Source organism: Oncorhynchus masou, chromosome 24 (assembly GCF_036934945.1).
Source record: "Oncorhynchus masou masou isolate Uvic2021 chromosome 24, UVic_Omas_1.1, whole genome shotgun sequence".
Taxonomy (NCBI): Eukaryota; Metazoa; Chordata; class Actinopteri; order Salmoniformes; family Salmonidae; genus Oncorhynchus; species Oncorhynchus masou.
In genome coordinates, this window is record NC_088235.1 from 63,828,563 (window position 1) to 63,900,651 (window position 72,089).

The 72,089-nt window shown below is 41.8% G+C and overlaps 3 protein-coding genes across 8 annotated transcripts in view; 1 reads left to right on the forward strand and 2 right to left on the reverse strand.

Annotated features, from left to right (window-relative positions):
- Nucleotides 1-11,833, forward strand: part of fignl1 (fidgetin-like 1) — a 14,155-nt gene extending 2,322 nt beyond the window's left edge. For 2 of the 4 annotated variants that reach the window (XM_064934503.1, XM_064934504.1), the window contains exons 2-3: nt 1-25; nt 7,558-11,833. The exon at nt 1-25 is cut by the window's left edge and continues 87 nt beyond it. In XM_064934503.1, the coding sequence (XP_064790575.1) occupies nt 1-25; nt 7,558-9,518 (1,986 nt within the window). In that variant the 3' untranslated portion in view covers nt 9,519-11,833. Of the gene's footprint in view, nt 238-7,557 lie in introns of all 4 variants that reach the window. The other 2 variants (XM_064934506.1, XM_064934505.1) reach the window with 2 other exon arrangements.
- A 6,560-nt stretch (nt 11,834-18,393) lies between these two features.
- On the reverse strand, nt 18,394-42,116 carry LOC135512463 (DNA-binding protein Ikaros). 3 transcript variants are annotated; one of them, XM_064934507.1, is made up of 8 exons: nt 41,809-42,116; nt 37,067-37,120; nt 36,741-36,863; nt 24,764-25,045; nt 22,242-22,409; nt 21,530-21,655; nt 20,493-20,627; nt 18,394-19,917 (listed from the first exon to the last, which is right to left on the reverse strand). In XM_064934507.1, exons 1-8 carry the CDS (start codon nt 42,086-42,088, stop codon nt 19,223-19,225), a joined length of 1,863 nt encoding a protein of 620 aa, XP_064790579.1. In that variant the 5' UTR covers nt 42,089-42,116; the 3' UTR covers nt 18,394-19,222. The 3 variants fall into 3 exon arrangements, with proteins under 3 accessions (XP_064790579.1, XP_064790581.1, XP_064790580.1); XM_064934509.1 differs by lacking the exons at nt 21,530-21,655; nt 22,242-22,409; nt 24,764-25,045; ... (1 more) ...; nt 37,067-37,120; nt 41,809-42,116 and adding an exon at nt 21,391-21,519 and having other exon boundaries at nt 20,493-20,624; XM_064934508.1 differs by lacking the exons at nt 21,530-21,655; nt 22,242-22,409; nt 24,764-25,045; ... (1 more) ...; nt 37,067-37,120; nt 41,809-42,116 and adding an exon at nt 21,391-21,519.
- A 10,250-nt stretch (nt 42,117-52,366) lies between these two features.
- Nucleotides 52,367-69,786, reverse strand: LOC135511418 (protein SPMIP7). The gene is made up of 8 exons (XM_064932931.1): nt 69,721-69,786; nt 69,164-69,240; nt 68,834-68,972; nt 68,619-68,686; nt 68,453-68,494; nt 68,148-68,255; nt 65,862-65,957; nt 52,367-52,539 (listed from the first exon to the last, which is right to left on the reverse strand). Exons 1-8 carry the CDS (start codon nt 69,784-69,786, stop codon nt 52,416-52,418), a joined length of 720 nt encoding a protein of 239 aa, XP_064789003.1. The 3' UTR covers nt 52,367-52,415.
- Between the last annotated feature and the right edge of the window lie 2,303 nt (nt 69,787-72,089).

Sequence of the window (72,089 nt, forward strand, 5' to 3'; positions counted from 1 at the left end):
AAGGACTACATCCTCACACTAGCTGGTCAAGTGTCTTTCCAGGATGCTGCTTTCACACATGGCACCCTACAGTAAATGTTGGAGTGTGGTTTGGAAAACATGTCCACACGTACAGTACCAGTCAAAAGTTTGGACACACTTACTTATTCAAGGGTTTTTCTTTATTTTTACTATTTTCTACATTGTAGAATAATAGTGAAGACATCAAAACTATGAAATAACACATGGAATCATGAAGTAACCAAAATATATTTTATATTCTTCAAAGTAGCCATCCTTTGGTTTGATGACAGCTTTGTACACTCTTGGCATTCTTTCAACCAGCTTCACCTGCAATGCTTTTCTAACAGTCTTGAAGGAGTTCCCACATACGCTGAGCACTTGTTGGCTGCTTTTCCTTCACTCTGCGGTCCAACTCATCCCAAACCATCTCAATTGGTTTGTGGTCGGGGGATTGTGGAGGCCAGGTCATCTGATGCAGCACTCCATCACTCTCCTTGGTCATATAGCCCTTACACAGCCTGGAGGTCTGTTGGGTCATTGTCCTGTTGAAAAACAAATGATAGTCCCACTAAGCGCACCAGATGGGATGCTGTATCGCCGGGATGGTGTATCGCTGCAGAATGCTGGTTAAATGTGCCTTTTAATTCTAAATAAATCACAGACTGTTTCACCAGCAAAGCACCATCACACCTCCTCCTCCATGCTTCACTGTGGGAACCACACATGCGGAGATCATATGTTCACCTGCTCTGTGTCTCAGAAAGACACTGTGGTTGGAACCAAAAATCTCACATTTGGACTCATCAGACCAAACGACAGATTTCCACCGGTGTAATGTCCATTGCTTGTGTTTCCTGGCCCAAGCAAGTCTCTTCTTATTATTGGTGTCCTTTTAGTAGTGGTTTCTTTGCAGCAATTTCACCATGAAGGCCTGATTTACAGTCTCCTCTGAACAGTTGATGATGAGTTGTGTATGTTACTTGAACCCTGTGAAGCATTTATTTGGGCTGCAATCTGGGGTGCAGTTAACTCTAATGAACTTATCCTCAGCTGCAGAGGTAACTCTGACTCTTCCTTTCCTGTGGCAGTCCTCGTGAGAGCCAGTTTCATCATAGCGCTTGATAGTTTTTGTGACTGTACTTGACAAAACTTTAAAAGTTCTTGAAATTTTCCACATTAACTGACCTTCAAGTCTTGAAGTAATGATGGACTGTTTGCTTATTTGAGCTGTTCTTGCCATAATATAGACTTGGTCTTTTACTAAATAGGGTTGTCTTCTGTATACCACCCCTTTGTGACAGCACTGATTGGCTCAAATGCATTAAGTTCCACAAATTAACTTAACAAGGCACACCTGTTAATTAAAATGTGTGCCGGGTGACTACCTCATGAAGCTGGTTAAGAGAATGCCAAGAAAGGTTTTCATATTTTTTGGGAGACAAGACCCTCAAGACATTTACCTTAACTTGGGTTGTGTCGTGGCCTTTCAATGAGATCTTTCCTGCTATGTTAAATGGGTGAGAATGGCTGTCCAGCTGTAGACAGTAAGGCTAGACCCCCAAGCCCTCATCTACATAGCTCATGTACAAAGCAGTACAATTTTACTGAGTGACTGATTCAAAAGCAAGTACAAATAACCAGACAAATACTTTTTTAGATATTTATTTACTATCACCAGAGAAAAATAGTGCAATGTAATACACTGGGGGTGTATTACATTGTGTGAATAAGAAAAATAAAGCACGCAACAGTTTTTGTAGTGAGACAAATGAGAGATGTTGACCAGCAGTAATAGACACCATCCATGGTACTATGACATTGTAGATGGCCTTTGCTGGACTCCGCTGCTGTTTCTGTAACTCCTGCTACTGTTTCTTTGTCATCCATCCGCTGCTTAATGTCAGTGTCCTAAGGATGCTCAGCTGCAGTGGCAATTTTGGCATGTAAATCTTGGTGGGGCAAATGCTCTAAAACATTTTTTTTTAGATGCATGCCATTAAAGCCACAACACAAAAAAATACATTAATTGCACAATAACTGTGACAAACGGTGCCCGCAAACTGTTAGGGCCTACATAAAGCAGAGCCTTTTCTGGCAGCAAAACAATTCATTCAGACTCATTTACTGCCTTGAAAAAAACATAGCTGATATGGCTCACTTGCCTAAGCAAATGTGTTTTTTACTGAAAATTGAGATGTACAAACTATGGCATAAGGGAACAACAAGCGGATGAGGCAATCTGTAATTTCGATTTTAAGACATTAATGAGCACGCTAGGACGGACTTAGTCAATATAACTATTTGTTTAGCACTTTGGAAATGTACAGCGACAGAATTCAGAACATGGGCTGTTCTTACAGTATTCTCCCTGTACACAAAGTCAGAACCGCAGGATTAATAAAGGAGGCATATAAGCAGACAATGAAAGCTCTTACAATATTCAATCATTTGTCATCAAAGTCTGGTATTCTCTGGATTGATGGTGCTTTCAAGACAACTGGGAACTCTGGGGGGGAGAGGGACATACAAACAAGGTCAAATCATGTCTGTGATCTTCAGATTGGAGGTCCAGAAAGAAGCTCAAGTTGGATGAACGTTTTCCCCCGAGTTCCCAGTTGTCTTGAACTCACTGAAATCTGAGATATCCGAGTTTCCAGTTGTTTTGAACGCGGCAGAAGTCATGCTGGATTGACTGCATGGCTAATATATTCAACATTTTCTGGCCCATGGTGTGTTGCGAGTGAATGTTTATCGTTGGAAAATGGAACCTTAAACCCAGACTTGGACCACACACCCTCTCCACTGAATAGCAGGCTAGTGATTGCTTTGCAAAGCCTGCAGTTAGCCACTGATTCCTTTCGAATCACTCATTGTTGAATTAGCGATTACCAACTTGTTGTGTAATGGTTATGGCTGATGAGCACCGATTTGAAGTTTTATCCATAATTTCACTCCATATGACAAGGATTGAAAAGGATTTGCAGGTAGATTGTTGACTTGATTGAGGATGATGACTGCTTGTCTAGCTTGCTAAGATTTTGAAAATATGTTGACAGTCCATTCAAAGCTACGGTAGATATGTGATTTGGCGTCATTGTATCTTTGGCCAATGACCTTGAGCCTACTTGGATGGGCACTTCTAATGTAAATTTGTGGCAGTAGCCAAGGGGCTTGAATTTTCGAACTCTCCCGGGAAATTTTGTGGGGACGGACGTAGTGTCTCCATGAGTGACAGAACACTGAGCCAATCACGGCACAACTAGAGAACATTGCCAACCCCTACGCTACGTATTTTCTGCTGGCTGTCCCACCATCACAGAAAGCATTGAGCTAGGCTGAAACACCTGCATGTTGGAGCTGCCCTACTCAAGAAATCCAAAAAATAGACGGAAATTGTATGCAGCTTTATTAATAAAAAAAAAAGGTTTTACATTGTTTGCAAACTTGTGACATGTATTAATGCCAAAATAACACAAAAACAATGTATGACGACCTGCCACTGCTCAGCTGTCTTCCTCTTCCGGCCACTGGAGCTGGGTAGGGGAGATTAGGTGGAATTTGATGGAGTTGCAGGGCAGAGAGATCGGGTGCACCTGGATGGTGGGTTGGGTGTTGGTGAGAAGGGCCAGAGAGGTGATGAACCAGTCCAGAGAGATGAGGAATCAAGGGGAAAAGAACCACCTGTAGATGGCTCCTTAGGTCTCAGCTCCATCTCTGGACTGTCCAAAACACCACCCCCCTCCAACACCTACAAGCAGATGGCAAATACAATGCAAGGAATCTCAAAACCTCTCCATGGTCCCCTTTTGAGTTAAAATGTTTACAGTATACCAATTAAACACTGGAGTAAATAGATGTGCAGGTAGAGATACGAGGGTGCAAAGGACCTAGATGAATAAATACGGTATTGGGATAAGGTAGTTGGATGGACTATTTACAGGTGGGCTATGTACAGGTGCAGTTATCTGTGAGCTGCTCTGACAGCTGGTGTTTTAAAGCTAGTGAGGTATGAGATATGAGTCTCCAGCTTCATTGATAAAAACAATTGCTGTTCGTTCCAGTCATTGGCAGCAGAGAACTGGAAGAAAAGGTGGTCAAAGGAGGAATCTGCTTTGGGGGTGACCAGTGAAGATTTACATGCTGGTCGCATGCTAATGGTGGGTGCTGCTATGGTGACCAGTGAGCTGAGATAAGGCGGGGCTTTACCTAGCAAAGACTTATAGATAACCTGGAGCCAGTGGGTTTGGCGACGAGTATGAAGCGAGGGCCAGCCAACGAGAGCATACAGGTCGCAGTGGTGGGTGGCATATGGGGCTTTGGTGACAAAACGGATGGCACTTTGATCGACTGCATCCAATTCGCTGAGTAGAGTGTTGGATGCTATTTTGTAGATGACATCGCCAAAGTCGAGGATCGGTAGGATGGTCAGTTTTACGATGGTATATTTGGCAGCATGAATGAAGGATGCTTGTTGCGAAATAGGAAGCCGATTCTAGATTTAATTTTGGATTGGAGATGCTTAATGTGAGTCTGGAAGGAGAGTTTACAATCTAGCTAGACATCTAGGTATTTATAGTTGTCCACATGTTCTAAGTCAGAACCGTCCAGAGTAGTAATGCTGGACGGCCGGGCAGGTGCGGGCAGCGATCGGTTGAAGAGCATGTATTTAGTTTTACTTCCATTTAAGAGCAGTTGGATGCCACGGAAGGAGAGTTGTATGGCATTGAAGCTCGTCTGGAGGTTAGTTAACACAGTGTCCAAGGAAGGGCCAGAAGTATACAGAATGGCGTCGTCTGCGTAGATGGTGGATCAGAGAATCACCAGCAGCAAGAGCAACATCATTGATGTATACAGAGAAGAGTTGGCACGATAATTGAACACTGTGACTCCCCCATAGACTGCCAGAGGTCCGGACAACAGGCCCTTCGATTTGACACACTGAACTCTGTCTGAAAAGTAGTTGGTGAACCAGGCGAGGCAGTCATTTGAGAAACCAAGGCTATTGAGTCTGCCGATAAGAATGCGGTGATTGACAGTCGAAAGCCTTGGCCAGGTCGATGAATACGGCTGCACAGTAATGTCTTAGCAATGGCGGTTATGATATCGTTTAGGACCTTGAACGTGGCTGAGGTGCACCCATGACCAGCCCTGAAACCAGATTGCATAGCGGAGAAGGTACGGTGGGATTCGAAATGGTCGGTAATCTGTTTTAACTTGGCTTTCGAAGGGTAGGATAGATATAGGTCTGTAGCAGTTTGGGTCTAGAGTGTCTCCCCTTTGAAGAGGGGGATGATCGTGGCAGCATTCCAATCTTTGGGAATCTCAGACAATACGAAACAGAGGTTTAGCAGGCTAGTAATAAGCAGGCTTGCAACAATTTTGGCAGATAATTTTAGAAAGAGAGGGTCCAGATTGTCTAGCCCGGCTGATTTCTAGGGGTCCAGATTTTGCCGCTCTTTCAGAACATTGGCTATCTGGATTTGGGTGAAGGAGAAATGGGGGAGGCTTGGGCGAGTTGCTGTGTGGGGTGCAGGACAGTTGACCGGGGTAGGGGTAGCCAGGTGGAAAGCATGGCCAGCTGTAGAAAAATGCTTATTGAAATTCTCAATTATAGTGTATTTATCGGTGGTGACAATGTTTCTTAGCCTATGGTGTAGTGGGCAGCTGGGAGGAGGTGCTCTTATTCTCCATGGACTTTACAATGTCCCAGAACTTTTTTGAGTTTGTGCTACAGGATGCAAATTTCTGTTAGGAAAGCTAAGGCTAGCTTTTTCAAACTGCCTGTGTATATTGGTTCCTAATTTCCCTAAAAAGTTGCATATCACAGGGGCTATTCAATGCTTATGCAGTACGCCACAGGATGTTTTTGTGCTTGTCAAGGGCATTCAGGTCTGGAGTGAACCAAGGGCTATATCTGTTCCTGGTTCCACATTTTTTGAACGGGGCATGCTTATTTAAAATGGTGTGGAAGGCACTTTTGACTCAAGACATTTCAGCTTTTAATTTAATTAATAAAAATTTGAAAAACATAATTCCACTTTGACATTGTGGTATTTTGTGTAGGCCAGTGACAAATACAAATCTCAATTTAATAAATTTTAAATTCAGGCTGTAAAGCAACAAAATGTGGAAAAATTCAATGGGTGTGAATACTTTCTGAAAGCACTGTACATTGTAATAGAACGTTTTAAGTTCCTCGGCGTACACATCACGGACAAACTGAAATTGTCCACTCACACAGACAGTGTTGTGAAGAGGGTGCAACAGTGGCTCTTCAACCTCAGGAGGCTGAAGAAATATGGCTTGTCACCTATAACCCTTACAAACTTCTACAGATGCACAATTGAGAGCATCCTGTCGGGCTGCATCACCGCATGGTATGGTAACTGCACCGCCCCAAACCGCATGGCTCTCCAGAGGGTGGTGCGGTCTGCACAACACATTACCGGGGGCAAACTACATGCCCTCCAGGACACCTGATGTCACAGGAAGGCCAAAAAGATCATCAAGGACAACAACCACCTGAACCACTGCCTGTTCACCCCACTACCATCCAGAAAGCGAGGACAGTACAGGTGCATCAAAGCTGGGACCGAGAGACTGAAAAATAGCTTATCTCTCAAGGCCATCACTAACACAGAGATTTAACCCCTATATCTTACCTGTGATGGAATGTTTCCCACACGTATAGCTATGTGTAGCCTAGTTGAACACCAGGTTCCCACAATGTCCCACTCTGCTACGCTGAATAACCTGAAGTCACAGGGCTCTTCTCACAGGTTCTATTTCCCTACCTGGGAGCATTGTGAACCATAGGTCGAGATTTGTACATTGAACAACGCAGCAGCTTTTTGGTATGTTTTGTGATTTCTGTATAAATAAAAATCGATGACAAAGATTGCTCTTTTACAATGTGTGTCAATGGGAAATAATGTTAGTTTTCCCCAATTTTGTTGAGGGGAATTCGGTCTTATGGCGAGTATGTATTTATTTGTGGATGTCAATCATAGATTTCGTATGATATGTTACTACAAATTGCAATTCAAACAATATGTTACAAAGTCCAATTTGTTGTAGCCAACATTAGCTAGGTGGTTTGCTGGCTAATGCTAACCTTAGCTAGGTGGATAATGTTAGCTAGGTTAGGGGTTAAGGTTAGGCATTTGGTTAAAGGGTTAAGGCTCGGGGGAGGGTTAACTAACATGCTAGTAGTTTTAAAGTAGCTGAAAAGTTGTCTGCGATGAGATTTGAACGGGCAACCTTTGGGTTACAAGACATTAGCATTATACACCCACCCTGACCAACCACCCTCTTTCGTTTTTGCCTTAAGTAACATTCTATCTTAATGTAACCAAACATAACATATCATACACATTTTAGTGTCCCAGATTTACTATGTTAAGTCTAGTCTATGAGACCAGGCTGTCAACACAACTTACTGAGGCTCATGGAATTTATAAAATGACTGTCTTCTTTCTCTGTGTGTTATTGTTTGCCTGGCTGCTTCTTGGGTCATGCATTTTTAATGAGTCCTGTCCCTCATTTCTCAAACAGGTTGGAGCACGCCAGGCATGAGTGGTGCACACCTAGGCGAGTGGCAGAGGAGGTCCTTTGACATTTCATCTGGCACCTGCGCACCTGAGCAGACGGCAGACGCCTATCGGGCGCACATCCTCGCCATTCAATATGCATGGGCGAGCTCCCAGCTCTCTCAGGCCGGCACGGCCAGCCTGCTCAGGACTTACTCTGAACGCTATGCCGCAGTGCTGGACTCGGACGACCCTCGCACGGGGCTTAACAACTATGCAGAGAGCGCACTGCACCTGGCCCGCAGTCAGAGGAACCACAGTGACAAATGGGAGTCGTCCCTGACAACTGTGAATGTGCTGGAGCTGCCGTGCGTGCAGAAGATGATTCAGGCTGGGACAGGGGGTGGAAAGTCCCTGGTGGCACCTGCAGATGTTAACGTCACTGTTGGGCAAGAGAACAGAGGCAGCTCCCTGCCTGTTGTTTCCTCCACTGGACTCAGAGCTGCAGAGCCTCCTTTCAAACCCCTGGGACCCACATCATGGCCCAAGGCTGTGGGCAACAGCACTTTCAGCAATTTACAGAGTATTACTGTAGAGAGACCAAGAGGCCCTGAGGGATTCCCCAGCCACCACAATTCCTCTGCTGGCCCCTCAGGAAGTGCTCAGTCTCTGTTTGGCCAGCACGCCTCAGCTCCACCACATCCAAACCCAGGCCCTGAAGCGAACCAATCTGTCTTCTTCAACTCTAACCCCTCCAAGAGGAAGACATTCTATAACTCCTGTGGAGAGAGTGGCAGAGGGGGGGCATCTAGAGGGCAAGACCCACGTGGTGGTGGCACTAACTTCAAAACTGCAAGGGAGCAGTTTATTGTTGATCAGCAGAAAAAGCACTCCAACCAGTCCCAGAGAGCTCAGCAGCCCCCTGGGATGGTGGTTGCCATGGGGAATGCCACGAAGAAGTCACTGGGGGCCAACAGGCCACGGGGGACATTTTCCAAATTTGTTTCCCCAATGCCAAGGCAAGAGGACAAGGAGGGTGGGGTCAGTAGCAACAATGCCCAGGAGACTCAGCCAGTAGACGAGCGTCTGAAAAACTTTGAGCCAAAGATGATCGAGTTGATCATGAGTGAAATTATGGACCACGGGCCGCCCGTAGCCTGGGATGACATTGCTGGCCTGGAGTTTGCCAAAGCCACCATTAAGGAGATTGTTGTGTGGCCTATGCTCCGGCCTGACATCTTCACTGGCCTCCGTGGTCCACCCAAAGGCATCCTCCTATTTGGGCCCCCGGGAACAGGAAAAACTCTGATTGGGAAGTGCATCGCTTGCCAGTCAGGCGCCACCTTCTTCAGCATCAGCGCCTCATCTCTCACCTCAAAGTGGGTGGGGGAGGGAGAGAAAATGGTGAGAGCACTCTTCGCCATTGCCCGCTGCCACCAGCCAGCAGTCATCTTCATCGACGAGATAGACTCTCTTCTGTCCCAGCGTACGGACGGGGAGCACGAGTCATCCCGGCGGATAAAGACTGAGTTCCTGGTTCAGTTGGACGGGGCGGCCACCTCAGCCAACGACCGCATCCTGGTGGTGGGGGCCACCAACCGCCCTCAGGAGATAGACGAGGCGGCTCGGCGCCGCCTTTCCAAACGCCTCTACATCCCCCTTCCTGAGGCAGCCGCAAGACGGCAGATAGTCTCTAACCTCATGGCCTGCGAGAAAAGCCAGCTGGAAGAGGAAGAGCTGGAGAGCGTGGTCACAGGGACGGAGGGCTTTTCTGGGGCCGATATGACAGGTCTGTGCCGGGAGGCAGCGCTGGGCCCCATCCGGAACATCCAGCTCAGTGACATTGCCACCATCACCCCCGACCAGGTGCGGCCCATCCTCCACTGTGACTTCCAGGAGGCCCTGAGGATCGTGAGGCCCAGTGTCTCAGCCAAAGACCTGGAGCTCTATGAGGACTGGAACAATACCTTTGGTTGTGGTCGTTGATCAGGGAAGCAGTATGGACTCACATTACACATATTAGCCTATATTTGCCATTTACTGCTGTTGGGGATATATTTAGTTTATGTTGAGTAAATAAAATTGCGTTTTAGATTTCGCAACAGACTCCACCATAAAATGAGACTATTTTAATAATCTGTCTCAATGTTAACTTGATTTTTCATTTACTAATCCATGGCACAATGTTTATTTCCAAATATAGGCTATTTGTTTTCTACACTGTTGATTCACTAAATAAGATGTTGGTGTAAGTAATATGTTCCTAATAAATTTGCTAAATGTTTTCTATTGCGTTGCACAGCAAACATGTTTCCTTTGTAACACAGAGAGGAAATGTGACAGTGTTTTTCTGAAGACGGATTACGGGAAATATTCTCTATTCACTCCATTAGTTAGCTAGCTAGCTACCTGTTTATCCAAAGCAGATGAAATCAGGCCTACATCAGCTTTCAGTTTCTTGTCATCATCAATGTTTGTTAAATGAGGTCTAGTGTCTCCCTGTCACTTGCATATCTTCATCCCTTACAGTTTACATTCGACCGTGATCTGGCAAAGTTACTCCACCTCAAATTCCATTTGGCGAAAGCAGACCTGCCAACACGCACGCATTTTGCGTACCAACTACGCAATTCTCTGTCCATGTATGCAGGTACGAGATCCGATTTAAAAGTACGCAGAAATGAATAGGGCCTGATTTATTTATTTATTTTTGTAATTTTATTTACATTTTAATAAAAAAAATACATCCACTGAGTAAATCTAACATCCTGATTCTCGAGCTGCAACACACAGATGTGTATGGAGTTTAAGTCAACGGACATGGAGATTAAAACATCATTATTCGATGTAGCTACCCCGTGTCTGCCCCTCCTGTTTGTTATGATGCTGAGTTTGCCGACGTCAACTGTCAGTAAATACAAGCGTTCCTCTGCTTTAGAGACTAAACTTGGGGGCCAAGGCAAGCTGGATCTGAAGACCTTCTATGCAGATGTCAGAAAATAAATGTATTTTGCAGTAGACTACATGTTGCTGAAATTTACATTTGGAGATGTGCTCCTTCAGCATGCAGTGGTCGCTGACATTGCCAAAAGGCAGACTGAAAAGTCCTCATCCCTCAACTTTTTCATGGCATGCTTTCCCTTCATTATTCCTGAGGGAGCCTCTCTTGATCTGGTGGAAGAGGAGTTTAGACTGTTATCAGGCAACAACCTTTGAGCAGGTTCTGGTCAACATGCGCACGGATCAGGCCTAGAGAGAAATCAGCACAATGAAAAGGGAGGGGCAGCCTTGTCTACTCCCACCTTTCAACTGTGATGCTGAAAATATTGGTCATATTCCACAGCAATGCAGACTGCGATCGAATATTCAGTCTCGTTTCCAAGAACAAAACCCAGTACAGAGCCTCCCTCAGTACAGACATGCTGAGTGCCCTCGTTACCGACGGTTTCAACGATTGCCAAAGGAACTGTTTGCCACAGAGAAGTCTACCCGGATGCCCTGCTGCGTAAGGCTAAATCTGCTAGCTACTAGGAAATGATTTCCTGAACATTTGAAGGTCTCCAGAAGATTTGTTCTCACCCACTGTTTCCTATCATAGCCTTTTCGGTTTTATTATGGATAACATGTTTATTTCATACTGATGCTCTTCAAACATTTGTTCTTATCATATCAGTTTTAAAAAAATGTGGATGCGACGTTTGTACATTTTGTACCTGAACAAATAACGTATTATTTGTTTAGTAGAATTAAACATCTCCAAGTTAGTGACTTTGTAAATGGAATGCTGTCAAGAATACTTGATTTGGTACAATTCTATAATTGTGATCAGACCATCAAACAGCATGAGCTTGCCGGGGAAAGAACCCCAATTCAGCGCATGCCATGCAGGTGAGTTGTATCTCCAATTTTTCACGTGCGTCTGGTACTCTAAAAAGTTGGACAGGGTTGGCAGGTCTGCAAAAGGCACATGCATACTCAGACAAACTAGCTCTCGTTCAGGCAAATAAGTGCATTCGGGCTATCCAGAAGGCCAAAGTTAGTTACTTTAAGGCGCAGTTCTCTCTGGATCCAATCCCAAGAAGTTCTGGAAAATAATTACAGACCTTGAGAATAAACCCTCCTCACAGCTGCCCATGTCCCTTAATGTTGATGATGTGGCTGTTACTGACAAGGAGCACATGGCTGAGCTCTTTTAATCACCACTTCATTAATTCAGGATTCCTATTTGACTCAGCCATGCCTCCTTGCCCGTCTAACATCTCATCTCCCATTACAAAGTTTCTCCCTGCAGGCGGTCACTGAGTCCAAGGTGCTAAAGGAGCTCCTTAAACTTGATCCCCAAAAAACATCTGGATCAGATGGTTTAGACACTTTCTTCTTTAAGGTTGCTGCCCCTATCATCACCAAGCCTATCTCTGACCTTTTTTAACCTGTCTTTCCTCTCTGGGGAGGTTCCTATTGCTTGGAAGGCAGCCATGGTGCATCCTTTATTTAAGGGGGAGATCAAGCTGATCCTAACTGTTATAGGCCAATTTCTATTTTGCCCGGTTTATCAAAAGTTTTGGAAAAACATGTCAATAATCAACTGACTGGCTTTCTTCATGTTTAGTATTCTCTCTGGTATGCAATTTGGTTTCAGCTCAGGTTATGGATGTGTCACTGCTTCATTAGAGGTCCTAAATTATGTCACTATTGCCTTTTATTCTCAGCAATGTTGTGCTTCTATTGTTATTGGCCAGTCTAATGCTTTTCGATACGGTAGACAATACCATTCTTGTGGGCCGGCTAAGGAGTATTGGTGTCTGAGGGGTCTTTGGCCTGGTTTCTTAACTACCACTCTCAAAGAGTGCAGTGTATAAATTCAGAACATCTGTTGTCTCAGCCACTAACCTGTCACCAAGGGAGTACTCCAAGGCCCCACTCTCTTCTCAACAACATACCTCAGGAAGTCGGAAGCTCTCTCATCCATTTATACACAGATGATAATCTTATACTCAGCTGGCCCCTCCCTGAATTTTGTGTTAAACGCTCTACAACAAAGCTGTCTTAGTGTCTAACAGGCTTTCTCTGCCCCTAACCTTGTTCTAAACACCTCCAAAACAAAGGTCATGTGGTTTGGTAAGAAGAATGCCTCTCTCCCCACCGGTGTGATTGCTACCTCTGAGGGTTTAGAGCTTGATACAAGTTCTTGGGAGTATGGCTAGACACTGTCCTCTCAGCACATATCAAAGCTGCAGGCTAAGGTTAAATCTAGACTTGGTTTCCTCTTTCATAATCACTCCTCTTTCACCCAGCTGCCAAACTAACCCTGATTCAGATGACCATTCTACCCATGCTAGATTACGGAGACGTAATTTATAGATCGACGGGTAAGGGTGCTCTCGAGCGGCTAGATGTTCTTTACCATTCGGCCATCAGATTTGCCACTAATGTTCCTTATAGGACACATCACTGCACTCTATACTCCTCTGTAAATCGGTCATCTCTGTACACCCGTCGCAAGACCAACTGGTTGATGCTTATTTATAAAACTCTCTTAGGCCTCACTCCCCCCTATCTGAGATACCTACTGCAGCCCTCCTCCTCCACATACAACATCTGTTCTGCCAGTCACATTTTGTTAAAGGTCCTGAAAGAACACACATCCCTGGGTCGCTCCTCTTGTCAGTTCACTGCAGCTAGCAACTGGAACAAGCTGCAAGAAACCACTCCAACTGGACAGTTTTATCTCCATCTCTTCATTCAATCATGGACACTTATTGACAGTTGTGGCTGCGTCACCTGATGTATTGTTGTCTCTACCTTCTTGCCCTTTGTGCTGTTGTCTATGCCCAATTGTTTGTACCATGTGTTGTGCTGCTGCCATGTTGTGTTGTGTTGCTTCTATGCTGTGTCCTCATGTGTTGCTGCCATGCTGTGTTGTCGTCTTAGGTCTCTCTTTATGTGGTGTCTCTTTTCATGACGTGTTGTCCTATATATATATATTTATTATTATTTTTTTAAATCCCAGCCCTCATCCCCGCAGGAGGCCGTCATTGTAAATACGAATTTGACTTAAATAAAAATGAATTCTCAAACAGAGAATCCAAAACGTTCCTGAAACATTGACTTAATTAATGGATTGGAGTATCCTGATCTCATGCTGAGGCTCGCCAACTGATCTGCCTTGTATTGCCTCTGCCTGTCACAGTGACCATATGCTATTAAGCTGGTATGTGACAGGAAAACTGTAATTTAATTGTTTCTGTAATAATCCATATTTGAATGATCCCAAAACAAGTACTTTTGGTATCCTGCTCCTCTCACTAAGCTATTCAGTTGTGTTTCACCAAATGAAAGACTGTCTGTCCTCCCCTTAAAGCTGAAACTTGCCCTCTCTGCCAAGTCTTAGTTCTCCAGATGTACAAGGAGTCAACAGAGATTTTGAATGTAGTTTATCTCCTTTTAAGTTGAATGCCTTTCTGTAAATAGACTGTCACTGGTTGAGAAGGAGACGATTATAGATTGTGCGCACAATTTTCATAAAACAATCTTTGAAAAACTGGAAGACCATGAAAAGGTTTCATGTATTTTTCATTATATTTTTGTCAAGTCGCTGATTAATATTTCAGAGTACTGGGGTTGGCTGCAGTATTGAAACTTTGTAAAATCAGCCAGCAATGCAAGTAGTGCGCACATGCCAGAGGGTTGGTGGAAGCCTGTCAGAACAGCAAGGCTCCCCACAGCTGGACCGGGACACATACACAGAATTCCTCTGGTGCTGGGATGGCAGATCCAGAAACTTGATACCCAGAATAATGTCATATTCTACCATCATGTACAGTGGCAAGAAAAAGTATGTGAACCCTTTGGAAATACCTGGATTTCTGCATAAATTAGTCATACAATTTGATCTGATCTTCATCTAGGTCACAACAATAGACAAATACAGTCTTCTTAAACTAATAAAACACATACAATTATACGTTTTTATGTCTTTATTGAACACTGTTTAAACCTTCACAGTGCAGGGAGGGAAAAGTATGTGAACCCTTGGATTTAATAACTGGTTGACCCTCCTTTGGTAGCAATAACCTCAACCAAACATTTTCTGTAGTTGCGGATCAGACCTGCACAAAGGTCAGGAATAATTTTGGACCATTCCTCTTTACAAAACTTTCAGTTCAGCAATATTCTTGGGATGTCTGGTGTGAACTGCTCTTTTGAGGTAATCTCAATCGAGTTGAGGTCAGGACTCTGACTGGGCCACTCCAGAAGGCATATTTTCTTCTGTTGAAGCCATTCTGTTGTTGATTTACTTCTGTGTTTTGGTTTGTTATTCTGTTGCATCAGCCAACTTCTGAGTTTCATGGGCAGACAGATTATTGCAAAATGTCTTGATACATTTTTTTGTGAAGAATCAACAACAAGTGGGACACAATCATGAAGTGGAACGACAATTTTGCACGCCCAGTTTTTCAGTTTTTGATTTGTTAAAAAAGTTTGAAATATCCAATAAATGTCGTTCCACTTCATGATTGTGTCCCACTTGTTGATTCTTAGGTCTTCTGAGATCTATTTTATTCGAGGCATGGTTCACATCAGGCAATGCTTCTTGTGAATAGCAAACTCACATTTTGTGAGTGTTTTTTTTTATAGGGCAAGGCAGCTCTAAACAACAACACCAATCTCTTCTCTTTGATTGGACTCCAGGATAGCTGACTCCTGAGTCATTACCCTAGGGGTTCACATACTTTTTCTAACCTACAATTTGAATGTTTGAATTATTTATTCAATGTAGACAAAAGTACAATTTGTGTGTTATTAATTTAAGCACACTATGTTTGTCTATTTTTGTGACTTAGATGAAGATCAAATTTTATGACCAATTTATGCAGAAATCCAGGTAATTCCAAAGGGTTCACATACTTTTTCTTGCCGCTGTAGCTTTAACAACTTCTAATTCTAGGAATGTTGGGTTGAGTTTTGGCTTTGAATTTAAGTTAAACAGTACTAGGCTACATTACAAAGGAAAAGGACCCCTGTCAAGTTTATTGAAGATGACGTAGATCAGGGGTACTCGACTGCTATTTGAGAAAGTCCGGTCACACTAATGTCCTAGGTGGCAATGGTCCGGATGTATATTGTCATTTAACGGTGTAGTAATGGGCCCACCTCACACCCTTCTTGTTGGGGGAGAGCATTTTTCCATTTTAAAGCTAATTTCCTGCAATTTTACACATTTTGCCATGGGTCTGAGATATTTATTTAGCAGTTAAGCTAAATTCCTGCAATTTTGCCATGTCTTATGAGTGTTCATATAATACCTGAGTGACGGGGCACATTTGGGATAAAAGCCCCTGGGCATGTAATCTGGCCATGATACAATATTTAGGTAGCTGGTTAGCCTAATTTACTTATCTAGCTAGTAGTCAACTGGACATTTCTGACAGGTTATAAATAGCTCTCTAACGTCTGTCAGTGAATGACATAACTAGATGAAAACTGCCCATGCACTACCAAATTTCGAAATTACACCTTGTGCGTTCTACATTTACAAACCTCAACAGCAGTAAATTGACAAATTTGACCGCGAACTGGACTGCCTGTTGGTCTGCCTGTTGAGGTATGGCTGATTTTTTTTTAAATAAATGTTTTCTAAGTTTTATTTGTGTTGCTGACTGCGAAGTAATCTCATACATCCGTCTTTCACAGTAACTCATCCCAGTTTGAGCTATCACAGCCGCCCACCGTCCATGAAGGTAATCTAAACCTGTGAACACCAGTCTAATATTTGCAGTTCATGGACGGACCCCTTTCCATCCATTCATAAGATTAACAGATATGACTTGTGGGCGTGTCAAACTTTGATGCTTTTTTTCCTTGATCTCAAAGGTCAAATAGGAGGTGCTTATGTTTGTCCTGTTTCACACATTACAAGTGTGTGGTGTGAAATGGACATGTGATTTTTTTTGCATATCGAACTCCCCCCGAGACACCCTCGGAGAGTGGGGTAACAGCCAGGGATCAGCCATTATTGGTGGTGACCCTGGAGCAATTAGGGTTAAGTGCCTTGCTCAAGGGTAGATTGACAGATTTCATGTAGTCGGCTCGCGGATTCCAACTAGTAACCTTTCAGTTACAGGCCCAATCTTTTACTCTGAACATAATCTGTCAAATAGGATCCTCCCTAATGGAATGGTTCACTCTGATTCTTAAGTGGTTGAGTCGTCCTATTTTAGCAAACTGTCCGAAAGTGGAGGTGAGATTTGGGATTCTGGCTGGGGGAGCGTTTGTTGGCCAGATCACATTGCAGCCATCTGGACGGATGCCCCTGTCGCTGCACAGCCCTGATGAACTCCTCTACCGTCCCTCGTCCTCTCTCTCCAGGCAGCTAGGCCTGGTCCTCTGAGCCCTGGCCCCAGCCTAATGCCCCACTGCCTCATCCTCAATGTCCCAGCTAGCTAGTTGTCCACTCTCTTGTTATCTGTGTTTTCCTGGCATTTCACTCTTCTAGGTTATCTCTGTCTGCGACATGAAGCATTCACCCACATCTTCTCTGTGGCCTGGCCATCCTCTCTGGTCTTCTGTGTGTTAGCGTTCACCCACTGTTCTCTGTGTGCGACAATGGATCTTTTCTCCCTGGTTTTCGTTGTCCTGGCAGTCTTGTTCTTTGTGTGTAAGCACTCTTTTCTCTCAAGTTATCTGTGTTCTGGGGTGTATTCACTCGGGACCAAACGGATCCAAACGTAAGCAAACAAAGCGGAACAGGGAGGGACCGTCCTGAATTTCTAACGGTTTGGACTAATAATTACATTTACATTTAAGTCATTTAGCAGACGCTCTTATCCAGAGCGACTTACAAATTACACACCTGGTCTGGACCTCTGCTGTCCGGTGTTCAGTGTCCTGCCCTGTGGTTCTTTACCTGAATTATTTGAGCCCTACTGCCCTATTGCTAGATCTTTTAAACTATAGTGAATTGCTTAATCAACTTCTCTGTCATTTAAGCCATGGTGTACCACTGCTTGGTGATTATGTGGTTTCATTATATCATTAATACTTTTACATTTCAATCTCTAAACTACCCAATATTCCTTTCTGAAAATAGCAGATAGGTTGGGCACATATGCAAATGCTTTAGTTGCCTGAATTTGATAGTAAGGACACTGTAGCAAACCCATATTGGGGTTAAAAACCATGTAAAGTATCTAATGTGCACTTTAAACACACTAAGTATTCATTTATTCATCATGAATTAAATTGGCAACAATGTTTTTACTTAAAAAATATATATAAATATTTACCAGGAATATACATGTCAATCATTCCCTCAGTTTTTCCTTGACCATTAGCAGCTACATTTTGAATGACTGGCGTATTGTTAACTTAACGATTTAGGAAAGTTCGAGAACGTGCAATTACATTTCTGTATTTCTATCAATTTATTTAGCCATTTGGTTATCATGGCAGCATGGTTTGGTAATGAAAGAATTAAGAAGGCTGCTGACTCATGTTTTGGGTCATGTACTACTATACTTGTAGCTTTGCCTAGGCTATATTCTCAATGGCTGAAATGTACAGAGAAAACACCGTTATCTATTCCATGGGATATTGTTAGATCATTTACATTAATAGTCAAATGTATTCATGTGCCAGATGTTGCACCCTAATGATTTATGAATTGCTTTGAATAACTACAATGGATTGTCATTCAAATGTCCAGGGGTAGAAATGGAATAGTGTGAAAAGTTGTCAATTTCCTCCAGTAGGAAAATACAGTGCAACCTTCTTTGAAATATCCTTGAAAATATTTGAACAGGTATATATAATGTAATCCTGGTGAAGCTTACTATGAAAGAATAACAAATCAGTATTATTTTTGTGTATGTAAAATATCCTTTATTGATATTTTGCAAGCATGATATATGAGTGAAAAGACTTTAAAAGTTTAGTCCAAATTGAGAGTAACATTTTCTTTGCCACCGAGGTAAAAAGCTGGGACAAAATCGAATCCCATCCGTATTTTATATCAAACAAACATCTTTCAGTAAAAACACTCTAGTTCGGTCATTTATTACACTCATATTAATGTATCACATTTGATTAATGATAGGGAATGTTTGAACTAAACAAATCAAACGGGAAACCCTAACACCAACTGTAATAAATTACCAAAAAAAACACATGCATGTGTACACGGCATAAATAATATATAAAAAGTCCATATAAAAAAACATTTAAGTAAAATAAGGAGCTAAATTTCCTTGGGTGGGATTCAAATAGGTTATTACAGTGAAGAATAACACTGTAAAGTTATAACTTAAATGTCAAGCAATACCTTGTATTCTTTAGAATAAAATGTACAGATATTCCTGTCTAGGTAGGCTATCAGAAAACAGACATGTATTTAATGTACACAGACATCAAAGGGTAGATGAATGACTTAAAACTATACAGTATGTGACACATGATACTTACTGCTGAGGCACAATCATTTTTTAAGTTGTTTGTTCAGTTATTTGAACACGTTTTTTGTTTTCTAAAAATGCAGATCGAGGAATAGTTTATTTTTCCTCCTGAACATGTGAAATACACATTAATTAGACTTGTTCTTCAACATGCAATTTCTTGACAATGTATAAAAATCGTGTGTGTGTTTAGTACATGTGTATGTATGTTCATGAGTAAGTGTGTGTTCAGTTGGCAACTCAGTAGCGATGCTCCCCTCGGGTCATGTGTGACGAAAACTCGTAACGGTCCTGACTGCGATGGCCACAGAGGTTGCACTCGAAGGGGTCTCGGAAGCCATGGCAGCCCATGTGGATGGTGTACATCACATGGTCTAGGAAGAGGATGCGGCAGTGTTCACAGCGATATGCCCTCACCTGCTCCCCCTCTCCACTCAGCACCTTGAACCCCTCCGAGGCAATCTCGATACTGGCCCGCATGGCCTCGTACTGCCGCTGCTGCTCCTCCTTCCCCAGGGGCAGCACGCCATTACGTACCCCGGACGTGATGTGGTTTGTCAGGTAGATGAGGCCTGAGGCCCCGACACCTGCCCTCTCTTCATTGTTGCTCTCCGTGTCGGTGGAATCCTGGCCACTGTGGCTGGGGGAGCCGTCCTTCTCGCTGGAGGCTGACTTGGACTTTGCGAGCAACAGAAGATTTTCGGCTGCGCTGTCCTTGGCTGACAGGCCGTGGCCCTCTGCAGGGGGCTTGTGGAGGGGGTACATGGAGCCCATGACCCCCATGTCAGAGGAGGTTGGGGAGGTCTGGATGAGTGGTCGGAGTGACTCGGCACCCAGGTAGTTGATGGCACTGTTGATGGCCTGGTCGATGACATGAGGCTGCATCAGTTCCCCCGGGCCACCCTCGAAGGAGATGTCGGAGAGGCGTTTCTCACCTGAGGGTTAGAAAGAGAAAACAGATGAATAACAATGTTAGACTACAATTCAAATTTTAAAAAAACTCAGTTTCCTGATATCAAACATTACAAGGACTTATGTTTAATTGTGGTTCTAGTGGTCAATTTATTGGCCACTTTTGACATATTGAAAAGTGATTCTCCTTATTTAGAATATTCCATTCTTTGCATTTTTCTCATGGCTGATTACTTAGTTTTAGTTGTTATTTCTGACATGTTTTGTAAATATATTTTTATTGTTAGTTTAAGAAAGAGTAATCTTCAGATACATGTATAATACACCAAGGGTAAGGATCAAGTTGAAATCAATGAAAATATTCTCTTTGCTCAACTTAAATAAAGCTCAAACATTGTTATAATGATATGCAGATTCCAGGCACAAGGGTGATCATGCTGAATATGTGCTGTTTTTTTTTTTAAATAGCTTATTCTGCAGCGCAAAGGTAGCAAATCCAAATGCATCAAACTGAAATACACAATTCTGACAATTGGAACCTAAGTCCTGTGCTTTACATGTTTGTTGGTATACGAAGGTAGAAGACTTTATCCCTTACCTACAAACTTCTGTGGCATAGTGCTCTTACGTTTGGCTACATTATTAGCTAGTCTGTCTAGCACCAAGGCTCTCTTAGATCCCATCTGGCTTAAGTCTTCCCTCTGCTCATTCTGGTTGCTTTCTTCCTTTACTACTGGAAAGCAAGACAGAAAAGTAGATTTCAGAATCAAAGTAGTGAAATCTGACCTGATAAAAAGTATAATTACTGTATAACAGGATCTTGCTACAATTTGCTAAAGCATCCCTCCCTGACTGTAGATACATGGCACAATGATGAGGAGGCCTTTATTGACAGATGTGCTGCAGTTGGTATACATTGGCCTTACTCACTAAGCAAAGCAGAGTGATCAACCTTTCTCATCATTTCCTCTTCTAATTTCCTCTTCTTAACCTCTGCACTCTTGCCCCACTTCCTAATGTTGTCAGTTCAGTCGGCTACATGTACATCCGCCCACAATGGATCTCTTCTTAGTATAAAGAAGTCATTTTTACGTGAGCTACATTATCTTACTATAAAAAGCTACATTATCTTACTGTATTTATTTAACTTTAAACCATGTTCCACATTCACAAAAGTCTTATAAGATTTTAGCAGAACTGTCAATACATTTTTAACAAAACATGAACTGAAAAGAGCACAGAATTTTTTTTATCATGCTCTTATTTATGGTTCATGGACTCAGAATGAAGTAGTACAACTTGAAGACCATCCAAGAAAATAAGCTGCCACTTTTTTTTACCACATTTCCTTACTGAATAAAGTGTTTCCCCCTTTTAGAATCACTGGATATAAGTCAACAGTAACAGCAAAAAAACACTCCAATATATTATGGAAGCCTTGCATCGGAAGAGAAACATTTATTCTGCAGGTAAATGTCTTTAAAATCGAGCCTGACCTGTTGGAAGTATTCTTGCAATTTCAACATTGTTGGTGCATTAATGTTGCCACCAGAGTGAGTCCTGAGTGGTGACGAGTAGTCAAGTTCAAAGTAGGTCAACAGTGTGAGTGAAGGTGAGAGACTGACACACACTAACCTGTATAGATGCTGTTCTGCAGCCCCATGCACTGGAGATAGTTGTGACACCGCTCCTTGTGTTCCTCCAGAGAGCTACGCTGCTTGTAGCTCCGCCCACAGTAGGCACACTTGTGGGGTTTTCCAACTGCAAGAAGTGACAGCGGTGAGTATTGATCGCATTTTAATTGAGAGCCATTTTTCAAGCATGTGAGATGTCCATTGTACTGTCCATATTGTGAGGGGTGTACATGTACATATGTTGTATTTTGACTTATAACAATGGCATTCTGTTTCATTCTCCAAAAGACCCAGTCCCATGTTTCATTGATATGATAAATGTAATGGTTTTATAATCATTTCTTTGCAGATGACCGATATCCCACTGGGCAAAGACGTCAATTCAACGTCTAAGTCCTCGTTGATTCAACTTAATTTCATTGAAATGACATTGGAAACAATGTTGATTCAACCAGTGTGTGCCCAGTGGGATGGTTCCCACTCCACACTAAGACCACAGGGTACAGGGCAGGTGTTCCCTCACAATTCCACTGGGTAAGTACCACCACATGGAAAGTTGATTAGGCCCTAAACGGGAGAAATTGGACTGAAACAGGGAGGGACTACATGGATTACATGGTCCATTTTTTGTTTCTGTTTCAAAACCTTTTAAAAATGTTGCGTGCCCTAATGTCCACAACACACTGACCACTAATCCTATCCTCCTAACTCACCAGAGTGGGTACGCAGGTGACCGCTGAGGGCGTCTCTCCGGCGACAGGCATAGTTGCACAGGTGACACTTGAAGGGCTTCTCTCCTGAGTGGAGCTTGATGTGACGTAGCAGGTTGCCTTTCTGGGTGAAAGAAGCGCCACACTGGGTGCACTGGAATGGACGCTCTCCTGAGGACAAGAAACACCACACAGCAGGTTGTTAGGGCCAGCACACAGGAGCAGCTGCCACTCATCTACAGTATGTATCAACACTTTAAATGTAATTGGCTCATTGCAAATCAGTGTTGGCATATTTTTCACTGACAAGCACACTTTTGTAATCTCACAAATACATAACTGCAGTATAGGTGTCTTTGTGAGTTATGCAAATATTATCATGTAGAAAATAGGAATAATTTTCAGCAAAATCTTGTTTTATGAGCTCGGACACAAAATGACAATAATGTACATTACAGCAGATTAGTATTTTGTTTGTAAGTGTAGGCCTATATGAATGGAATTCTATGCTTTATATAACCGAGGGTTAATGCAAAGTGTTGACAGTGTGTGGGGAATGTATGAACGTGCTTTCTCTTTTGTCATCTTACAGTATGAGATGGACCCATTTTTGTCATTTGTATCAGTTTATCAACCATTCTGAGTTTGTCATTTTGCTTTGAGCCGCACCAATGTTGGCTCGGCTCAACGAGAACAGCCTCTCTTCAAAGAATAATGGGCCAGGTATAGAGCCATTGTCTGAATTTTGCTATCTGGATGCAAGAACTAAAGCATCTCCACCAATAGCACCACTGTGGATGTGAATGTGGGGTCACTGTACCACAAGACTCCCAAGCACTAGAACACGGTGAATGATGGAGGAACTCTGAGCACAGCCCAATCAACCAGCCTATGAGGGTTTGAGAGTGGAGTGACACTCCATTTCTCCATGCACTCCCTGGCCCTGAACCTCGGAGCCGAATGGCGCTCTGATCGAACAAGAGCCTTTCCGACTCAGGCTGCCAGTTCCGTAATGCACCAGTGCCTGGGTCAATTTGATCAGAAAATCTCTTCTTTTTTTTCTCTTCTTCTTCGTCTCTAAAATAAGAGCAGCCCATCACAATGCAAATTCAAGCTCATTTGAATAAAGTGAAGGAAACACTTTGTGTTGAGAGCCAGTCTTCCTGATCAGTGGTTCTGGAATAAACCAATATCTAGCCTCTCTGAGTGTTGTGGCATTCTGTGAGAAGGTTTTAATATGGCTTTTTTTTTTCAAAAGGCCCCATAAAATAAGAGTTACCAGTGAAGCAGCAAAAATATAGAAAAAAGGAAACTCATTAAAAATGCATTTCAGGAGCAGAGACACCACAGAATATTTTCTATTTAAATAGGAGGCACTTCATTATATATTTTATTATATGTTATTTTGCATTTACATTAGTCTAGTGTTCCTTTCTTCCATTTTGGGTTTCATTAGTTTCTAAAGCTTGACAGTTAAGTGCCTTTTTGAAAAATGTTCCCCGCCACTGGTTTGGGTTCATTACAATAGAATATCAATTCTGAATTTTGAAAAACTTGTAATACTCGGATAATTGCCATTTTGTGGAGATTCCATTTAATTGCTGCAGATATCCTGTTTTTCAACTGTGATATAAGGGCATGTTTAGGGATTATATTCATCATACTTTTTCAATCTTATCACACAACAAATTGATCACGAGCCACTTCTCTCACGTGATCATTTAAAAGAACACTCCGAGAATTATAATTGTATAGTGGCTTCCTCAGTCACCAATACAGAATATAGTGTAGATACTACAAATGACAGATGACATACTTGACTATATTTCGATATTTCAGTCTAAAACATCCCTTTACAGCATTATAGACCAATATAATGACTATAAAATATGCCTCTGAAACTAATCCAAACCAATGAAAGCTATATATTATCCACATAAAAAAAACTCAACAATGTTTAATAACACATTATCTACTCATGTTAAGCTCTGCCATCATCAAATAGCTCCAATTGTTTAAGTAATAACTTTTACAAAAACAAGTATTCAACTGCTTCATTGCACCTCAATTACGGAGAAGTGACATGGTAACAGTTAGCAGCTCCTGGTGCTTATCTCGTTGAATTAAACACAATCGGTGGATGCCTTGCACTGTAGCATGGTAGCCTACTAAGTGGTACTTAGTGGTCAAATATTCAAAAACATATTTATTAGGTGATAAGCACGTAATTGCCATTTTAGATTTCCAAGTACCATGTAAATGGCGGACTCTAAAATAGTGTGAAACCCCAATTACTTTTGTTGAAGCCTATAACTCATGCTCTGTAGGCAACTTTGGAATAAGACCCAAGAACACAGACTAACCCTAACAGTGCTCTGTCTACTGCTCTCAGTGTCTCAAGTGAAGATAAAGACACTGACAGAATCCATCTCATCTTCTCTACCCCACATACACATAATCTCTCTGTAAGGCTACCAGTGAGCGTGGGTGCAAAGTAAGGGCGATGAGTATCGCGGATGGCTTACCAGTGTGGCTTCGCTTGTGCACCATCAGCACATTGGGGCCAATGCAAACTATCCCACAGATATCACACTTGAGCTTCCCGTTGGGCAGGCGGATACCCCCAGCCGAGGAGTAGGGGCCCTTGCTGTCAGGGCCGCCTGCATGGGAGCCGTTCACTTTGGCCCCCGAGGCATCGAGCACGCGCAAGTCTTCCGCACACTCCTCCTCCTCCTCGCCATTCATCATCATGTCAATGGCGAGCCCATTCTCCTCGTCACTGCGAGCCTCAACTTTAATGTTACAGGCTGGAAAAGAGGGCAGTGGGCCACTGTTTAGAATAGGAACATGTTTCTGGGGGACTATAGCCTAACTCACTGTGTAGAAATATGAGTACATTACTATATTACTATTTGACTAGATGTAAATCTTTGACTTTCTATGGGACAATATGTGACTTTTTAGTTTAAGGGCATGTGTCTATGTCTCCCTCTACTTGACTGGTTGATTTAGTCTATGAGGTCTATGAACACCTGTGAGAGCATGCCTCACCTCCAATTAACTTACTGATAGGAATAGTTAATTGCGGCGTGAGAGCTTTTATATCAGCACTTTCTGTGCAGCAATCCTCAATTCAACTTTATTGGCTGAGTACACTAGGACAAAACTTTGAAACAAATTTGCTGAACTCATGCAGTGGGTTCTTGTGATCAATGTTCCAGATCAAACATAACAGATGAATAATATAGATTTCTTTTAAACTTTTGCTAAAGAAGGTGGTGAAACTATATACTGCATCTCTCATTATCACTCTTCTGTGAAAATGACAGCAAGATAAACAGGAAACAGAGACACAGGAAGCCGTGTGAAACTAAGGATGGCAGCGGTGTCAACCAGACCAACAAACTATGATAAAGGCACACACACACACACGCACACGCACACACACACAAACACGCACACACACACACACACACACACACACACACACACACACACACACACACACACACACACACACACACACACACACACACACACACACACACACACACACACACACACACACAAATATACATAAAACGATAACTTAAAAACACAATATCTGAACACATAGCCCATTAGGCTAAAACTGATTGAATCAACGTTGTTTCCACATCATTTCAACAATAAAAATTCAATGTTGAATCAACGCGGAAAATTGATTGGATTTTATTTTTTAAGTAATCAAAGTAAGGAAATGTTGTATTTTTTTCACCCAACTTTTAAGCTAAATCCAAGTACATGGTGAACTGTTTTTGTAGATTTCATGTTGAATTCACGTTAGATGACAACTCAACCAAATGTAAATCAAAACTAGACGTTGGAACTAATATCGATTTCAACTGCCCCCATTGTCACTTCATCCTGGTGCCGGGTTTGCATAACTGTTGTCATTCTTTTCAATGGCTTTGTAACCAGACTATGTATGGCATGACAATAATTTGAATCGACGATTATCGTCTCAATAAAAGCACACGTTTTAAAGGAGCGAGTGTAAAAGGAAATGTGACGACAAGTGCCCGATTTTAAATACTGGAGGGAATAAACACTTGAAACCTTGAAAACCCCTCAACCTCATTTGCATTTCATGGTGGCTGATTTCCTCATGTGTCTACCTTGTTTGTACACCCAAAGAGGAAGAAGTGGAAATAATGAATTATAGGAATCTATAGGGGAAAAAGGGGAAGCGTCAGAAACGAGGCCTGCCTAACCAAAATACCAAGAATTATGGAGAAGTGACAGAAAGGGAAGCACAGACAAGGAATTGTAAAACGGTGTAACTGAAACTTGAGTCTTTTTGCAGGACGCTTGTTTTCACTGACACTTGGAGGGAACAAGCTTCCATAGTGCGTGATTCATCAAGTGAAAGCGGAAAGGCAACTGGTGTGAACACAGTGACTTCCAGTTGCTCTCAAACACAACTTCATTATCAACCCAACACCACCATCTTGGTGATACTGGATGAAATCAGCATTTGGTGTACAGTACAATGCTAGCTATTCAAATAATCAAATTCAACATCACATTGGTGATAGTGGATTGACCAAAGAACAATTTGTGTTAGAGTTTGCTATATTATGCTAACTGCTGAAATACTGTAAGTTCAGGGCAGTATAATGCTCCTCCCTCGCCTTACAACATTTTGTCTGTTGCCCTGTTGTCACTTTGCAATTGGACACATAGCCTACATGTTTTTCCACTGAGCAGGCGAGGTGAAGAGAACACAAACCACACGCCTATAGAACACAAAGGAAGCTAGCTAGATGAAAGAAGAAAGGCATGAAATAGAACAGAAAGAGAGAGCGCACCCCAGGCAGAGAGGCAATGATAACTGTGAAGAGCATATTTTCAATAACCACTGAATTAAGGCCTGCATGTCTCCAAACATGTTAGGCCTACAGGTCAGCCAGAACAATAGACGTGAAGATGACTGGGTGGTTGGCTACAACATGAATACAACCATTTTCCAACTTCTACATGATTACAGTAATGAGAGAAAAATATGTTAGTACCTTCTATGTGTTTGTTGTTCGGTTTAATGTAATGCATAAAACTTGTAACGTATTTGGGGGCTCGTCTGGGATTTCACTTATTTATTTGCATCAGAGAAAACAAGTGATAGACAGCAATACAGAAAAAAATGAAATAAAACATTTAACGATGTGCAGGTGTGGTTGTATACAATACATAATATACAATACATAAGAACAAAATTAAGAACGATTTTTTAAACTGAAAACAAAACCTACTAATTATGAATGTATTATTTAATTGATCAGTTACCACACATGCACAAAAAATGTGCTTTGTTAAAGCGTGTGTGTGTGTGTGTGTGTGTGTGTGTGTGTGTGTGTGTGTGTGTGTGTGTGTGTGTGTGTGTGTGTGTGTGTGTGTGTGTGTGTGTGTGTGTGTGTGTGAGAGAGAGAGAGTTACAGTGCCAGTCCAAAGTTTGGACAATACCTACTCATTCAAGGGTTTTTCTTAATTTTTACTATTTTCTACATTGTAGAATAATAGTGAAGACATAAAAACTATGAAATAACACATACGTATGGAATCATGTTGTAAACAAAAAAGTGTTAAACAAATCAAAATATATTTTAGATTCTTCAAAGTAGCCACCCTTTGCCTTGATGACAGCTTTGCACACTCTTGGCATTCTCTCAACCAGCTTCATGAGGTAGTCACCTGAAATACATTTGTTAAAAGTTCATTTGTGGAATTTCTACCATTTTTAATGCGTTTGAGCCAATCAGTTGTGTTGTGACAAAGTAGGGGTGTTATACGAAGATAGCCCTATTTGGTAAAAGACCAAGTCCATGTTAGGGCAAGAACAGCTCAAATGAACAAGGAGAAACGATAGTCCATCATTACTTTAAGACATGAAGGTCAGTCAATCTGGAAAATTCCAAGATCTTTGAAAGATTCTTTATGTGCAGTCGCAAAAACCATCAAGCGTTATGATGAAACTGGCTCTCATGAGGACCGCCACAGGAAAGGAAGACCGAGAGTTACCTCTGCTGCAGAGGATAAGTTCATTAGAGTTAATTAACTGCACCTCAGATTGCAGCCCAAATAAATGCTTCACAGAGGTCAAGTAACAGACACATCTCAGCATCAATTGTTCAGAGGAGACTACGTGAATCAGGCCTTCATGGTCGAATTTCTGCAAAGAAACCACTACTAAAGGACACCAATAAGAAGAAGAGACGTCCTAGGGCCAAGAAACACGAGCAATGGACATTAGACTGGTGGAAATCTGTCCTTTGGTCTGATTTGAATGATTTGAGAATTTGAGATTTTTGGTTCCAATCGCCGTGTCTTTGTGAGACGCGGAGTAGGTGAACGGATGATCTCCGCATGTGTGGTTCCCACCGTGAAGCATGGAGGAAGAGGTGTGGGGATGCTTTGCTGGTGATTTATTTAGAATTCAAGGCACATTTAACCAGCATGTCTATCACAGCATTATGCAGCAATACGCCATTCCGTCTGGTTTGCTCTTAGTGAGACTATCATTTGTTTTTCAACGGGACAATGTCCAAAACAACACCTCCAGGCTGTGTAAGGGCTACTTGACCAAGAAGGAGAGTGATGGTGCTGCATCAGATGATCCCCCGACCTCAACCCAATTGAGATGGTTTGGGATGAGTTGGACTGCAGAGTGTAGGAAAAGCAGCCAACAAGTGCTCAGTATATGTGGGAACTACTTCAAGACTGTTGGAAAAGCATTCCTCGTGAAGCTGGTAAAGATAATGCAAGAGTGTGCAAAGCTGTCATCAAGGCAATGTATGGCTATTTTAAAGAATCTCAAAAATAATATATATTTGGGTTTGTTTAACACTTTTTTGGTTACTACATGATTCCATATGTGTTATTTCATAGTTTTGATGTCTTCACTATTATTCAATGTAGAAAATAGTAAAATAAAGAAAAACCCTTGAATGAGTAGGTGTGTCCTGGATACAGCCCTTAGCCGTAGTATATTGACCATATACCACAAACTTTGAGGTGCTTTATTGCTATTATTAACTGGTTACCAATGTAAATAACTTGAAAATAAAATAAAAGAGATCTGTACACTGTAGGAGCTCAGATGCAAAAATGTAATTACCAACGTTTTGACAGCCAAGCTGTCTTCGTCGAAACGTTGGTTATTAAATTTTTGCATCTGAGCTCCTAGAGTGTGCGGCTCTCTTTTATTTTCAAGTTTTCTACTCCGCTAGCCAGCACCTCATCTTAATAGGTGTGCGTTTCTTTTTCTTCTAGACCAATGTAAATAAAACACTAAACAAGTATTTTTGCATCATACCCGTGTCATATTGTCTGATATACACACAGCTGAAATGTTGTTTCAGCCAATCAGCATTGAGAACCCAAACTACCACGTTTATAATTGTTGTTAATTTGACTTAAATGTCTGACGTTGACATTGAGAGGCAGATTTAGAGATTAATGGTAGTTGTTTTATTGCTCTCATTGTTTGTCTTTCTCTGTGTGATTTAACACTTGCTTCCCAAAACAAGTAAATCAAGGTGTGTGACTGTGCGACAAACATGATATAAAGTCAAAACCCTTCTATTTTTTTTACAAGGCATGTCTGTACAATGATGTCCTACACCGTCCAAACCCAGACGACGTTGGGCCAATTGTACGCCATCCTATGGGACTCCCAATCACTGCCGGTTGTGAAACAGACCGGATTTGAACCAGGGTGTCTGTAGTGACGCCTCTAGCACTGAAATGTAGTGCCTTAGGCCGCTGCGTCACTCGGGAGCCCCCCTTCTTCCCATCCCGAATTTTGTCGCAATTTCCCCATACTGTATATCTCTGAGAAGCTACAGCACAGCAGTAGTAGTTCCCTCTGCCTTGCTAGGTTCAGTGCTATCTGCCTCAGCTATGTGAGTAAGAGAGGGGCCAGAGCGACAACATGAGGGTTGGTGTAGAGCACTGAAGCTCAGGTATCTTTCCAGAGACTTTCCATGACAAAACCCTGGGCTTATTCACTTTACTTGGAAGTTAAAGAAATAAACATACTTTTCAACACTGTAGGCTATCATATAAAATCAGCAAAAAGAAATGTCCTATTACTGTCAACTGCATTTATTTTCAACAAACTTAACGTGTAAATATTTGCATGAACATAAGATTAAACAACTGAGACATAAACTGAACACGTTCCACAGACATGTGACTAAAAGAAATGGAATAATGTGTCCCTGAACAAAGGGGTGGTCAAAATCAAAAGTAACAATCATTAAGTACTAAGTACTGCAGTCCATCTCCTCCTCATGTTACCCACTCTCCCACCAAGGCACCTGCAAGTTCCCAGACATTTCTGGGGAGAATGGCCCGAGCCCTCACCCTCCGATCCAACAGGTCCCAGACTTGCTCAATGGGATTGAGATCCGGGCTCTTCGCAGGCCATGGCAGAACACTGACATACCTGTCTTGCAGGAAATCATGCACAGAAGGAGCAGTATGGCTGGTGGCATTGTCATGCTGGAGGATCATGTCAGGATGAGCCTGTAGGAAGGGTACCACATGAGGGAGGAGGATGTCTTCCCTGTAACACACAGCGTTGAGATTGCCTGAAATGACAACAAGCTCAGTCCGATGATGTTGTGACACACAGCCCCAGACCATGACGGACCCTCTAACTCCAAATCGATCCCGCTCCAGAGTACAGGCCTCGGTGTAACGCTCATTCCTTCGACAATATACGCGAATCCGACCATCACCCCTGGTGAGACAAAACCGCGATTCGTCAGTGAAGAGAACTTTTTGCCTGTCCCGTCTTGTCCAGCGACGGTGGGTTTGTGCCCATAGGCGATTTTGTTGCCGGTGATGTCTGGTGAGGACCTACCTTAGAACAGGCCTACAAGCCCTCAGTCCAGCCTCTCTCAGCCTATTTTGGACAGTCTGAGCACTGATTGAGGGATTGTGCATCCGGGTGTGCGTCCGGGTGTAACTCGGGCAGTTGTTGTTGCCATCCTGTACCTGTCCCGCAGGTCTGATGTTCGAATGTACCAATCCTGTGCAGGTGTTGTTACACATGGTCTTCCACTGCGAGGATGATCACCTGTCCGTCCTGTCTCCCTGGGCATCTTTCTTTTGGTGTTTTTCAGAGTCAGTAGAAAGGCCTCTTTAGTGTCCTAAGTTTTCATAACTGTGACCTTAATTGCCTACCGTTTGTAAGCTGTTAGTGTCTTAACGACCATTCCACAGGTGCATGTTCATTAATTGTTTATGGTTCATTGAACAAGCATGGGAAACATTGTTTAAACCCTTTACATTGAAGATCTGTGAAGTTATTTGGATTTTTACAAATTATCTTTGAAAGACAGGGTCCTGAAAAGGGACGTTTCTTTTTTGCTGAGTTTACTTAGTAACAGCTCCAGCTTCATCGATTTGATACATTGGTACAAAAGAGACGCTAAATTTCTAAATTCACAAGCTATACTGAACAAAAATATAAATTCAAAGTGTTGGTCCCATGTTTCATGAGCTGAAATAAAAAATCCCAGACATTTTCCATAAGCACATAAAGCGTATTTCTCTCAATTGTTGTGCACAAATTTGTTTACATCCCTATTTCTCATTTGCCAAGATAGTCCATCCACCTGACAGGTGTGGCATATCAATAAGCTGATTAAACCGCATGATCATTACACAGTTGCGCCTTGTGTTGGGGACAATAAAAAAAATTGTTTTGTCACACAACACAATGCCACAGATGTCTCAAGTTTTGAGGGATCATGCAATTGGCATGCTGACTGCAGGAATGTCCACCAGAGCTGTTGCCAGAGAATTAACGGTAGAAATTAACATTCAAACTGCCTCCAATATCGTTTTCGAGAATTTGGCAGTACGTCCAATCGGCCTCAATCGGCGTGAAACCACGCCAGCCCAGAACCTCCACATCCGGCTTCTTCACCTACGAGATTGCCTGAGTGGGGGTGGAGAGGGGTTGCTGAGGTTTAAGTGTCTGTCATAAAACTCTTTTGTGGAGAAAAACTCATTCTGATTGGCTGGGCCTGGCTCCCCAGTGGGTGGCTCTGGCTTCCAAGTGGGTGGACCTGTGCCCTCCCAGCCCCCCCCCCATGGCTGCACCCCTGCCTAGTCATATGAAATCTATAGATTAGAGCCTAATGAATTTATTGCAATTGACTGATTTCCTTTTATGAACTGTAACTCAGTAAAATACATTTTTGCTCAGTATAAAAAAAGAATACACAGGAATCACAGGTAACTGATAACAAGTCATTGGTGTTGGCTTAGATATCTAGGGTGGAAGTAAAAATAGACTGTTGGAGGTTCCTGTAACGGAGCTTCTTTTCTCACTGCCTGATGAAAATAGGCCAGTGTGTGCTTGCCTGACTGTGGAAACAACCACATGTGTGTAAAACCACGTTAATGCCACACTGAACATGACTCCTTTGAGTGTGTCAGTGTTGATTAGGAGCACCAAAAACAAAGTGGACTTTTCTACCAGCCTTGAATTTCCGAGAACTCAAAAGCTTAGCACTCGGGGATGAAATAAACACGGCTGTCGTGAATAACTTAATAACTCTAATGATTCATAGCGAAAGAGAAATTGTGTCACCAGAAAGACCTACTGTGACATGTCATTTTACTGTCTGTGTGACTGTAATGACCAAATATATATTTTTATTAACAATTGAATTCAATAAGGCAACTTGTAAAGCATACTTGTGAGATGATATGTCTTGTACTCCCCACACAAGGGGAACACTTGTTGTGCTTGTTGACTTGTATGGTGAGGCAACGTAGGATGGACCTGGAGACGCTTTGTAGGACGAACCTATGCTAGCTTTGGAAAGTAAATGGAAAACTGCAAAAAGCAACCAGGCTTTGAGGTCTTGAGCTTCCGTTATACTTTCAGCCTCCCTGTCTCAGTTACACGATCCTGTGTGCGATCTGCACTTCAGGCCCATAGCCTTTGTACCACATGATCCTGACAGATAATAATAACTCCCTGATGCATTTGGGGTTGATCAGCGAGCCAGCGATGCACTGCATAGATATAACAGTCACTTCCTCTCACACTGGTGATTAGATCTTCAGGGAGTGCAGAGCAACACATATACACAAACACTTACACTCGCTCACACTCAAAGACCAACACGTACAACAAACACACACACTATTGTCTATGTTTAGGCCGACCTCTCTCCTGATTCAGGACCTCTTCAAAATGCTATAAGACCAGGTATAGAGATGAAGAATCATTCAACCTGTCCTTAAAAAACAAACTCAACAAAGAACACAATACAGTAACTTTTATCACCGATGGCCTCTCATGACCTCTCAGTGAATTTACAAAAACATGTTGAAAGTACTATGGAATAATGTCTGTAACGGCATTCCCAAATTGATCAACAAATATCATTCAATTCACTTAGGAAGCGCGCATAAAAATTCTAAACTGTCTGACTGTGATCTCTAAGTCATAGTCCCCATTGTGCATCAGTGAAGATTTGAGTCATTTGAGCTGTTTTTCCAAATATGTAAAATCTGGCAAGTGAAATGACTAATCATAGGCTCAGCCACAAAGACAGTCATATGGAGAAAGCCATGGCTGACTAGGGCAAACCACAGCAGCATATGCCTGTGTTTCCCATGGCCTACTCTTCTATCTCTAGCTCAACTGCACACTTGCCCCCCCCCCTCTCAAAAGGCACATCTATGAGCAAAATATCAGGAAGTAGTAGGGGCTAGTCCGTGTAATGCTTTCAGAAATGTAATCAGTTGGTGGATCATGAATAAAAATTGGAATTGCAGCTGCTGGACGTGAAAGCCTCATCATGTCTTATGATGATTGCTCCGCAACAAATACTGACCGACGTGTTCACGTCAACTAAGGTGAATCTTGATAAAGACACGTGTGTACTTCATGATAGGTAGGGCAGTTACAATAAATTCCCGGTGCATGACAATGGGCATCCTTGTCGCAAACTATGGCACGCTGGCAAGGGCTGGAGTTCATTATGTGTGCTGCTGAGTTAACAGCTTGACAGTTGAAGTGAAAGCATGTGTGTGTGTTTGCAGGTGCGTTAGCAGTGTGCGGTGGTGCGATGCGCTGGGATGTGCTGTGCTGATCTCTGAACTTGACTCTGCTCCTGAAGTCTTTATCTCCTGGAGTGTTGAAACTGACTGATGGCAAGTTCTTCTTAGGAAACTCTTGCACATCCTATTTCAGTTTCCTCTGCTGTGACATGTTATTTGACATACGCCGCCTCAAAGTGCAACGGTACACGACACCACACCGCTATCTGGAGCTAATACAGAAGGAGCGACATTCTAATTTTACGCCACACTTTATAGCAACACTTAGGGTGTATTGTAGTTATCACAATGGATCACCGACACATCCCACAAAGACACCCTAGCTATTGGTTGCATGAGCTACTGTACTTTTAGGCATAGAACATGATGTGGTTCACCTTGCATGCAGGTAGGGGTGCTTTTCACAAATGTTCCCATGAAGCAACAATTCAAATTCCAAAACTCCGTGTGGTAAATGCTGCCTGGTGTCCCCTGATATCGCAGTCATGTCCCGAGTTGAAATAAACGTGTACATCAACTAATGCTAATATTATGTCCATGATATTCCCTGGCTTAATTTAGTAACATCAAGGGCACATTAGCCATTCCTTAAGGTTTTGCACATCATGAGACGGATCAGAGAAATGTGCAACCTTTCCTGCCAATGACCTAAATGCATCAATAACTTTTAGATTGCATGTTCAAAAGAACTGTGTTTGGTTAAAGTGCCAGATTGCAAGTAATGAGTGGATCTAAGGGATTGTTGTTTCATGTGGCAACCGCTTGTTGGGATGCCGTTACGAAATGTTATGTTACTAACAAAATAGTTATGTTACTAAGACATTTCTTTTTATGATATGTGCAGTGAGCTCCAAAAGTGTTAGGACAGTGACAATGTTGTTGTTGTTTTGGCTCTGTACTCTGAAATTATACAATGACTACGAGGTTAAAGTGCTGATTTTTTGTAGTCTGTCAGCTTTTTGGGGGGCGTATTTTAATCCATACTAGGTGGACTGTTTAGAAATTACAGCACATTTTGTACATAGTCCCCCATTTTAAGAGACCTAAAGTATTGGGACATTTTCACTTATGCTGAGTGTACAAAACATTAGGAACTCATTCCTAATATTGAGTTTACACCCCCTTTTGCACTCAGAGCAGCTTCAATTTGTTGGTGGCATGGGCTCTACAAGGTCTCAAGACAATTCCACAGGAATGCTGGCCCATGTTGACACCAATGCTTCCCACAGTTGTGTCATGTTGGCTGGATATCCTTTGTGCAGTGGACCATTTTTGATACACAAGTGAAACTGTTCAGCGCAAAAAATCCCCAGCAGTGTTGCAGTTCTTGACACACTCAAACCTACTACCATACCCTATTCAAAGGCACTTAAATCTTTTGTCTTGCCCATTCACCCTCTGAATAGCACACATACACAATCCATGTCTCAATTGTCTCAAGGCTTAAAAATATTTATTTAACCTGTCTCATCCCCTTCATCTACACTGATTTAAGGTGGATTTAACAAGTGACATAAGGGATCATAGGTTTTACGAGGATTCACCTGGTCAGTCTGTCATGTAAAGAGTGAGAAGGTTACAGAGGCATAAATATCACCCCCCCCCCCAAAAAAAGAAAAAACGCTAACCTTCCCTGTTATTGTATTGGTGAGAGGTTTGCATTTGGGGGGGTATAATATTTACGCCTCTGTAATCTTCTTACTTTTCATTATTCACAATTCATTCAGGAGTATCTGTAATCATGGTAGCATCCACATGAATGTAGAAGTGTTTAGAAACATATTTATGCTTATTTACAATAAAGGTTATTCCAAAATGACACTACATTATTTACCATTAATTTCTATTGGGCACATAATTATCTGAAACACGACCCAAACAAAATAGCAAATGCATCCAACAAATTTATAGAGTCAAACCTTGATGTAGTCATTGTGTTATAGGAATATGGGACCAAATACTAAACTTTGACTACTTTAATACACATATAAGTGAATTTGTCCCAATACCTTTGGTGCCCTAAAATGAGAGGACTATGTACAAAAAGTGCTGAAATGTATTTTAAGTGTAGGCGGGTGTAACAAACACATGTATTGTTAATTATTCATGTATTTTGTCATGTATTTTCACATCATTTTTAAAAAGATCATTATTTTTATTATTATTATTAGCAACAACAGTGCTACTACTTTTGTCCTGAGGGTTTACATATTTCTGAAGGTGCTCTGGAAACGGCTAGGTTTTGGGGTATACAGGTAAAGGTTTGATGGATATACTGGTCTAGGTGCAGCAACTTAACTGGTTCATAGGCCTACTGATGTAGGAGTGGTGCATTAGGGAAGCACGGTGAAACTCGTGTGATCTGTCACTCACCCATGCCTTCTTTGTCACCCCTGTTGTTGTGTTGCAGATTGGAGCTAGCAGACAGGTCCTCTGGGATGGGCATGGCCTCGTCGTTCTCCTCAGACACATCATTGGGAGGGGGGCTGTCCCTGCCTACATGGGGAAACACCAGCAAACCCATTAGCCACCAGAACATGGTTCATTATTGCTCATAAGATAGAACCATAATTATCTATAATCTATTACATGTGGTATGACTGTGCCACTCAGCTTGGGCTCTGTGCAACTCACGCTGTGCTTCTCTGTTCTACCAGACATGCTCCTACAGTGCCAGTTCTGAAAACAGAAGCTCTTACCAGGCATCTGAGACATCTCCTGTGCCTCCTCCGTCTCCATTCGGTGCAGGTACTCTAATGGGATAGAGAGACACAGAGATGTAGATGTGTTTAAATGCAATCAACGGCTCTGCAGGGCTGAAAAAACCACAACATTATAAAAAGCCACAGCTGACTAAAGGGGTGACCTCTCTCTGTACAACTCCGTCACCCCGGCAAGATCACTCTTGTCACACCGAAAGACACACCACTGTCCCCCACATTACATTACAAAGAATTACAGACATTTTCATTACAAGTCTGACAGAGAGGGCGGGCTGGGAGAGTGGCTTGGCCCCGCATGATGGGCTATGGCGATGGGGGTGCTGGGAAGGGGCTTTCAGACCACATTTGTTATTTATTGTTAATTTCCTGCCACGTAATCATCCACAAATGCAAACTGACTGCCGCAAAATTAAGCAGAAAATTAACTGGCCCTAGGTCACTGAGGATGCGGCTGTTTGCCCGTGCCAAGCTTATCGGCGCTCGTGTTCGCTCTAATTTACTGAGCATGCATCGCTGAGCGCGCCACTACCCGAGCACAGACATGTGCGAGAGGAGCCACAATCAGAAACAAAGAGAGAGGAGAGGGAGAAAGATAAGAAAGAGAGAGAGAGGAAGAGGGAGACAGACAGTCCGAGAGAGATGCAGAGCGGGACCCGGAAAGAGAGAACGAGACAGAGAAAGACAGAGAGGGGGAAGATACAGAGATAGAGAGGGGAGGGAACCAAGACTGACAGGGAGTGTGCCAGAGAGCGAAAGTGGAGAGAGAGAACCAGGGACAGGGAGATCGATAGAGGAAGGCCGAGGGGCCCCGAAGTAAGTTTCTCTCGCACAAGAGGAGGCAGTTTAATGAAGAAGAGCACATCCCCTGGCCAGAGCTTGCTGCATATCTGAGGAGTCACCAGTGCGCGTGGCCCCATTAATAATGCATCTCCCTCAAGCCTACAGCAGATGGGCACAACAGCCTCAGCCTCGGCTCCGCCACTTCAAGAAGGCCCTTGGTGGAGCCGCTTGCCCGGCCCAGCCAGCCACACAGGGAGAAGTGAAGCTCCCTAAAATAGCGAAGCAAGCCCAAGGGAGAAGGGGAACCTAGACCTTCCTGTTTTACTGACAGATGGCTCCACACATTTGGAACAAATAGTGGGAAGCCACCAAGCAGCCCCCGCCGCTGTTGCAACGCACAATGTTCAGTGGACAGGCGAGTCGATGTTGAGTTCCACAACCCACAGACACCCAGGACTCACGTGGGGGAGGTGGTGGGGGGGTGGGAAGGGCAGAGGTCATTAGTGCAGGAGATGTGGCGCAGAAAGCGCAGTTGGTGCTGCGTGCTGATGTGTGTCGATATAAGACTAAGAGGCCATGCCTGCGTCATCATTCTTTAGCATCTGGAGTTTGGAGGTCGAGAGGGGGTGGTATTCTCATGTGCCCTTTTTTTCTGGGCAGATGGTGCGAAGGGAAATACTGATGGTGTTGGTGGGGGACTTTGACAGAAGTGAGAAATGCATTCCCATGTTAAACCACAAGCAAGTTGTGTAGGCATGTGGAGAGCAAGGTGCATGAGAACATTCAGGAAGTTGTATATTCACCCAAAGTGACACCGTTCTTACTTTTAGTACCTGATGCTAGATTCAAGTAATGTTTTGGGGGACGGGGAGCATTTTTCTTATCATACTTTTATTCCTTGTCTAAGGTTCACTGTAACGTTTCATTTTGATCCACAGGCATTTGTGAAAAAATACAATTAGTTGAATTTCTTGCTCTAATGTTTTTTTTCCTTGTTGATGATTCTCAATATGTTGTATATTTTGTGGATGGTTTCATTCAGACAATATTCCAGAATGACACCACCTTCTAAAGTCCAGTATGACAAAACAAGGCACTAACGGCAACAGCTGCTTTATGAAAGTGCCTCATAAAGGGCAGGAAGAGTCATAGCAGTGGGTTTGAGTGCGCTTACTAAGGGGAGGAGAGACAGGAAGAGGGCTGTGGGTTCACAACACCCTCAGTCCTAACTCAAGGGATTGTGTGTGGGTGTGTGTGTGTGTGTTGGGGGGGGGGGGGGCTGTGCAGAGCAGGGTGCGAACACATGAAAGGGAGCAGGGTGGAGACTGAAACAGCCAAACCGTTAAACAGCCAAAGTGGACTACACCAGCAAACTCTGGATAATGGGAGGAAGTAAAAACGGACAGACAGGGTTTTATAATATAATCTATAATCTAGCAACTCATATTCATGCTTGAATGTTAGAATATCAACAAAAAAGATATGTGAATTACATGGGAGCTAATACCTATGAATCAAACAGTCATATATGAAAATCAATACAATCTAGGTGGTGATATAGAACATCAGGCTAAGTTTTTCATACGTTTTTGTTGTTGGTGAAAATTCAAACAAGAAACTTATCATATCAGGTATTCTTACTTGAACTGTTTTTGTTCCCAAACTATTATTAGCATATGCTGCTTCTGTGAGAAGTGTGATTCAAGACTGTACTTGAAAGTACTAATTTGTTTCTCCAGAAAATTCCTTTTGACATATGACATACAAAAAACAATCACTCATTTGGACAAGAAATTAAGAACAGTGGCTTTTGTGGCAATTTTTTCCTAAAATACAATGTTATCAGTTTGATTAATATATTTTGATAACGAGATTTAAAAAAATGGATATGACATTTTGTGTACTGAGTCCCACCTCATCCATTGCGGTGTTAAATAAAACAACATTTGTGCCATAACTCGCTCATGCCTTACCAGCGACCCACCTGTGGTTCCAAACCCACAATTTGGGGAACCATGCCCTACTACACTATACCACGTAATATAATAAACAGTCAAAACAGTCATCTTTTAATATTTATAGAACAATTTCTCATTGGAAATGAAGGAAATGTGTCGCCATGTATTGAAAGATGATACTTTTACTGAGCAGATGTTTGGGCACCTATTGTAAGGGTTAGAAGGGCTACATTACAGGGGCGAAATGAGTTTCCTTATAGGGTCTTCAATTGCATCTGACACACTTCATTACACTCGTATTCAGTGACGATCATTTTAATAACTGCCTTTCTTTCGCTTTCCCCTTCCTCAGTCTACTAGTAACAAGGAAGTGGATGTGTCCACAAGCATGTGTTTGCAGCATTTCAACCATCCTCAAACCGAAGAAGCAGATACATAAATTGTCATAATTGTGGGGTGGGGTGCAAGTCATTGCTTGATTTACTAATAGTCATTTCAATATACTAAGTGGATTTCATATGAGGGCAAGTACATTTGACTAGTTGTTGTGTTTTTAATTTTGGATTCGTTTTTAAAATCAACTTTGAAAAAGTATGTAGGTTACTACCATCAAATTGAAATGCAAGTGTTTAGCTGCCCTAAAAAAAGTGAGTACCTTGGAGAACACCTGCTCTTTCCATGACAGACTGACAAGGCCAATCCAAATGAAAACTTCAGTCAGTTTTTGCCCAGTGGGAGGCTATGTTAACAAAATTGAAATATTGTTATCAACACATTAAATCAAGTTAAAACAATATCAACGTGGCTTTTGATGCTTTGTGAGTACAAACTGGACAATGCGCAAATAATATACCGTCTTATGTTTAACCAAATGAATTAGACTTGAGTTGGATTTTGCATGGTTTATTTATATAGTTCTACGTTATAGGAATATAATAACCTACGAGTTAAAGTTTGTAGACTTATATGTCCCAGTGCACAGAAGTGTGAGAAGTTTTGTGGACTTGTTTCCCCACTTTTTCTCTCAAAATGAATCTTCCTTAGGTGTTTTTGTTGAATGTCAGTTTCACAACATGTTAACAGTTACTTGAGTCCTGCCCACCAATACTATCTCAACACACAAGTCATGTTCGGCTCAGACCAACCAATGGTTGCGAACGTCTTGGGCACCTTGAAAATGGATTTCGAAGTGTGTGTGTGTGTGTGTGTGTCTTTTTCATGTAACTTTGAGAAAGCAGAGAAACACCACGTTTTTTATCCTGTAGGCAACGCAGTTTAGCTAATTAGTTTCAGCAGTTTCATTGAGGAGTGTTAATATAATGTTTTTGCGTTTATTTGAACTCAGGCCTCCTTCGTTTGATTTGTAATAATATAAAGTGGACTTCTGAAATAAGAACTCTTGAATGACATGAAGCGAAATAGTTATAATTAGATATTCATTCTGGATGCGCACAGTTGCAACAGGTGTTGATCTGGTACGAAAAGTGAAAGGAGTCTATGTAAAACTTGCAAACCACAAAAACGTATTTTTGTTTTTATATTAACCATAATTATTTTAGACTTAATCGTCAATGCCAAGAAATATAACGTAATATTTCTATATGGTCAAGATAATTGTGAGCAATTCCTGCAATCTCCAAAAAGGAGTATGGGAAAAGAGGAACATTTTCCATTATTCCATTATTTTTCTAAGTGCGTTTGATATTAACTACAATGCTGATCAAAATTGTATAACATTCATTAAACATTACAATTTCCCTGGACTTTTTGGTCAAATCCGTTACATGCGCCACTATACAAATACTCGCATCACAGGATTTCAGACGCTCGCGCACCTGCACCAGACTTCAGGACAATGTTTTCCAATCCGCTACATAGTTCATTTTTTTTTACGAGTAAGGCCCTTTCTTACTATGTAGAAATACGAATAAACGCTTTAAATTAGTTCGAAATTAACAAGCATCGTGAAAGTTACTCTACCTGCTATTCCTTGAGTTTGCAATATGAAGTTCTTCCAACTCTCCCCCGCTCCATGTGCAGAAGTTCGAAGCGCCGCGGCAGCCCCATGGAACTCTGCCCTCGGTCCCTCCCCTCTCCACTGTACTTCCTCTTTCCAGCCTAACATTTCAATGTTTCTGTGCTCGACTGAGGCATTTTGCTTGCTTTTATCCAGAGGTCGAGTCTGCTTGGGGAGTGGAGGCAGCAGCCCTTGGCTCTTGCTTTGTATCGTGCCAATAAAAGCTGACACCCAGTAGACCATTACTGGCAGCCATGCATGAGATGGGATGAGGCGCACAGGAGACTGGACGATTCATTGTTTATTTATTTATTTCGTAGAGAAGGATGGGGACTCCTCACTTGCATATGAGCAGCTCCCCTTCTGTCACCTGTTCTGGCATCCTATAAGAGTCACAGCGCAATTAAAACGACAACTGTGTTGGTTTCAAATGATGTTTAAACAAATATTGTGACAGGTACACCACAAACATTGTGAAAAGTTGCATATTTCCATGTGCTTGTGTAACAACAAATGCATATTATAATATATACTCAACCCTATACTTTTATACCATTCGAACACATGCCATTATTGAATCATGAATAATTCAGTGACATTATAGAACTGTAGGCTAGTACGCCTATGCGCCTAATCACCCAAGGTTTTACATTGTTATCCCATCTTTCCAGTAGGACAGAGACCTTTGAGGCAGCAGTGGTTTGCTGAAAAACGAGAAAAAAAATAGATACGTCTCTAGATCAGTTGATGCTAACTGAGGATAATGCTCTGGACTAGAAGTCTCATTTGAAATAATTTATTCCAAGCAGCTCTGCGATTGAAAAAAATGTGAAAGAAAAGTCAAATGATTAAACACCTAATAACTCTTTAAAGAGACTCCTAAAGACAAGCAACCAATTGACTCATTGCTACTGTCTCATTGCTACTGTATATATACTGATTTTGTATCAGCTACTTCCTGGTTTAGGAGTACCTCAGCATATCCCTCCATTGGCAGACTGGGCAGTGTGGATGGATTGCACGAAGAAGTGCTGCCTCTCTTCGCAAAACCCCCCACCTTTTTACTCATGACACTACTATATAATTGCATTTTTGTTTAGTGCACTGCATTAAAGTTCTGCCAACATAGTAGCAGCATTTTCGCCAACATATTTTAGGGCACATAAACTTCTGGGTTTTTTTCTTCAGAAACTTCATAGTAGTTTGTAAATGCATATTTAAAAAACGAACTTGTTAAGAATATTGGTCTATTACAGTATTGCATGCACAAATGGGATATTGCCTCAAATTATTCAAAGCGATATAATTTGTGGATTAATATTTATAGAAATAGTCAATAAATAATGAGTAATATACCTCTTGTTTTATTCAAACAAATTGGGTCATTTCTCTGCCATGTTTAGTCATTACACCTTAAATGAAGTTTCTGGTACAGTGAATCTGTGCTGCAATATACTATGAGAAAAGTGACTGTTTCTCCCATTATCCCATTCTTTTCTAACCTTTCTGAGTGGTGTTATCTGTGGACATGCTGCATGTTCTAGATAGCTAAATCCCCTAAACTGTACAGTGGAAGGCAGCCCTTATCTCAAAAGCAGCACAACATTCACAGGCAGTTGGGCTGGTCATTGGCGCAAAAGAGGAACTTTTAGCAGGAGTGTGTTTTTGGTCTGTTGTTTCCACATGCTACTATGGATTACAACAGCCTCCAAAGAGTTATTTTGATTCTGTCTCTATGAAGGATAGGTACCTTTAGCTACAGTACAGGTCTGGTAAGGAACTCACTGTGAGTGTGAGGCCAACATAAAGAGCTGTGTCATAGCAGAATTAAGGGCCCTGTAGCCCAACTCCTGACCAGAGGCCAGACAGAGGGAATCTCAGAGCAGAAGTGTGAATCAGCACAATGCACATTCCAATCATGACCAGCAGAGGAGCATGGTTTTCCCAGCTGTAGAGATACCACCCTATTCTAGTGACACAGCAGACCTTCTCACGTGTGGGGCGACACAGGGACACAGTCTAGTTTAATGATAGGTTTCATCCATCACGTTTACAGTACTTGTATTTCTCTCAGCAGGTGGCACAGTTTTGTTTCTTGAGCACTACTTTTGAAACCTTTAGTGACATTAATAAAGTGTACAGGCATAATGGGTTATGATGAGGTTATAATGCATTGTAAGACTTATACTGAGCTTGGGTATGTCTTGATATCATCTTATATTGATACTGACTGGATAAAAGCCCTTAGTTAAAAATGTCAGTTAAAAATGTCCTACGTTGAGAGACATAACATTTATTTATAAGCCTTATTATAAGACATAATACATAATCATATATGTTTATAACAAGTTATGAAGCATTATACTGGCAGGCTTTAAGTGTTACCAAATGATCAATCACAATGTTTTATTTCACACGGTGGATTTCATAAACATACAGTAATTACTTGTTGTGGAATGATCATCATATAGACCAGACCACATACACCAAACACAAACACAGACCAATGAACAAAATATCCAGCCTGTTTCTGATTTCATGGATCTGTAAGCAGTATTCACAGCTTCAAATCTGGAAGCACGAACAGCATGTAGCCCTTAATTGGTTTCAACACCTTTATAAGTCAAAGACGTTCAAGACCGGCAATCACGTTAAATAGTCAAATTTATCTAAAAAGTCAATTGGAAAGTGAAAAACACTTCTTTTGGAATGTATTATGCTGTGGAATGTCAGAGTAAATTAAATTCCCCTCTGCACACTGAAGCATCAATTTCCTTATGGTAATTATCTGCTGGAATGAATGTGTTACTAGAAGGAGTCAGGCATGCTTGACATTTAGCCTCTGTATGGAGAAACGAAGACAAAAAAAAATAAGATGAGGAAGAGAAATTAATCTACTGGCTAGGCAGGCATTGGAAGATCCTGAAGGATAGTGGGTGATTTAGTCATTGTGTTAGTAAACTCTGCTTTGAAAAGGGTGCCAATAATGAGATGCAGTCCATTGGCAATCTTGTGGGAAAGGGAGGGTGTTTTTAGGGGGAGGTAGCTAAAGCAAAACTATCAATACGCTCCTTGGCAATGAAGAGGAATGATGATAATAAATACAAAAATCTCAGTTTATATTTTTTATTATCTCAGTAAACAATGTGCACAGCCCCCGAAGCATACATGTATGTCTGCAGTATGCCTGTGTATCTGAAGCCTTAGGAAAGTTATAGAGAATCTGCTGCTAAACTGCTACCCTGGCAATTAGTAACAAACTACACAGTAAAGAACAAGATGAAAACAGAGTCTAAACTGACTTTAAAAAAAATAATTATTAATTCATATGTGTGAAATTGTGATTGTCAAGCAGTTCTATCAAAGACAAGTAAGAAAGTTTCTGATACCTGTGACATTGAGCTAATAGTCAGAGACACCTTTTTGTGACAATGACGATAGGAGTGGGCAAAGACACAGATCTGGGACCAGGCTAGTCAGAGACGTCTTGTTTCCTCAGTCAGAGACAGGAACAGAGCAGAACCATGCATATTGATGGTCATTAGCACATGCCAATCACTGAATGTCGAGCAGAGAGGTCCACACCCACACGCTCAGAAAAAAAGGCAAGGTTAGCATACAGTATTGTTCCCTGGGATAAAAAAGATGATGTACCTTCAGAGGTACACATATGATCTCACATACTGAGGTACAGTTTGGTACCTTTTGGGGTACATGTGTAGATAATCTAGTATAATGGTACATTTTTGCACCCAGTATTTTGAAAATAAAGGTATAATAATTGAAGGTATGGCTTAGTGGGGGTGTGGCTTTAAGTTAGTTATTTTTGGCCACTCGTGGAAGTGTTGTACCAGTTTAAGTGATCTATGGTTATGTTAATTACAGTTTGAACATGTCACAGCCAGTTCTGAAGCCTTTATAAAGGCTGACATAAGAGCATGTGACAATAAAGAGCTGTAACAAAAATTGTAGTAACCTTAACCAACACTGAGCGACCAAGTCAAGAGGTACGGTGTTGGCTTGACAGTCACTGGACCCAGGTTCGAGTCCCAGTCGAGGTTACGCGCAGAATCTGCTAAATTGGCATCAGAAGTGGAATGGCAGAAAGACGTGTACCCGTGAAGGACTTGGCGTAGAGAAGAGGAACATTTCTACCACTTAAAAAAAACTAATGGCTTTGTAACTGTACCCTAAAAGAGCACATTTTTACATTTTTGCATGAATCTATCATCGTATTTGCAGATCTGTGAAAAAATAGCTTTTTATAAACATTTAATGAAATTCTATGACATTGTACATATTAGAATAATATTTTTTAATACCACTCAAATTACCAAAATTACAGGCTAAGAATGGACAGAGATAAGTTAATATTTTCACATTTCTGCAATTCCAAATCAGTGTGTCTTGTTTGCAATGAAACTATCTGAGAAGTTATCAGGAATCTGAGCATGGTACTTTCAAAATTTAGGCCAACATTTCCACCCCAGACAGAGTAGGCCTACAGACACATAAAAAGGTAAGCTTTAAAAACCTCTTAAATGCAACTACAGTTGAAGTCGGAAGATTACATACACGTAGGTTATAGTCATTAAAACTAGTTTTTCAACCACTGCACAAATTTCTTGCTAACAAACTATAGTTTTGGCAAGTCGGTTAGGACATCTACTTTGTGCATGACACAAGTAATTTTTCTACCCAAAACGTTTGACCCAAGTCAAACAATTTAATGATGTCAAGCAAAGAGGCACTGAGTTTGAAGGTAGACATTGAAATACATCCACAGGTACACCTTCTATTGACTTAAATGATGTCAATTAGCCTATCTGAAGCTTATAAAGCCATGACATAATTTTATGGAATTTTCCAAGCTGTTTAAAGGCATAGTCAACTTAGTGTATGTAAACTTCTGACCCACTGGAATTGTGATACAGGGGAATTATAAGTGAAATAATCTGTCTGTAAACAATTGTTGGAAAAATTACTTGTGACATGCACAAAGTAGATGTCCTAACCGACTTGCCAAAACTACAGTTTGTTTACAAAACATTTGTGGAGTGGTTGAAAAACTAGTTTTAATGACTCCAACCTAAGTGTATGTAATCTTCCGACTTCAAGTGTTTATATCGATGCTGTCACGTATTAATCATTACCTCATATCAGTCTCATTCTGAACGTTGCAGACTTCTTGAATCTGCACAAACCGAGTCTTACTGATCATTCCGTACTACACAAATTGATTTGATTATTTATTTACTAACAAACAAAATTATAACACAGGAAACATACGCACACAGTATAGGTTATTGATTAGAAACTTATTATGATGACAACAGGTCACTAGCGGACTAACACAATATGACACTTGTTACAAATGATGTAGAGTTAAAGAGATAGAGAGAACATGAGAGAAAAAGAGAAGCAACACTTGGATCCATTTGGGAAGTACGTTTACAGTAATCATAATAGCTTCCCCTGAAAGTAATGCATATATTTACGCATTGAAGGTCTTTGTTGTGTATCTCTGTTGGATCCGGGCCTTCGTGAAAAGGGTTCCGCTTCGTTAGAAGGGTTCGATTGGGCCTTCTCCTTCATTCTTCAGTGTAAGGCTCTGATTGTCCAAAAGAGGTCACAGTGTCCCTCTTCTTAGTTGTCTGTGTTTACTTTCAGTGGTCTTCTGCAGACAGCTAATCAGCTGTGTCGATGATCCCCAGAGTGGTGATGAAAGCAGTCTAGGTGACAATGATTTGAAGAGAATAACTGGATGGTCCTACTTAAATTCACTGTCTTAGATAGAGTTACTCAACTTGCAACCTTGATTGTTAGAGGCTCCTTTGTCTTCTTAAACCTCGTGTTGATTTTCAGGGTCATGACCAATGTAGATCTAGCTGGAGCTGGTGGTCCCTCTAGTCTGGTATGTTAATTCTTAAATCAATCTTTTATACCCTTGGGTACAAATAGGCATTTCCGTCATACTGACACACTCTGAGCTCCCTCGGGCATGGCTAGTTACGAGGCAAAGTATCATCACTTCTATGATCTCGTTAGATAACTAAAATCACAATCCTATTGTCACAAAAATATTCTCTTCATCCATTTTCTACACAAAGGATGTAAACCTGATATACACAGTGTAAAAGCTCTTCAAGTTACAATATTTTCGTTATAACATCTTAATACCATTTTTTATGATGTCAGAAAATAGACATTCATTTCCCATATTCCATCTCTCATCATTCCCAACATTCGGATGTTGAAATATATTGTCCCAGTGTTCATTGTTGGATTTTAAGAGTTTTTGGGCAGAAAAATATTCTGTAACAAAGAGACATTCCATTCACCCATTCTAGACACCAAAAGGAGTAGTCTGTTGCCTACAATTTACAATCAAACGTGATAAAGCCCTCACATCAATCCCTCCTCTATGCGGGTGAGAGGGCTCAGTAGACACTGATCCACTGTAACCTGAACTTTGGATCCTCACAGGAGAGTCATGACAATCTTGAAGCATGGATTCTGATTGGTCAGTCTAGCATTGAATAGACCTTAGCGCAGGTACTTCCTGTTTGAGTTTCTACCTATAGGAAAGGAGATGAATTAGATTTGCCGAAGGGAGAGCAGGGGAGGGCCTTGTAGGCATTTTGAAAAGTTGAGTAGCAGTGGTACAATGTTTTCCCAATGCGAGTACTACAGTCAATGTGTTGGTAGCGTTTTCCTCAGATATGCTTTGTTTTAATGCAAACTGATTTCCAGTTTGCATAAAGTCCAGTTTAGTTCTTTGAGGGCCATTGTGGTTTTGGCTTGAGGGGGAATATACATGGCTGTAACTATAACCGAAGATAATTGTCTTTGGGAGGTAATACGGTCGGCATTTGATTGTGAGGTATTCTAGGTCGGGTGAACAAAAGGACTTGAGTTTCTGTATGTTATCACAATCATACCATGAGTAGTTAATTATGAAACATACACCCCTGCCTTTCTTCTTCCCAGAGAGTTCTTTATTCCTGTCTGCGCAATGTACTGAGAACCCAGCTGGCTGTATGGATGGGGACACTATATCCCGAGAGAGCCATGTTTCTGTGAAACAGAGTATGTTGCAATCCCTGATGTCTCTCTGGAAGGAGATCCTCGCCCTGAGCTCGTCTATGTTATTATCCAGAGACTGAGTAAGTAACATACTCGAAAGCCATAGGTGGTGTGCACGCCTCCTGAATCAGACTAGAAGTCCACTCTGACTAGCTCTTCTTCGCCGGCGGTGTTTTGGAGCAGCCTCTGGAATAAGTTAAATTGCCCTGGAGGGTACGAACAAAGGATCCAATTCGGGGAAGTCGTATTCCTGGTGGTAATGCTTGTGAGTTACCACTACTCTGATTTCCAAAAGTTCTTTCCGGCTGTATGTAATAACACAAAACATTTTCTGGGCAAAAAATGAAGAAATAACACACAAAAAACTAGTGCAACATGTCTTAGGAGCTAGAAGCAGAGTTTCCCTATCTGTCGGCGCCATCTTACTATCTTAAAATACCCCACCAGACACGCCACTATGGGTTTCTTCACTGTACCCAAACAAAAAACTGATTTAATGTGTTTAGGGCCATGTTTAGGTCCCTTCCCATTTTTACACATTTTGTTACGTCACAGCCTTATTCTAAAATGGATTCAATAAAACATGTCCACACAAAGAAAGACATTTTTGCAAATGAATTAAAAATTAAAACAGAAATACCTTATTTACGTAAGTATTCAGACCCTTTACTATGAGACTCACAATTGAGCTCAGGTGCATCCTGTTTCCATTGATCATCCTTGAGATGTTTCTACAACTTGATTGAAGTCCACCTGTGGTAAATTAAATTGACTGGACATGATTTGGAAAGGCACACACCTGTCTATATAAGGTTCCACAGTTGACAGTGCATGTCAGAGCAAAAACCAAGCCACGAGGTTGAAGGAATTGTCCGTAGTGCTCCGATACAGGATTGTGTCGAGGCACAGATCTAGGGAAGGGTACCAAAACATTTCTGCAGCATTGAAGGTTCCCAAGAACACAGGGGCCTTCATAATTTATAAATGTAAGAAGTTTGAAACAACCAAGACTCTTACTATAGCTGGCCACCCGGCCAAACTGAGCAATCGGGGGAGAAGGGCCTTGGTCAGGGAGGTGACCAAGAACCCAATGGTCACTCTGACAGAGCTCCATATTTCCTCTGTGGAGATGGGAGAACTTTCCAGAAGGACAACCATCTCTGCAGCACTTCACCAATCAGGCCTTTATAGTAGTGGCCAGATGGAAGCCACTTCTCAGTAAAAAGGCATCCTGAGAATCCAGCTACACAGCCCACTTGGAGTTGGCCAACAAGATTCTCTGGTCTGATGAAACCAAGATTGAACTCTTTGGCCTCAATGCCAAGCGTGACGTTTGGAGGAAACCTGGCACCATCCCTACAGTTAAGCATGGTGGTGGCAGCATCATGCTGTGGGGATGTTTTTCGTCTGCAAGGACTGAGAGACTAGTTAGGATCGAGGGAAAGATGAACAGAGCAAAGTACAGAGAGATCCTTGATGAAACATTCACCAGAGCGCTCAGGACCTCAGACTGGTGCGAAGGTTCACAACAACTCTAAGCACACAGCCAAGACAATGCAGGAGTGGCTTCGGGACAAGTCTCTGAATGTCCTTGAGTGGCTCAGCCAGAGGCCGGACTTGAACCCAATCGAACATCTCTGGAGAGACCTGAAAATAGCTGTGCAGCGGCGTGCCCCATCCAAACTGACAGAGCTTGAGAGGATCTGCAGAGAAGAATGTGGTAAATTCCCCAAATACTGTACAGGTGTGCCAAGCTTGTACCATCATACCCAAGAAGACTCGAGGCTGTAATCTCTGTCAAATGTACTTCAACAAAGAGTAAAGTTTCTGAATACTTATGTAAATGTGATATTTCAGTTTTTCTATTTTTTATACATTTGCAAACATTTCTAATAACTTGTTTTTGCTTCGTCATTATGGAGTATTGTGAGTAGATTGATGAGGGGAAATAAACAATGTAATACATTTTAGAATAAGGCTGTAACGTAACATAATGTGGAAAAAAGGACTCTGAACACTTTCCAAAAATGCACTGTATTTTATGTTTTGTGTGGACTCCATGCTGCGGCATGTGCAATAGCTAATGGGGATCCTAATAAACTAAACGTTATATGTTCCATCTATCTGTCATCTTCATTCCATGCCTATTCTAGTCAATAAAACTGGAAAAAATCCTTAAAATATAAGAAAAAAACTAACGATGATCAAGCATATACAGATAAATTATATGATAAAAGATTCAAGTATGTAGGACTCCAGGAGCTGTATCACAGCTGCATGTAAAGGAAAGCAAACAAAAACTGAAGACACTATTCACATTTGAACCTTTTCAACTCCCTCTCTCTGTGGAAGGAGAGAGTGAAAACATTTCCATTTCAGCCCCAACTGTTTCACACATGAGGTTTGACACCAGAGGTGTCAGCAGTCAGGCTGTTGAACCATTAGGGAGGAAATCCTTCAATCGGTCCAGAGGCTCTACGGGTAGTGAAAGCTAATGTGAATTGAAAAGGTCTTAAACCACTTGCTAAACGATTATTGTATCCTTGTGAACTGTGTTTGATTATTGAATTGAAATATGTTGATTTCTAATGGTGCATAACCAGGGGTGTTATTGAAGAGGAACATGTGGGAACATGTCTGTTGTTTTTGAAGGTAAATCCTAGTTTTATTTGATTGAGTTCACTGTGAATTTCTTCCAACCCATTCTACAATTCCTTCCACCCCTGCACAACAAAATTACGTTTGGAGAATTTTTTACTATTCCAACCCATTCTACAACACACTTGAGTCAATCTCACCGAGCTAAATCCTAGCAAGACCCTTTTCAACGCAGAAACACATATTAGATGATGGACAAGAGACAGGAATGCCGCACACCCCAGTTTCCTGTCAACAGACGAACCTGTAACAGCACTCCATCTTTTATTCACCTTACTGCAGATCTAAGCATTCACTTCAAAAATGTACCCATCTAGATTTGTATTACTCAGTAAGTGTTATACCTGCATGATATACCTACAGTAAAATAGATCACTTATGGGGAAATTTACATTGACTACACACACATACACATTTCTTATTCATTGCAGCCTTCCTAAAGAACTGGGTCTTGGTTAGTGATCTCACTGTTTTCTTATTCGGAGTGGCTGCGTGGCCGGATTCTCTGGACGCCTCTTCTCGACAGCTAAACAACTGTACCTTCACACACACATGCACGCACGCACACACACACACGCAGGCTGGAGAGGACAATGATAACTAAAAGCTCACAGCCCTGAAGTCACAAAACCACTCATCTAAATCAGGGGAATTATGCTAATGAGGTCTTTCATTATTCTCCAACTCAGCCAGAATCAGTCATTGACATCACATCATTATAGATCTATTCACACACACAGATTGGATGGCATAAAATGGACGACTACACGTTCCAAAGTTTCTCATACGCTTTGTTTAATATTTCTCATGTGTTCTTGAAGAGGCATTAAATAGGAAAAACTGGTCGCTTGGAGTGTAGGAATGGGTTTTGTGGAGGCACAGTGGTCACCATTCTGGACAGAGGTGCAGTGCGAGCATAAACCGGAGGATTCCATAAACCCTGATTGGTCCTGTGAAACACATCAACACTGAGGCAGTTAGTTGGAGCATAAATAATATTAAAAGCAGAATTCTAACACATACTTAACTGTGAACATAACTCTCTCTGACCATACAAAAAAATTATGAAACAATTAAAAAGGTAATAAGTTACGATGAATGGGATTTTTTAATATATATATGGAGCTCACCTAAAGTTACAGTCCTAACTTTACAAACATTGGCCCGGCATTTAACTTACCCACTTTAATTTTGGAAATGTTTCAATGGTAGGGTTGCAAAACTGGGTAATTCTCAGAAACGATGATAATTAACAGTTTATTTTGAACATCTATGGAAATATACTTGAATTATATATATTTTTTTAACATCACAAAATCGGATTATTTATATACTGTATGTGTCTATATTGTTCTTGAGTATCCAGTGGATAGACCAAATGGTTCAGGAGAAAATAGCCATATTGATGAAAAAAATGACAAGACAACAGGGGAGGTAAAGGCAAGGTGAAGAGGGGCAAAGGCAAGGGGAAGAGGGGCAAAGGCAGGGTGAAGAGGGGCAAAGGCAAGGGGAAGAGGGGGCAGGGTGAAGAGGGGGGCAAGGGGAAAGGCAAGGGGAAGAGGGGCAAAGGCAAGGGGAAGAGGGGCAAAGGCAAGGGGAAGAGGGGCAAAAGCAGGGTGAAGAGGGGCAAAGGCAGGGTGAAGAGGGGCAAAGGCAGGGTGAAGAGGGGCAAAGGCAAGGGGAAGAGGGGCAAAAGCAGGGTGAAGAGGGGCAAAGGCAAGGGGAAGAGGGGCAAAGGCAAGGGGAAGAGGGGCAAAGGCAAGAGGGGCAAAAAGGGTGAAGAGGGGATGAAGAGGGGGGCAGGGTGAAAGGGGCAAGGGGAAGAGGGGCAAAAGCAGGGTGAAGAGGGGCAAAGGCAAGGGGAAGAGGGGCAAAGGCAAGGGGAAGAGGGGGGCAAGGGGAAAGGCAAAAGGGGGAAGAGGGGCAAAGGCAAGGGGAAAGGGGCAAAAGCAGGGGAAGAGGGGCAAAAGCAGGGTGAAGAGGGGCAAAGGCAGGGTGAAGAGGGGCAAAGGCAAGGGGAAGAGGAGCATAAGCAGGGTGAAGAGGGGCAAAGGCAAGGGGAAGAGGGGCAAAGGCAAGGTGAAGGAGGTCAGATGTCCTTGAACATCAATTAGGTTATATTCCCAGGCCACTCATTGAAGGGTTCATCGTATTTTCATTCCCTGTCGCTCTTGAGTTTATGTCACAGAGCAGCCTTGTGGCCAAGACGCACTAGGCATGTCTCTCCGCCTGTGCATCCTTCAAACTCCACACCAAACGAGAGAGTTTCCGCATCTACATTTTTTTTATGTTTCCTTCCCAAGTTCAAAATGCATACAATACTTGCTAGCGTTTCCTCATTCCATTTCCATACCGTTTATTGCAACATTTAGACATTTCTGTTTCATGTTTGGTAGACTACGATAGGCACCAACGTTACATTTTCATTTAGGCCTATCATTTACTCTCTTCTGAGTGTGTTTATAGTGCACATGAACATTCGGAAGACTCTTGAGGAATAAGCTAATTTTATTTTCTGAAAATGTGCTTGTTTGCTGTTAGTCTGTGGGTGCGCTCCCTTCCTGCGAGGACACTAATATGAATGAGTTTACTATGATCTAAATTAAATTGTGTTCAATTATGAATGATGATGAAATATTAAGATTAAGTCTGATTTCGACAAATTTACAAATGTAACAAGGGATGTGGAAATCGCCTTTACGTCGTAGAACTGGTTTATTGGTTGTAATTGAAGAGCTTCATTACAAAATGGTATACTGTATATCCATTTTCAGAAATGTTGGTAAATTAGCTTTTATTGTTTAAAGGAATTATGAAAGAGATTGGTGTGTTTTTTCACTATCTAATCATGGCATGTATTCATTTCAGAGGGACAAAAAATGTTCTTTTTTTGTGCAAAATTGTACATATCTGCCTCATTCTCAGAGAAATAAGACGTACTGCTAGGTTTTACACAGTCAAATGTACTGTGTGAAGAACTGTACAAATGATACATTAGTGAAATCAATATTTAAAAAAAAATTATAATATGAGTAATAAGTGTATTCAGACAGTATTCAGACCCCTTCACTTTTTCCACATTTTGTTACGTTACAGCCTTATTCTAAAATGTATTATAAAAAAACTATTTTGCTCATCAATCTACACACAATTCCCCATAATGACAAAGCAAACACAGATTTTTAGAGTTTTTGCAAATGTATTTAAAATGGAAAATGCAAATTTCACATTTAGATAAGTATTCAGACCCTTTACTTGGGACTTTGTAGAAGCACCTTTGGCAGCTTAGAGTCTTCTTGGGTACGACGCTACCAGCTTGGCACACCTGTATTTGGGGAGTTTCTCCCATTCTTCTCTGCAGATCTTCTCAAGCCCTGTCAGGTTGGATGGGGAGCATTGCTGCACAGATATGTTCAGGTCACCAGAGATGTTCGATCGGGTTTAAGTCCGGGCTCTGGCTTGGCTACTCAAGGGCATTCAGAGACTTGTCCCGAAGCCATTCCTGCATTGTCTTGGCTGTGTGCTTAGGGTCGTTGTACTGTTGGAAGGTGAACGCCCAGTCTGAGGTCCTGAGCGCCCTGGAGCATGTTTCATCAAGGATCTCTCTGTACTTAGCTCCGTTCATCTTTCCCTTGATCCTGACTAGTCTCCCAGTCCCTGCCACTGAAAAACATCCCTACAGCAGGATGATGCCACCACCATGCTTCACCGAAGGAGTGGTATTGGCCAGGTGATGAGCGGTGCATGGTTTCCTCCAGACATGACGCTTGGCATTCAGGCCAAAGAGTTCAATCTTGGTTTCATCAGACCAGAGAATCTTGTTTCTCATGTTCTGAAAGTCCTTTAAGTGCCTTTTGGCAAACTCTAAGAGGGCTGTCATGTGCCTTTTACTGAGGAGTGGCTTCCGCCTGGCCACTCTACCATAAAGGCCTGATAGGTGGAGTGCTGCAGAGATGGTTGTCCTTCTGAAAGGTTCTCCCATCTCCACAGAGGAACTCTGAAACTCTGTCAGAGTGACCATCAGGTTCTTGGTCACCTCCCTGACCAAGGCCCTTCTCCCCCGATTGCTCAGTTTGGGTGGGTGGCCAGCTCTAGGAAGAGTCTTGGTGGTTCCAAACTTCTTCCATTTAAGAATGCCACAATCCTGACTCGGAGCTTTACGGACAATTCCTTTGACCTCATGGCTTGGTTTTTGCTCTGACATGCTTGTCTAATCAATTGAATTTACCACAGGTGGACTCCAATCAAGTTGTAGAAACATCTCAAGGATGATCACTGGAAACAGGATGCACCTGAGGTCAATTTTGAGTCTCATAGCAAAAAGGGTCTGAATAGTTATGTAAATATGGTATTTCTAAAAACCTGTTTTCGCTTTGTCATTATGGGATTGTAGATTGATGAGGATTTTTTTTTTAAATACATTTTTCAATAAGGCTGTAACGTAACAAAATGTGGAAAAAGTGAAGGGTCTGAATACTTCCCGAATGCACTGTATATGTAAAACATGTACATTTTACATTTTGGAAATTAAGCAGATGCTGTTATCTAGAGTGACACACAGTAAGTGCATTCTTCTTTAGATAGCTAGGTGAGACAACCACAGAACACAGTAAAATATACAGCATACGAACATTCAATTCCAGCTAAACAATGGATATATAAAACTTTAGCAAAAAAATAACATTTTCAATCACATCTAACATCTATGAATACAAAATCTGAGAACAGTAATATTTTATACACACATGAATGTACCCATAAGCAATTATTTCTGATGAAAAAACACAAATGTGAAAAATTGGTGTATATAGCATTTTGGAAAAAAACTCTTCAATTGCCAATTGAGTAATTGTATGGTCCTGGTAGGTGCCAAGTGAGTATACAGTACGTACCGGCCCTGTTCACACTAGCAGTTTGATGTGACTCAAATCTAATTTTTTGTATATCCGATTCTAATCAGATCTTTTTCCTTCAATCTGAACAGCCAAAAAGCACATGGAATCAGATATTCCAAGCCACATTTCAAACCACCTTCGCAGCTTCAGTGGCGAAGACTCAACTTACTGATGTTTCACTATATGCCGTCTAAGTCACCAGATTTAACCCAATTCAATTCTTATGGGAGATTGCGGAGCGGTGCCTGAGATTTCGTTTTCCACCAACATTAACACAACACCAAATTATGGAATGTCCTGGGAAGAATGGTGTCACATTTCTCCAATTGAGTTCCAGACAGTAGAATCTATGCCAATGCTCAAAGAAGCTGTTCTGGCGGCTTGTGGTGGCCCAACGCCCTATTAAGACAATATGTTGGGATTTACCTGTAGTCTGTTGACAGTTTGACAAGAACATGTGGTAGGTAACTACCTTGCTAATTGTTTACAAACAAATTAGTGAATGTGCTAGCAAGCTAAACAGCTACCTATCTAGCTAGTTGACTGCTGTGGCTAGCCAAAAAGGACTTATCCTTTGAGGCTTTAAAAAGTGTTCTTACACTATGATTTCGAACATTCAAAGCAACTGGGAGACTTCCATGGCCAGCATTGTTGTAACCAAAGCTTGCTACCAAGCAACTTCTGAGTCGGAGGAAGCACAAACACCACCACCCCTCAGCCTATGCAACTGGACACACACCGGCCATTACCATGACAACTAGCATAGCCATGTCAGCAAATGACCACAGTCTAAACACACAAATACAATTTGATCACTCGCAACTTGCTGTTTGGACATTCAGATTTCTAAAACTGGATTTGAAAAAGTAAAACAGATTTGAGCATTAAGGCCTACAGCGTGAACAAGGCTTTTGAGGTCCTGTTAGCAAGATTCTGAATCAAGACGACACAGTCTGCACAGTCTTGCCCTCTACCTATTTCTGTGTAGATAGGACAGATTAAGCATGATACAGAGAGTATTTATTTTGGGCTGTTGTTTATGTATATTTAGTATATCTACTTTGACTGCTACAAGGTCCCTATTATAAAAGCCTCCTTATGTCCAACAACTTCAACTTTAATTATGGCTGCCAATTTGGGAGAGTGAAGGAGAAAGGAGGATTGAGTGACAGTTACGTTAGGTTCTATTTGATTGCTCTTAGGGTGGTAAAGGGAGGGAATATTAACAGTAACTTTAGAAACTTACCAGTAAACTACCGGAACCTTGGAAACGTTCAAGGATTTTGTTTCATATGTGGGAAAAGGGGCTATTGTGATTTGTATACGATGTGTCAAGTTCACGCTGTTAACCCAACCCTTTGTGTGTGAGGCCATCTCTGGGGTGCCTTCAGTTCGCTTCAATGTTTGCTATGTTGCGTGATAGCTTGTACTAAACAACACGTTTCTCCAAACCAGTGTGCACCGTTCTTCAACAGCCTTTGAGGTACGTTTGCTCATGTCTGGTGGTTGTGGCGAGGTCTGACCTGATCAATATGGGTGTGACCATCTGAAATTGAAAAACTTGTGCAGCACACTATATGGTAACTGCTCTCTGGGTCACCATAATCCAGCTTTACGCGCCAACAGTGACACATCAAAACCGAATGCCACCATGATAGCCACAGCCAGCTGGCCACCAAACACAACAGAACCAGCAATGAAGAAATGTCAAATTAGAAGTAGACGAATAGAAGCAGATGGATAGAAGCAGACAAGTGGCCACAAACCCTCCACAAGGCGCAACACCACAACCACTGGGAGTTTGACAGGTCCTGGTCAGTTTGTTCCATACATTTTTAGTGTGTGGTGAACTGTGGAGGCAAATGTAATTGAAGAAGACGAGGAAGTTGTAATTAGCAGCATGAATTTGTGCTTTGCAAGGGGGGTGAGTGAACAATTATATGATGGTTGCAGTCTACAAAGATGAAATTGCATTGATCAAATTAATTAGACTAATTGATTTACCGCGCGTATGGCGGGTGCCGCTGCTTATGTTATATTCCCAGTCATTGTAGGGATCAGAAAGCTTTACTACTTTAGTGGGTCATTCCACAAATAGAGTTCCTTTTATGTCCTTCAAACATTATGTCTGTGCATTTTCATAAAACACTACATTTAACAGTTGGATCCGTGTTAAAAATGTCCATTAGCATTGTGTTTTCTTTCAAATAAATGATTAGTTTTCTCTGTAAATCCCCATCGTAAAGTCCTAGTTGTTTTGTTCCTTTGGGAAAGTATTTCTAAAGATTTAAACGTATTTACTGTGATTTATTTACATTTGTCCCTCAGGTTTAAGGTCAACCCTGTTATGTGAACTGAGCTCCTGTTTGAATATTGTAAAATAGTCAAATCATAGTGTAAAAGCAGATGAGTTGGTTCTACTTTTTAGTTCTACTCTTTACACTTTATCATACAGTTTTGATGAATGTATTTATGCTTTGAGAAGACAAATACATTTTGAAAATGCATTTCCTGTTTTGCAAACGACCACGGAGTCTTAAGTACACTGTTTTGAAAATTGACAACACTGTTCCAAAAAAATGCTTGTAAGCGATTGTGACAATAATTGGAGGGAAAAGGCACGATCAGAACGACAGTATAAGCCAAGAGTCCAGAGGCCTCTGAATGTTGACGGTGACAATCAATCAACCCGAGAACATGTCTTTTTGCTTAGTTTTTTGGAAAAAAAGATGGGAGGCCAGCTTAATCAGTAGAGGAAACAGATCTCACAGGGCGTTAGGCACCAGGAAAATGGACCTGGGTTGTGAAAAACCACCATTACCACGAGCTGCTTTGGATTCAACCATCTGGAGAGAGCTGCTCCAAAAGCCAGTAAAATTCGCTCAACTGGGGGGCCCAACTAGGAAACAGGTTTTTACATCCTGGACAACAGACACACAAGACTCCCTGACTTTGGGGGATGGTTTTCCTCTGCTTATTTGTTATAGTAGACTATAGTATGCAATACATGTTACATTTGATACTGCTACATAGATTCCAATTCTAATCAATATTTGTGGTCTTCTTCTTTTGTAATTTGAGTACAGTTTAAAATGATCTATCTGGGTTTCATATTGACTTCAACAAACAAAGAAGTAGCCGTGCGTACTGTTTTTGTTCATTATGAAATAAGGATGAAAGTTTGTATAAGTAAGTATGAAAAACAGTTCAATATTCAAGAGACTAAGTCGCTTTGGATAAAAGCATCTGCAAAATGGCATGTATTATTATCATTATAAGATTGGCAGTATGATGAACGGTTCTTTCTTCCTGATTTTTCTTTTCATGGTGTGGTTCTGCTCCCTCTGTGCCAATGTCAACCATTGTTTTTCCTGTTTCACAACTGTCGCTGTGAAGTCTTTTAGGGGACACTGTCATGTGCTAGCCACCAACCGTTTGTTTTTTTCAAAAGCGACACAAAAGCTGACAAGCATTATGGGTGATGCGGATCTAACAGAAACATGGGAAACAAAACTTCACATGGAGGTTCGCCTGAAGTTTACAGTCCTTACTTCACTGACACCGGTCTGCGACACACAATGTCACTGATAAGCGTCAGTCTGTGCCGCATTGACAAAAATAGATGTATCATGAGTCACGACGCATTAGTTGATACATTGCGTTCAATGCAAAAAGATATGTGTCAAGCATATTGACACATAGATATGCATCAAGGTAGTTGACACATAAGTCAATACACCGCATTTAAGGCAAACAAGTTGGAATGGGTAAATTGGTGAGACTCAGACAGAGAAAGAGAGAGAGAGTAAAGGAAGGAGGGGGGACACGTTAAGGGAGGGGAATAGGTTAAAGGAGGGAGGGGGGAGATGAGAGAGAGGTATAGGGGTGAGGGGGAGAGAGGTGAAGGGAGGGGAGAGAGAGAATAGGTTAAAGGAGGGAGGGGGAGAGATGAGAGAGAGGTATAGGGGTGAGGGGGAGAGAGGTGAAGGGAGGGGAGAGAGAGGAAGAGAGAGGAAGAGAGAAAGAGAGAGAGAGTGGAGGAGGTGAAAGAAGAGAAGGGGGAATAAAGAAGAGGTAGAGAGAGACAGGGGGAGAGAGAAGGAGGGAGAGAGAGAGATGTCTGTCTGTGGGACCCACTTAGAGTTTGGAAATGTTTCAATCGTAGGGTTGCAAAACTCCCATTAATTGACCAAAGTTACAGGAATTTTCAGAAACACTGGTAATTAAACAGGTTACTATAGAAATCTATGGGAATTTATATGCACTGAGTGTACAAAACATTAGGAACACCTTCTTAATATTGAGTTGCACCCCCTTTTGCTTTCAGAACAGCCTCAATTGGTTGGGGAATGGACTCTACAAGATGTCGAAAGAGTTTCAAAGGGATGCTGACCGATGTAAATTCCAATGCTTCCCACAGTTGGCTGGAAGTCCTTTGGGTAGTGGACCATTCTTTTTTTCCACCCCTTTTTTCTCCCCAATTCCATGGCATCCAATTGGTAGTAGTTACAGTCTTGTCTCATCGCTGCAAGTCCCGTACGGACTCAGGAGAGGCGAAGTTCGAGAGCCATGCGTCCTCCAAAACACAACCCAACCAAGCCGCACTGCTTCTTGACACAATGCACATCCAACCCGGAAGCGAGCCACACCAATGTGTCGGAGGAAACACCATACCCCTGGCAACCTGGTCAGTGTGCACTACACCCAGCTCGCCACAGGAGTCACTAGTGCACGATGAGACAAGGATAACCCTGCCGGCCAAACCCTCCCTAACCCAGACGATGCTGGGCCAATTGTGCGTTGCCCCATGGACCTCCCAGTCGCGGCCGGCTGCGACAGAGCATGGGCACGAACCCAGAATATCTGGTCGCACAGCTTGCACTGCGATGCAGTGCCTTAGACCACTGCGCCACCCGGGAGGCCCTGTAGTGGACCATTCTTGATACATACAGGAAATTGTTGAGTGTGAAAAGCCCAGCAGCATTGCAGTTCTTGACACACTCAAACTGCAGCACCTGGAGCCTACTACCATACCCCGTAGGGCTGAATGGCACACATACACAATCCATGTTTTAGTTGTCACACGGCTTAATAATCCTTTAACCTGTCTTCTCCCCTTCACCTACACTGATTGACGTGGATTTAACAAGTGACGTCAATAAGTGATCATAGCTTTCCCCTGTATTCACCTGGCCAGTCTATGTCATGGAAACAGCAGGTCTTCTTAATGTTTGTGTATATTTGGTAACTTTGGTAAATTACCAACGGTTTGCAACCCTAATTGCTTCATTGTAGGGTTCAGTGAGCTTTAACATTCTCAGCTTTGCGTTATTTTATGGGTATCTGGACAATGACCAGTGAAGCCTCTTGTTGTGCTCTGAGGTGAGCCCTGGCGCAGTCCTCCTACTGTCCTGGCTGTCCACTGTGGTGGTGCTGAAATTGGCAGTGCATCCTTTCATCGCGCTGACTGGCGGTAGCCTTCTGTCCGTGGTCCTGAATCGATGGTTATGGTGTGTGCTGGTTAATGAGCGCATCTTGGCCTTCCAGTCTTCGTGGGGCTTCTCTTCAACATTGTGTGCTTTTTTTGTCTGCATTTCAGATAGGCCTACATTTTTGTACATTTTGTATGTCGCAGTAGTACAAGACCATTGCTGTGCCTAGCCTACTCAAAGAAGTAGGCAAACGTTCCCTCTGTCGTCATTCATTTTCATTACACACAGTCATTGTGTGATAGGCTACTGTACAAGTGATGTCAGTAGTATTAAAACAACACACAGCCTACTTTTTCAAAACCTCCCTGCTCTCTTGCTTTAGTGTGTGTGTGTGTGTGTGTGTGTGTGTGTGTGTGTGTGTGTGTGTGTGTGTGTGTGTGTGTGTGTGTGTGTGTGTGTGTGTGTGTGTGTGTGTGTGTGTGTGTGTGTGTGTGTGTGTGTGCGTGTTGCTTTCTGAATGTGAATGGGCATTTATTGTTATTCACGGCAGATTCAAATAGGCTACTGTCAGGTAGGAAATGAGAAATTGGCTATGAATATAGAATATGCACTAAGTTAAATTTAGTTTGCTTTTCTGAAACTCTCCCACAGAAAATATTGCACACCTGGAGGAGTGGCGGCATGGCTTACTGTAGGTTGCGCACATTGTGTAGCGTCACAAATTCAACAGAAATGTAGCATATAGTTGTAATGATTCAAGTTGAAGCCATGAAGCCTGTAAGAATCTTTGATAGGCTAGTGGTGCTCATTCTGTCGAGCTGATCTGTGCGTGTCGGTAGGTGCAAATTATGTGTAGGCCTATGGCAGCTACGGCTGCATTTTAGACACACTTATGTCATAGCGGGGGCGCATATCTTCCTTGTATTTATATAACACAATTGTATAAAACAACAGTTCTAAAAAACAACAGTTGTTGATGTGTCCGGTTACATTCCAGATACATTTTTTTGTACATTTAAACAGCAGTAGGTGTCATGTATACTCCCTCTCCGGCCTCTTGGTCATCAGGCTGCTGATTATCCCGCACACCTGTCACTATCGTCTCACGCACCTGCAACTCATTACACTCACCTGGACTCCATCACCTCCTTAATTATCTTCCCTATATCTGTTTCCTCAGGTGTTATTGACTCTGTTTTCATGTCGGTTTGTATTACGTGTTTATTGTTTAATTTACTTATTAAAACACTCACTCCCTGAACTTATTTCCCGACTCTCAGCGCACTCGTTACAGTAGGACCAATCTGCCTTGTTATATTAGGGCTCGAAAGCGATACTAGTTGTGCCTTCCAAGGATTTAAAATAACTCCTCAGACATATTCTAAAGCCAGGCCTGGATACAGTACTTATAAGATTGCAATTTGCCCTCAGTTTACTGTCCTTAACAGAAACATTTAGGCCCGGGATTCAATCTTATTGCGCATTGACGGCAATAACACCTTTTAAAGACAATGTTCCCACGTTCACAGAGACCACATTCACGATAAAAGATGCATACGTCTGCTCAATCGGAAATTACCTATAAATGTAAAGTGCGCTATAACGTGGATCTACTGCTGATTGGATTTGAACCCGGCCTTGGTTCATTTAAAAACTAAAGGTATTCCCCACATTTTAAATGGGCGTCGCACAGATACCATGTTTTTACATGGAATTTAGATTTCATGGTGAAATTAAATGTAACCACAAATACTTTTAATTTGAAACTACAAGCAGTTCTTTCTTTTCATTTTAGTAATAGTTGGATATCTAATCTTCAGCTACAATGTATAGCAGAGTAATTATATTGCGGTTAGTATGGGATATTGTCATACTGCATACAATCATTAATGTAAGAAACATGGTTCCTATGGGTATATTGGGGACACATTAACAAAAGTCATCCTAAACACATTCTCAAAACATCCATATTGTGTTCAGGCAACAATACTGGGGGGAACCTTTAGAAAACTTGTATAACTAAGGCCCAAACTCTTTGCTTGGTGCTGATTGCTATGGTATGACAGGACTTGAAAAGCTTGAGCCAATACGAATTCTCCATTTGATAAACAAGTAGTCATGTGGATCAGCTTTAATTCCCAAAACTTCCAAGTGATACGATTGGTAGCTAGCTGCTTAGATTGTATTCAGAACTCCTTAACATTTTAAATAATACAGTATATGATTTTTGAGCCATCATGTCACAGTTCAAAATAACTATATTTTTATTTGAAGTTTGTTGTTTCTAATTTATTTGTTTTTTTTGCAGGATTATTATTTAAATAAAAACATATTTTTCTTCTACCTGCTGTGGTTCTGAACTGATATACACTACATGACCAAAAGTATGTGCTCATTGAACATCTCATTCCAAAACAATGGGCATTGTTATGGAGTTGGTCTCCCATTTGCTGCTACAACAGCCTCCACTCGTCTGGGAAAGATTTCCACTAGATGTTGGAACATTGCTGCAGGGGCTTACTTCCATTTAGCCACAAGAGCATTAGTGAGGTTGTGGCACTGATGTTGGGCGATTAGGCCTGGCTCGCAGCCGGTATTCCAATTCATCCCAAAGGTTTTCGATAGGGTTGAGGTCAGGGCTCTGTGCAGGCCAGTCAAGTTTTTCCACACCGATCATAAAAACAATTTTTTTATGAACCTCGCTTTGTACACCGAGGCATTGTCATGCTGAAACAGGAAAGGGCCTTCCCCAAACTGTTGCCACATAGTTGAAAGCACAGAATCGCCTAGAATGTTATTGTATACTGTAGATTTTCCTTCACTGGATCTAAGGGGCCAAGCCCGAACTATGAAAAACAACCCCAGACCATTATTCCTCATCCACCAAACTTTACAGTTGGCACTATGCATTCAGGCAGGTAGCTTTCTCCTGGCATCTGCCAAACCCAGATTCGTCAGTTGGACTGCCAAATGGTGACGCGTGATTCATCACTCCAGATAAAGGGTTTCCACTGCTCCAGAGTCCAATGGCGGCGAGCTTTACACCACTCCAGCCAACGCTTGTCATTGCGCATGGTGATCTTAGGCTTGTGTGTGGCTACTCGGCCATGGAAACCCATTTCATGAAGCTCCCGACAAATAGTTATTGTGCTGAAGTTGCTTCCAGAGGCAGTTTTGAATTCTCTAGTAAGTGTTGCAACCGAGGACAGACGATTTTTATGTGCTGTGCGCTTCAGCACACGGCAGTCCCGTTCTGTGAGCTTGTGTGGCCTACCACTTCACAGCTGAGCCATTGTTGCTCCTAGACATTTCCACTTCACAATAACAGCACTTACAGTTGACCAGAGCAGCTCTCTAGCAGAGCACAAACTTGATTAACTAACTTGATGGAAAGGGGGCATCCTATGATGGTGCTACGTTGAAAGTCACTGAGCTCTTCAGTAAGGCCATTCTACTGCCAATGTTTGTCTATGGAGATTGCATGGTCATGGGCTTGATTCTATATACCTGTCGGCAACGGGTGTAGCTGAAAGAGACAAATTGACTAATTTGAAGGGGTGTCCACATACTTTTGTATATATAGCGTCGCTCAAGGACAAAACAGAACATTCCTTTGTGAAATAAAGGTACCATAGGGCCCACACAAGCTGGGTGTACACTACTAAAAACATTAATTTTGTTATCAAGGAATTGTCGGTCTAATCACTGGCAAGCCCATGGATGCCTTGGGGTTCACAGTCATCGACGTAGCCTGCGGCAGATGTTGTTAGAGAGTTTAGGATGCCCTCTAATGGATTATAGTGGTAATCCTTGTCCAATGTGAATGGGAAAAAAATACACTTGTTTCACATACTGTATGTCCCACACAGCTGAATGAGGTTGACATATATGTAATATGGTAATGAATCATTGTGTATGACTACATGTAGGGTACTAGGGACTCACCACGGGGCAGAGCTGGGTAGAAGAGGCAGACTGAACCCAGAGGACCGAGCACCATCACAGTGAGCCTTGCCGGTATAGCCAGGGATGGTGGGGCGGCTGGGACAAAAATATTGTACATTTGTACATTATTCATAAATTACATACAGTCCACTGTACAATGGATTTTTTTTATGTACACTACCGTTTAGGGTCACTTAGAAATATCCTTGTTTTTTAAAGAAAAGCACATTTTCTTGTCCATTAAAATAAAATAAAAAATTTATCAGAAATACAGCGTAGACATTGTTAATGTTGTAAATGGCTATTGTAGCTGGAAAAGGCCGATTTTATTATGGAATATCTACATAGACGTACAGAGGCCCATTACCAGCAACCATCACTCCTGCTTTCCAACGGCACGTTGTGTAAGCTAATCCAAGTGTGTCATTTTAAAAGGCAAGTTGGTCATTAGAAAACCCTTTTGCAATTATGTTAGCACAGCTGCAAACTGTGTTTCTGATTAAAGAAGCAATAAAGCTGGCCTTCTTCAGGTTGAGTATTGAGTATCTGGAGCATCAGCATTTGGAGTTGAGTATCTGGAGCATCAGCATTTGTGGGCTCGATTACAGGCTCAAAATGGCCAGAAACAAAGTATTTTCTTCTGAAACTCATCAGTCTATTCTTGTTCTGAGAAATGAAGGCGAGAAATTGCAGAGAAACTATGCGAGAAATTGCAGAGAAACTGAAGATCTCATACAATGCTGTTTACTACTCCCTTCACAGAAATGTGCAAACTGGATCTAACCAGAATAGATAGAGGAGTGGGAGGCCCTGATGCATAACTGAGCAAGAGGACAAGATTGGCTAGTTTGAGAAACAGATGCTTCACAAGTCCTCAGCTGGCAGCTTCATTAAATAGTACCCGCAAAACACCAGTCTCATTTTTTTAACCTTTTATGTAACTATGCAAGCAAGTCAGTTAAGAACAAATTCTTATTTTCAATGACGGCCTGGGTTAACTGCTTTGTTCAGGGGCAGAGCAACAGATTTGTACCTTGTCAGTTCGGGGTTTGAACTTGCAACCTTTCGGTTACTAATCCAACCTTTCGGTTACTAGTCTAACCACTAGGCTAACCTGCCGCCCCAATGTCAACAGTGAAAAGGTGACTCTGGGATGCTGGCCTTCTTGGCAGAGTTGCAAAGAAAAAGCCATATCTCTGACTGGCCAATAAAAATCAAATATTAAGATGGGCAAAAGAACACAGACACTGGACAGAGGAACTCTGCCTAGAAGGCCATCATCCCGGAGTTCCCACTTCACTGTTGACGTTGAGACTGATGTTTTGCGGGTACTATTTAATGAAGCTGCCAGTCTTGAGGACTTGTGAGGCGTCTGTTTCTCAAACTAGAAACTCTAATGTACTTGTCCTCTTGCTCAGTTGTGCACCTGGGCCTCTTAGAGCCTGTAATCGAAACCACAAATGCTGATGCTCCAGATACTCAACTAATCTAAAGAAGGCCAGCTAGATTGCTTCTTTAATCAGAAAAACAGTTTGCAGCTGTGCTAACATAATTGCAAAAGTATTTTCTAATGATCAATTAGCCTTTTAAAATGATAAACTTGGATTAGCTAACACAATGTGCCATTGGAACACAGGAGTGATGGTTGCTGATAACGGGCCTCTGTACGCCTATGTAGATATTCTATAAAAAATCTGCTATTTTCAGCAACAATAGTCATTTACAACATTTACAATGTCTACACTGTATTTCTGATCTATTTTATTTTATTTTAATGGACAAAAATGTGCTTTTCATTCAAAAACAAGGACATTTCCCCAAACAAAGTAACCCCAAACTTTTGAACGGTAGTGTATATCCAATAGAATACAATTTAATGAATGAAACTATAAACAAACAGATAATATGTTTGAATGTGTGTGATTCCAATCTTACTAGAATCTTCAATGCCACCAATAATGCTTAGTGTATTATTCGTCAAGGTATCTTGAGTAAGGTAGCCTAGTGGTTAGAGTGTTGGGCCAGTAACTGAAAGGTTGCTGTAATGAATCCCTGAGCTGACAACGTAAAAATCTGTTGTTCTGCTCCTGAGCAAGGCAGTTACCCCCGGGTGCCAAAGAATTGGATGTTGATTATGGCAGCCCGCCGCACCTCTCTGATTCAGAGGGGTTGGGTGAAATGCAGAAGACACATTTCAGTTGAACAACTGACTAGGTATCCCTCTTTCCCTTATATTGGGGAAGTGTGGTATAATGATCAGCGAAGGTACATCATGAAGATACATACTGTGCTGTGGGAGTGTATGGGGGCAATGTGGTCCGCTGCATAGTCAAGGGGTAGAAGTCATGTCCTGTCTTGTCTATGTTGTCCATGTTCATAGACCCCACCACACCACTCCAATAACATAAAGAGGACACACAACAAGCACGTCCAGTCACACTCAGAGACACATTTTCACTCTTCCTCAGAGGCACTGCTTTAGCCTACACATGAACCTACAAACAAAACATATTGGTGTGAAAAAAAAGATAACATAAATAGTCAAATACAAAATGTTGGCAAGAGCACAAACAGAGGCTAGAACTTCTTACCCATACAATGGAATTTGACAGGTGTTTGGGCAGGGACTGGTGCTGTGAAATAAAATGAAACCATATTTTAACAAAGAAACAGGCTTGTTTTTTCAACAAGACGAGTATCTAGCAAAATCCGTTCTTGTAATTACATCATGAAATAAGGCTAGGCCAAAACACTCACAATGTTATAGGTTTCCTCACTTCATTCCTAGCACGAAGCTGGTGTCTGTTCCAATGGGCTCCAATCACCTTAGAGAAGAGTTAGAGGCAGCACTATTTCCGCATTATTTGTTAGTTTAGGGTGTCCCATTAAAACCAAATCCTCTCATTCCAACTGGGATGGACAGCATTTAAATTAACTTCAGTGTTGTGTGTTTTCCAAACACATGCACTCACCTGCCACAGCTCTGGTTTGCTGTGGTAACACTTCTGGGTGAAATGCTGATTCACAGGGTCCGCCATTTTCTCAAGGGTGGTTGCTGGGGGCTTCACGCGCTGCGGTAATTTTGCGTCCCAACCGACGTCCTCATAGCCCCTGCAAGTTAATATATGACAAAGCAGGGTGACACACTTAGGCCTACACTGTTTGTTATTTATTAAAAAAGTGCACACAAGTTAGAATATAACTGGATGCTATGGTTGCAATGTCTTGATGGAACACAGTGACTATATTATGCTGCACAATGTGTTTGGAGGAAAATATGAAGGTCCTGGTTGGCACCTGACCTCTGAGCCACTGAAGTGTAGATATAACGTTGTGCTGCCTTCTCTATCCACTGACTGGGGCCAGAGGGGCTGACATCCTTCAAAATCAAACACATAAACAATCAACAAGATTTCAACTCACTGCTTTGAAACCGTTGAAAATGTATCATTATGTAAACGCTTAGGGTTATACCAGGTTCTCTCTTTCAGGGAAAAAACTGAAGGATTTCAAGGTACATGGCATTTTGGGAGGCCCTGGTTTCACCTTCGAATGACTTGTCCAACCTGTTGACGACATATCAGGCTAGTAAAGTGCGGGAATCTGCAAGCCTATTTGGCATAGTAGGCTACAGTGAAATGTTGGATTTATATACATACAGTCTTTATAACTAAAATAAATACATTTGCCTAAAGAATTGGGTAGGTTTATGTGTATTATGCTATACTGTTAGCCTTATAAGTGTACTTCACATTTAACTTTATAATTAGGCCTAGGTTAGTTTAAATTTTTACCTCCAAGACTGGCCCGAAGAGCTGCGTCTGGCATTGCCCTTGAGTTCCATACCTTGTTTTCTGACAGGTCGCAGGCTGATGGCCTGATTGAAGGAGTCTGGGGCCTTTCTCTGGAACCGGCGGCGACCCATAATCCAGACGGAATATAAGGGATATCTATAAATTGAGGTCTTCCTTTAGTTGCCAAATCCACCTCAGCCCCCGCACTTAGTTGCCCAGAGCACGGATCAATCAACAAGACCTCATCTCGTAAAGGCGCCAAGGGCGCGTTGTCCGCAGGTGGATGGGCCAGTCGGTTGAATTTCGAGAATGCACTCCTCTGTTGTTCTAGTAAACTTTTAAAGTAATATCTTCCCTCCGGACCTCTCTCGCAGGGCAAATTCATTTGCCTGTGCATCCATCTTGCACTAACTCGGTTTACATTTGATTGCAGAAGTCTGACCCGGTGCAAATCCGTAGAGGATGGCTCAGATGGAACGCATACTCCAGCCATCGTTTAATCGGACACCGTGTGACAAACCAAGATAAAAAAATAAAAAAATAAAACCCACGATTGCTTGAGTCACAGAGCCTTTGTTGGATAACTATGACGGAGTCAAGGCAGGTATGACTTTCTGAGTATCTTGTTGCCTGGAGACTGCTATGTTGGCTGCTGGGTCAAATTACTGATTTGGAAAGATGATCACCCTTTCAAGGATTTAAGCAAATCAATGATTTAATCAGAGAGAGAAAATACGAATAAGATTACATGTATTTCGATTGTAATATCGTTTAGCTATAAACACTTTCTGTGCATTTGTGGTGGTGGTTTGAGGGTTGGTGGAGCAAAAATGATCTAACACAGGGGAGGATATTACAAGGAGAATTTGCAGAAAGGAGCTCCCCTGTAATTTGGAGGAAATTCAAAATAATAACAAATACATTTACCCACTTAAGTATGCACTGCACAACGGGCATTCTCTTTGGTTTTATTTAACGCGTGCATTATTTTCAGTAATATCTGTAAATGATCACTAGATGGAGGCACAGATCCACTATCTATGACAATTCAGTATCCTAATAGTAATTGTAGACCTACAATTTAGGCCTAGTGGATATGTGAGACTACCAGATAGTTTTTCTTGGACAGAACCAGTATGGTGACAATAATATAATACGTTTGAAGTTGTTGCATGTAAACTATCCAGTGTGAAAATGAAAATTCAAAATTCAAAACAAAGGTGGTGCTGACATTCTGAGATGACTATAAGGAATAGCTGACTTTTAATTTGACGCAAGACAAATACAGTAGGTACATTGGATACACAAGGATTGTTCATTTGTAAATTGCTTGATCTGGTGATATTGCTGTTCTGACTGCAAAGGGCTGTTTTGTTATGTGCAGTGGAGCAAAATACATCACATACAATCTGCTTCAGTGCCCATACATCAGAAGATGCTTGGGTTGTTAAAATTGCAATTTGAAAAGTAAATGTTTGTCCAAATAAATTGAAACTCTTCCATATTAAATACTATGTTAGAATTATATGGTCATCTCAATCTCATTGTGGCTAAATGAAGGCCTATTTATGCTCTGATCTTGAGCGGTAATTCATTCTAATCTAGGCTGTCATAGTGATGATGGTGACGTCTGTTGATGGATGATCTTTAGTCAGGCTGTCTTTATCTAACGTAAACCTCTCAAGAGCTGTACATTAAAAGTGCTGGGTTAAAAATAACCTAATTAGTTATTCTGATAACCATGTGCTGTGAAAATCACACTGCTTGTCTCTCACAGTGTCTCAAATGACACTGGCTTTTCACAGAACTGAATAGGCCTACCGTATTAATAATACAACCATTTACCAAGTCAATATACCCTTTGTAGAATGTGTCAGGTAGTATGTGTCAAGTACAGTACATTTGCCCTGGCATAGAATAATATTGAAAAGTTCCATGTCCATTACTCCCGAGGTCAAATAATGAATTCCACCCAGTGCCCTATTTATTACACTCCCATTCGAAATGTATTCTATATGATATCCCGTAATTTATTTCAATTAATGTTTTTTTTTTTTAATTCCAGTTATGTAGCGGGAAAAGATATTAATGAATTGAAACCCTCCCCTTTGCCCCAGGATGAAAGTATTTTTGGCAGGGACATGGGTATTTCTGGAGTGAGAAATTTCCGTTGAAGCAGTCCTTGTTACAGAATTCTCTACTATTAGTCAGCTTGTCTGCCTCTTTATCCTCCTCCTCTGCAGTCTCGGAAATGATTTAAATCTCACATCTATCCCATAGTGCCGGGCCTAACACTACCACGCTGCAGCGACAGATCTGAACTGGCTGCATTCCTCTGTAAGAAAATGCAGCTTTGGAATTTGGAGCTGTTGTGATGCAGAGAGGTCATTAAAGCAAAGTCATGATTTCAGTGTTGTTGTCGTTGGCAATGTGT

What these genes read in the sequence shown, in the direction of transcription:
- LOC135511418 (XM_064932931.1), bottom strand. Translation starts at nt 69,786, where the DNA reads ATGGGTCGCCGCCGGTTCCAGAGAAAGGCCCCAGACTCCTTCAATCAG. An exon ending in TGTCAAATTCCATTGTATGG is followed by an intron (nt 68,256 to 68,452) that starts GTAAGAAGTTCT and finishes ATGTTATTGGAG; the next exon opens with TGGTGTGGTGGGGTCTATGA. An exon ending in CCATACACTCCCACAGCACA is followed by an intron (nt 65,958 to 68,147) that starts GTATGTATCTTC and finishes TTTTTGTCCCAG; the next exon opens with CCGCCCCACCATCCCTGGCT.
- LOC135512463 (XM_064934507.1), bottom strand. Translation starts at nt 42,088, where the DNA reads ATGGTCTACTGGGTGTCAGCTTTTATTGGCACGATACAAAGCAAGAGC. An exon ending in TCACCTGCGTACCCACTCTG is followed by an intron (nt 21,656 to 22,241) that starts GTGAGTTAGGAG and finishes CACTTCTTGCAG; the next exon opens with TTGGAAAACCCCACAAGTGT. An exon ending in TATGCCACAGAAGTTTGTAG is followed by an intron (nt 19,918 to 20,492) that starts GTAAGGGATAAA and finishes TCTAACCCTCAG; the next exon opens with GTGAGAAACGCCTCTCCGAC.